Source organism: Anastrepha ludens, chromosome 2 (assembly GCF_028408465.1).
Source record: "Anastrepha ludens isolate Willacy chromosome 2, idAnaLude1.1, whole genome shotgun sequence".
Lineage (NCBI taxonomy): Eukaryota > Metazoa > Arthropoda > Insecta > Diptera > Tephritidae > Anastrepha > Anastrepha ludens.
Window position 1 is genome coordinate 19,205,597 of NC_071498.1, and position 72,089 is coordinate 19,277,685.

Genomic DNA, 72,089 nt, shown 5'->3' on the forward strand with positions numbered 1-72,089 from the left:
ATGTGACACACAGCGTAAATGCGGCGCAGCCTGACGGCCGTATTATGGGACAGGAAAATGCCACTAATGATTAAGGGAAAGAAGTACAAAACCTGCGTGAGACCAACAAGAACTAAAGGAAGACAAAAATCGACCTGGCCAAATACGGTATAAAGGGTGGTTAAATTTCAAGGGCCGATGTTGAATGTGAACCACACCTAAACGTCAACGACACCGTCGGACTTCTTTCTTTGTGGTTATTTGAAAGAAAAGGTGTACGTCGATAAGCCAGCAACAATTCAAGAGCTAAAGGATGAGATAATTCGGCACATTAATGGCATAGAACCTCAATTATGCCTCAGCGTCAGCGAAAATTTTGACCATCGGATGGAGGTGTGCCGCCGAGACCGCGGCGGCCATTTGCCCAATATTTTGCTTCATACGTAATTAAGCCATACCAATATTATCATAATAAAGAGAAATGACAATTATTTCTTAAAAAAATTGAATTTTATTCAAAATAAACACCGGCTCTTGAAACTTAACCACACTTTAGATAAGGAACTATTTACATTTCGTGGTCTTTGGAGGTGTGCCGCCGAGGCTGCGCGTCTATTTGGCCAATATTTTGCTCCACACTTAATTGAGCCATACCAATATTATCTTAATGAAGAAAAATGACAATAATTTCTTAAAACAGTAGTATTTTATACAAAATCAACACCGGCCCTTGAAACTTAACCACCATTTAAAAGGACATAAGGGATTAGGTGTAGTCTGAGGCCTGAAAAAATTCTGATTTTCAATAATTTTTTTTCTGTTAGTCAATTGTTTTATTTTACAAAAATAAAAACATAGCATTAATACTATACATCATCTTTCAACTTGACTTAAGCCAAACGTCAAAAACAAAAAATTAATAATTGTAAAAGTTATCGCTGGTTGTGTGGAGCCCGTTTCTCCAGAAGTCCCTTGCGGTGATCATCTCAACTCCTTGGAGATTCCTCAAAGCCATCGATCAGGCACGAGTTTTTTATGGATCATATAAAAAAAAATTCCATGAAATTATATACCAAATAATAATAAGTACCTTAAACAATATTTCTGTATTGTGTTGTCATTTTAAGTTGCTAAGCTCTTAAAAAACACCCGTTACATTATATTGAAAGTATTTGAATGCGTTGGTATGTTTGACTGACAGCTATATCCGTAGCGAAAAATCTATTATGGTCACGTTATCACTCCGTTGTCAAATAAATAATACACACATACCTTCATACCTTCATACATACATACATACATACATACATACATACCTATACACATACACACTTTCATACTAATGATGCAGGCATATTTTAGATTTTTATGATTTTTAAGAGATTTGTGTAAGCAATCGCCAATGTGACGCAAACAGCTAACACCGAGAGCGTAAAATAGGAAATATAATCAAATTTTGTATTATTTGCGCAACAAAGACAACAAATTCTGAGTTAATTATGATAGATTTCGATTTAAAACCATTTTAATCTTTCAATTATATCTGCTTAACTGCCTTAATTCCAAAACTACTCCATTTTCAAGGTTATCAGATGGCGCTCATCTGAATATGCAAATGCACTGGAATGCCTAACAGTAGCCACTAGAAATAATCACTAATTTTTAAACATGCAAGTACAGTTGCGAACACGAAAACACTCTTTTTGGGTGTTTGGCCGAGCTCCTCTTCCCATTTGTGGCGTGCGTCTTGATGTTGATCCACAAAAATGGAGGGACCTGCAGTTTTAAGTCGACTCCGAATGGCAGATATTTTTTATGAGGAACTTTTTCATGTCAGAAATACACTCGGCGCTTTGCCATTGCCTGCCGAGGGGCGACCGCTTTTAGAAAAAACTTCTTCTTCATTTGGGTGTTTCACCGAAAATTCCGAATGCTAGTCACGCACCAACCTATTCGGCTACGGCGGCCATGGCCAAGTACAGTCAGTATAAAAACTCGTCCAAATCGTTCAAGCCGTAAGTGAATCAATGAAAGCATAAGTAATAAAGTAATCAGATGATTTTCTAGAGATTCGCCTATAAAAAAAGAGTTTAAATATCTATAAATCTAACGATGCCTGTTCATTGATTTCAAACAAGCCATCGACAGTGTTAAAAGACATAGCATCCAGCACATATTGCTTATTCTTGGAAAACTAACTAATAAGGCTCGTTAGCGCAACGCTCACAAATACACAAGCAAAAGAGATCATTCAAGGGAAGCTCACGGAGTCGTTCCCTATTGAAACAGGTGTAAAACAAGGTGATGCCTTATCAACAGTCATATTCAATTTGATGCTGCACTTTGTCGTAAGGGAAGCCAACAAAGGTGGTACCTTGATAACTAAATCAACCCAAATATGTGCTTATGCAGATGGCATCGCTATTCTCTCAAGAAATATGAATAACTAAAAAGAAATTTTCTTAAAAATTAACAAAATTGCGAACGATATTCGACTTTTTGTAAACGAGGGCAAAACCAAATATCTGTTGAAATCGAGGCGGCCTCGATTGGCACAGATGCCAAATTTCCATGTGGCAGTGCAGCATTTTAAGTACCTAGGAGTTATGTTCGCATGTAGGGGTGATTCAACTTCCGCCGTCAGGGATTGCATCAACGCCGCCAACAAAGCGTATTACGCCCACCTTAACTTGTTCAAGTTCCGACTTTTGTCTAAAGCTACAAAGTTCACTATGTACAAGACTCTTATTCGACCAATCCTAACATATGGTTGTGAGGTATGGACTCTTAAGGTTGATGATTGTGCTCAGATTGCTCGCATGGAAAGAAAAATTTTAAGAAAGATCTTTGGCCCAATAAGAATGGAATATGGTACCTATAGAATCCGATTGAACTCGGAACTGAACGATCTAACTCAGAACGAGACAGCTGTGCGTTTTCTTAAAGCGCAGCGCATAAGATGGCTAGGTCATGTGATTCGTATGCCTGTTGACTGTACCGTGAAGAAAGCCTTCACAGGAAAGCTAATGGGCGTGAAGGCCAAAGGCAGACCGAGGAACCGTTGGATAGACGCAGGGGAACACGATCTTAAGAAGCTGAGAATACGTAACTACGAAGCAACAGCTCAAGATAGACCGCTTTGGAGGAGCATTTTGAAGGAAGCTTTGGCGCACCCCGCGTTGCAACGCTATGAAAGAAGACGAAGAATATCTAACGATGTGCGTGACTGCCGATTTGGTGCTCCGATTTTGAAACTTACTGTAGAGTCATGAGAACATCACGAGACAAAACCTAAACAAATTAGCCATAGTTGTTAAATTGTATTAAAAGTTTTTGGGAATAACTGCTGTCTAAAGACGTAAAAATTATGATTTGACCTATGGTAACAATTTCAATCTCGAAAACACCATCAGTTATCTCTGATTGAAAATATATTTATAAAAAGTTACAAGGGTCGTTTGAAAGATCTGTGCAAGGTCAAAAAGATAGCAATACTGGCGAATCGAGGAACTCGAGTGATTTTTTTCCATCACCTCAACGCACCAGCTTACGCCTTAGCAGTTGTGGTCGCAAAATTAATGGAAATGTGGTTGCAACTTGTTTCACATCCTTCCAATTCTCTAGACTATTTGTTCCCCAATTTGAAGATTTTCTTCAAACGAGGAGGTAATTGTAGAAACGAATGTCTATCTTGCAGACTGGAACAACCCCTATAATTCGGAAGGGATGAACAAACTAGAACAGCTTTGGACGAAGTGTAAAAGCCTGAAAGGAGTATATGTCGAAAAATAAAAATTATTTACCCCAAAGAGTTAAGTAGTTTTTATTCTTGCACAGACTGTTCAAAAGACTCTCATATTTATGCAATTTTTTACAAGTCTCTGGTCTGAGCACTGAATAAATTTAAAAGTAATTTCTTTCGTGAAACAACTTGAAGGTGGGTCTAACGGAATATCATTTAGGCTCCACCCTCTTGATTGAAATATGGTAGGCTTACGATTGTGCTAAGTAAATACTTGCGGAAGAAGAAGGCGCCACAAGGAGCTCATTTACATATTCAAGTGCATACAAGCAGATGCAAATTTGCACATTTAATTGTTAACTGTATCTGCACAAGTAGCGAAAACGTCATAAATATTGCAGCGATAAGTAATGCGAAGAAAAATTTCACTGCTCTTTTTAGTCGCGTAGGTTCAATCACTACTCCTGAAAGCGTTGCTGGCGCATCCGAAACACGCCCGCGCATCCGCATATGGGCATGTGAATACATACATTCACATGTAAATATGTACGATACATACATACATTTGATATATGCGTTTTTGGGTTGCGAGCAAATGATGCGCGGCGCGCATAATCGCACAGAAATGTTGACAATCGCAAATCAAATGTTGACAAGCCACAGCAAACACACCAAGCAAACGGCCGCACTACAGCACCGAGGCACTAAATGATAAAAGGCGCATATTAAACGATAATTATGACAATAGTACGTGATGATTGCTGTATATTGCGTTGCAACAAATTAAAAACAAGCAACTCGAAGAAATCCTGCATTAATCACGGCGCAACAACGCGTATTGGGGCGCGTATGCCGTTGCCGCTGGGATGTGCAACTATGAAGATGTTAATGGGACGCGCCAGATCGTGTGCGTATTCATGTTGGTGTGTGCGTCTCCAGGTTGCTGCTGCAGTGCAGTGATTACACGCTCACTTCGCATTGCAGCCGTCAGCATCATCAGCAGCGGCTGCGGCAATAGCAAAAACAGCGACTGCGGTGGCATATTTATGAGCGAGATCAACTTGCAGCAAATGCCGCAGGGCCCACATCTAAGCCAAGAAACCCACGTGCATGCATTTGAGTGCTGCGTATGCAACGGTGGCCAAAGTGGCTCATGTCAGATTAGAGCAATAATTAGTTGGTAGGAGGAGGGAACATCAGCGGGCAAACAACGCCGCAAGTGTCACTAAGCGATTAGCGGATATCGGCAGCAGCCAACCAAAGAGCAAAAAAGAAAAAAAAAAAAATCGGAAAACAAGGAAAACTAAGGCGAAACAAGGGAAGACACAATGTGCAGCTAATTCAAAAAGTAAACAAAAATATTTATTTTCGAAATAAACATACATTTGGGTTTTTTAAGTTGTTATTGAAGAAGATCGAGCAGCGGCACAACAACTTGGGCGCACACAAGCGCACGCACACGAGCTAAAATTAATTCATTCGAGGTCACTCGTTCTCTATTGGCGAGGTCAAGTTTCGACCCATTTTCCGTTGTCTGAACCTATTAAAGACTTGAGTGAATGAGTGCTTGCACGGAGCAGCAGCCGCAGCAACATGTTCCGACGTCTGAGGCACGCACCAGTGGCTGTGTCATGTCGGGCCGTTGGTGGTGGGAAGCGCGGGCAGGGTAGCAGTGCTTGTAAGAAATTATTAAATTTGAAAATATGGAAATTGTGCAGCTTGTTTTCTGTAAGAGCATTTCTCCGAAGCTCAGGGGGTGTGCAAGCGCATGAAATACCTAATACAAATATTGTTGAGTAAAGAAATGGGTTTTACAAAATGTTTCTTTTTTATGGATGGATATGTAAGAGTGAGCCATGCGGTTTATTTGCTTTCAAGTCCTCGCAGCACAACATATTTACATTTATTTTCTCTCAACATATTTGTTCAACCAAACTTTGTTCTGAGAAATTAATTAAAATTTATTAAAATTGGCATGAAATGGAAGGGGTAAATAGAGTGGAAATCAAGAACACCATTTCGACATAATCAGTCTCTAAGTGGGAGTAGTAAATTGAACAAATATTGCTGCTCAATACCTCCAAATCCAGTTTCTTTATTTTAAGAATTACTATTTTTATTATTACTGTGAATTTGCTAGGTAAACATGGACAAGACTAAAACTGCGTCTGTACAAGAATATTATAAAATTGAATAGACTTCAAATTAGGACCTTAGTAGGGGCCCTCACAGCACATTGTCTCATAGGAAATCATGCAAAGAGATTAGGCGTGCATGATTTCTGTCGAAGTTGTAGTAATCAGGAGGATTTGGAAACAATTCAACACCTTTTTTGCACATACCCGTCTCTAGCCAGAAGCAGGAACCGATATTTGAGATACTCCTTCTTCATGAATGTAGATAATCTATACACTTTAGGTATCAACAACCTTTTACGCTCAGTCGAAAGCTCAGGATGGTTCAATAAGGAAGGGGAAATGTAGCCCAGCTCACAACGCACCCATTTTGTGGTCTAAGTGCCATCGCTGTCTCTATGTGCAATGCGGCTGCCACACCTAACCTAACCTAACTGGGAATAAATCACTGTAAACATTTGGTTGTAAGCACCCAAAGTGATTGTCTCAGTAAAGTTCCCCAAGAGCTTCTTCCTCTTCTTTTGTTCGAGTGGACTTTACTACCTTGCCGAAGCAATAGAATTGCTCTGGCCTGTAAAAGAAGTTGATGCTTCCAACTTTGCTAACCATTTACTGATATATCTCCCTTTTTTTGTAAGCATTAAAACTCTTATTTCACTAACAAATTAGAGAAGTTGAGCTTGCGATATTGAAGCAATTAGTTTAGTGCAGTTTTCGGAGAACAAAATTTATGTGTTGAGGAGATTCGTTTGAAAATTCTGTGCAAGAATAAAAACTAGTTAACTGTTTGGAATAAATAATTTTTATTTAGTTAGCATAATAGGAAGGATGTGAAACGACTATGCTGAGGCGAAAGCTGGAGCGTTGTCGTGATGAAAAAGGAAAATCCCTCGACTTCCTCGAGGAATATCAAACACGAAAAAATATACCGATTTGGCTGAAGCTTGGTGTATATTCATTCAAGGCATACTACTAACTAAACATAATATCCATATGCGCCCGTAGTGCCATGTCTCTAACTTTCCGAATGGTACTCACGCACCAACCCATTCGGCTACGGCGTCGGCCTTCTTTCCAAATATAAAATTTTATATTCTGTCCGGGGACCGCAGTAAAGAGGGTTCAAATTTAGTAATTCAACCAGACTTGAGCACCTTTTACTCTTAACCCATTAAATCCCAACCTTATATAAAACAATTTTTTTTTAAATGCGTTTATAAAACGTTTATTGAAATAGTGTAATTAAGCTCCATAAAAAAAAAAAACACGAAAAAAAATCAAAGAAATGCATTTTTTGGGCTGTACCCAATCGAGTACAATGGGATAATATGTATATACATTGCCTGTATATGAAAATATGGAGTATTAAATAAAAAGACACTTTCAAAGACTTCCTTGGTTATTAGTACGGTTAACAGTCTGGAAGTTTTTGAAACATTCTCTCTCTACGCAAAGGGCTACATTGCATAACTCGCAAATCCATCAAATTCTTTGGTGACACTCCCTGCACCTCAGCTGATTCGATATCCTTTTGGGAAAATGGTTATATGAGGAACCAGCTATTGATGCCGTTGTCGATTGTTTTGAAGATATGTCCCGGATATTATAATTGCGTAAATAAAATCGCACAATTTCACGTTGGTATTGCAAAAAGTCGCATTGACTCTTACTTGCCATTTTATAAAGCTTCCATGCGTTTACTACGCACGAGCTTGTCATTGTGGTGAAAAGAGGCCACCACCATTTCTTTCCTCTAAACTTTGTATTGTAAGTATTCAAAGCTTGGTCGTGGAGGTCAACTCCTCCCATTCCTGAGTTGTATTCCGCTATCAACTTCGGCTGATGGGCATTCACCTTGCGCCTCTCTTGTCTTGACCATCGTTTGACGGTATGTAAAGGTTCAACTCTATCAAAGTTTGTTCCCACTGTCACAACGCTATTGTCATTCCACGTCACAAAAAGTATTCCTGAGTCAGAAAACCTACAAAATTTGTTACAAAACAACTATTCAAATAAATCATTATGATAAATTTACATAAAATCAAACGGGGAGACCGTTTCTTCTTTTGTAGTTCTTTGTTCGTTTTCAGAGGACATTTTTTGGTCCGCCGTTCACGAACAGTTCCAGTAGCCTTAAATCCTTGTTCTTTCAAGATTCTAAGAAGGTCATTATTATTATTATTATTAGAAGGCCATTACGCACTGCGACCAGAGCTGATCTATTGTGAAAGGCCTATTTTGTAACCCTAGAGTTTTAGGCTTTTTAGAAATTTTAGCACAGTTTTGGGTTTGTTGTTCCAAAGATTGCATGGAGATACTACGATACCACCAAGGTGGTGAAGTCTTTGTCTGCCCAACGCAGGACATTCACAAAGCAAATGTTCTGAGCTTTCTATGTCCATTTCGCAAAAGCGGCAGACATTGGTCTGGGATAGACCAATATTGTTTAGATGGTACCTCAGGCTGCAGTGACCTGTAAGGTATCCGGTTAAAAGACGCAGATCTACTCTGTTTAGTGAGAGAAGTTTGTCAGATATTCCTTTGTTGGGACTTAGGAATAGTTTGGCTTGACGCTGACCGGCACAGTTTAGCCAATGTGCGGCAAGTTTTCTTTCCTCCCATTTCCTAAGGAATTCATTAATGTGGCCTTTTGTCAGTCCACAGAAAGGCTCAGGACCAGTAAGTTGCATATTTGCTCCTTGTTTTGCAAGGTCGTCAGCCATTTCATTTCCCTCATGTCCTTCATGTCCCGGAATCCAACATAGTGTTACTGTGTTGAGGTTTCCTAACGTGTTTAGGAGGTTTAGGCAATCGTTTACCAGTTTAGAGGTGATGGTTGTTGATAGAAGGGCTTTTAAAGCCGCTTGGCTATCTGAAAGTATGTAGATGTGAGTACCTCTCATTTTCCTTCTAAGGCATTCTCTCACACATATTTCAATGGCATGTATTTCTGCCTGGAATATAGTTGGGTAGGATCCCATCGGAATCGATTTTTTGAATTTGGGCCCATTGATTCCTGCCCCTGTTCTACCATTTTCCAATTTGGACCCATCAGTAAACCATAGCTGGGAGCCAGGTTTGAAGGTGATAGAGTTAGTTCTCCAGTCTGTTCGTTCATTGATTATAACTTGGAAGTTCCTGAAGAGTATTGGTTTGGGTGATAGTATATCATCCCTATGAAGAATGGGACTATGTAGGAAGTCTTCTAAGATCTTTAAATGTCCTTTCATATCCCCACTTTTAAGTTCAGATATACCTTTTAGTCTTAAGGCACTCGAGCGAGCTTCCCTTTCAATTAGAATTGGAAGCGGTGGTATGTTCAGGAGCACACCCAATGCATCCGTGGGACACGTTTTCATAGCCCCTGTAATACCAACACATACCAGGCGATGCAGTTTGCTTAATTCGTTTGCCGCCTTTCTTTGCTTGACCTTGGGCCACCATGCTAAGGATGCATAAGTGACTATGGGTTTTACAACTGTGGTGAATGTCCAGAAGGTCATTCTAGGGCTTAGTCCCCATGTCTTACCAAAAAGCCTTGTACAGGCAAAGAATGCCCTTGTGGCTTTTGAAGTAACTCTCTCAATATGGGAGTTCCACGTAAGCGTTTTGTCAAGACTAACGCCAAGATAGTTCGCTTCTGTCGAGAGTTCAAGTGTTGTTCTGTTAAGGGTCGGACATTTGAGATTTATGTTCCTTCTCCTAGTAAATGGTACAAGTGTTGTTTTGGATGGGTTGATGGAGAGCCCTTTTTCCGTGCACCATTTGTTTATTAGTGTAAGGGCTTGTTGCATGCGATCCGAAATGGTTTCCTCATGCCAGCCTAATACATAAACTACTAGGTCATCAGCGTAACCCTGAGTGTGAAATCCTAGGTTATTCAGTTTGTGGAGAAGTTCATCTATGACTAGAGTCCACAGAAGAGGAGAGAGTACGCCACCTTGAGGGCAACCTCTTGTGGCTTTAATAGATTTGATTGTTCCTCCTAGTTCGGTGCTGATCGTCCTAGATTTCAGCATGAATATTATCCATCTAGTGATGGGTTCAGGTACCTCCTTTAGATATAGGGCATTATAGATTGCCTCATAGGAGGTGTTATCAAAAGCTCCTGATATGTCAATAAATGCACATAGAGCTATCTGTTTGGACTCAATAGCCTTTTCAATAACTGTTACCAGGCTGTGTATTGCAGTCTCAGTGGATTTTCCCTGTTGATAGGCAAATTGAAGTCGATGCAGTGGGAATTTAGCTAGATTGTATTCCCTAATATACTGATCAACTATCTTTTCCATTGTTTTGAGGAAAAATGAGCTGAGACTAATTGGTCTGTATGATTTAGGCAATTGTTCGGGTTTTTTCCCTACCTTTGGAATAAATACGACCTTAACCTCAGCCCATTTTGTAGGCAAATACCCTAGCAGTAAGCTTGCTTTGTATAGTCTGGTCAAATTAGGGATAATATGGTGTGCACCCTGCTGTAAAAGACAGGGGAATATCCCATCAGGACCAGGAGATTTGTATGGGCTGAATGTTGATATCGCCCATTGTACCCGCTTTTCATGGAATAGCTTGTTTGCTAGTTTTAAGTTCTCAGCACCCGCAGATGTAGTGGCTTCTGCCGGTACAGAGATCTCGTCTAGCACAAGTGATCCAGGGAAGTGAGTGTCCAGCAGAAGTTGACTGGTTTCCTCTGGATTCTTTGTGTAGCTTCCGTCTGGCTTTTTCAGGGTACTAATGCCGTTTGAGTGATCTTTTAGTAGGGCTTTTTGGATACGAATAGCATCCGGAAGACTACAAATCTTTTCACAGTGATTCCTCCAAGTAGCCCTTTTAGATTTCCTCAATTCTTTATTGTAGTTGGTTCGGGCTGTTGAGTAGGAGGACCAGTCCCCCATTGCTTTAGCTCTATTCCATAGGGTTCTTGTTTCTTTACGCAGGTTGGAAAGTGTACTATTCCACCAAGGAACATTTCTTTGTGGCTTTTTCACTTTTACTGGGCAACTTTCGTGAAACGCAGATATTATGTTTGAATGTAGTTCGTTCGATTCGAACTCAAGCTCAGATATAAGCTGAATGTGACGCTTAGAGCAGTTAACACTTTGTTCTAAATAGAAGTGAAAGTAGTCCCAGTTAGTTTTTCTGGGGTTTCTGTAAATTGTCATTTGTGGTTTGGTTGCACCTATATCGAATCTAATATGTCTGTGATCCGACATAGATGTTTCCTCTGACACATGCCAATTTGAGACTTCGGACAAAACATTATGGCTAGAGAGAGTGATGTCAAGGACTTCACCTCTGATTGCATTAATGAATGTAGGTTCGTTGCCTCGGTTTAGGATAGATATATTATACCTAAGTAGAAATTCAATAAGGTACTCACCTCTTGGATTGATGTTTGTGCTTCCCCACGCTGTGTGGTGCGCATTTGCATCACAGCAGAGGATCCACCGGAGACGTTTTTGCTGACAATATTCCACCAGGGCTATAACCTCCCTTGTTGGAGCAGTGACCTCATCTCCTGGAAGGTAGGCGGAGGCAAGTACTACCTCATGCTCACCTTTGCTCGTTGGCACTTTTACCCAAATCGCCACCAGGTCTTCTGTAATGAACTGTGATATTGGGATAAAGGTTAGTTGATTATTTATTATCAACGCCGCTCTGGGACGGTCTTTGTTGGCAGCATATATCAACTTACCGTTTGCGCTCTGGAGTCCCTGAATGACTCCTTTACGTACCCATGGTTCTTGAATGAAAGCTACATCCAAGAGTTCTTGGTTAAATCTCCTCGTAAGCACGTCCGAGGCTGCTTTTGCGTGATGGAGATTTATTTGAAGGCATCCGAGTTGCCTTCTGGTGTTGTAGGGTTTTTGCTTAGGCCAGGTCATCTAGTGATCCTTCGTTTGGCAATGGCTGCCTTTTTCTTGCCTCGGTTGCTTTTCAGCAGGACTGCTTCCTCAGCGGACATCTGATCCCCCCTTCGATCCTTCTTGTGGCTGTGCGCTTTTTTATCAGCCTGCAGCGGGGGTCGCATGCGGATACCCTCGGCCACGTTATGGCGCCATGTGCCGGATGTTGTTGGCTTTTCTGGCTCGTGTCTGGAGCAGCTGGCCTTATCGTCCTGGGCTATTGAAGCCGTTGGAGTCAAAGTTCCCGCTTTCTCAGAGCTTTGTTTCGCCGAGGGGTCAGGGTCCTGTTCGGTAACCTTAGGCGGATCAATCGGGCCTTTAGATTTTGGCCGAAGTTGGGTTTTACCGAACCCGTAGTTCAACCAGTTATTGGAAGTCTTTATGACTTCTGCGGAGATTGGGTCAATAGCAATGGTAATTTCTACCACAGTGCCCTTGCGCACTCTGTTGAGCACCCGCCAGTCATTGGTGTTGAGGCCCTCGTTTTGGCCGTCAAGGAGGCTAATGATATCCTCAGTTGAGGGGCTGTCCAATTCTGGAAAGTGACCAACGAAGATTTGTGGGCGCGGTATGTCCGCCTCCTGCACAATCTTCAGCTGTGCATCTTTCCACGGCTTCAGCTTAGGAACTACTTCCTTTAGCCAATTAGCCGTATCATCGCAGCCGCATGATATAACTATATATCCTGGGCGAAAGGTGCAGCTATTAAATTTGGGCTTTGCAGCGCCAGTCTGCTTTTTCCTTATCGCCTCCAGGATAGCATGTTGTATGGCCGTTAGTCTTTCCGTCGACCATACTGTAGTGGGATAGTCAGGAGGAATTATTCCCAACTTCGTGCTACACGCCGCGTCTTTGTAAGACATTTTTGTTGAGTCTACCTTGACTTCTGGATTAGGCACTGCTGCCTTTGGTCCTTCCGTTTCGGTAGGCTCTTCTGCCTTTTGTCCAACGCTAGGGCTCCCCTGTAAATTGGCACGTTTAGGGGAGCTTTGCTTTGGCGTGGTGCTGCTGGAGCGTTGTCGCTTCAGATCAGCTGGTTTTTGAGCCAACTCTCTTGCCTCGTCAATGCTGTGACCTTTTCTTAGGAAGTACTTTAGGCGCTTTCTGGCGGCACCGCAAAGCCGCACCTTGTCTTCGTCCTTTCTTCCTGCGTCACGAGTGGGAGAAGATAATAGTTTCTCCTCTTCCTCTGGTGATATGGTAGAAGCTTTGCCATCTGGCCCCAGGGCCATGTCGTCAACTTCCATATCGGTACTTTCGCTGACAGTTGGAGGGCATTGTTTGCCCTTAGCTGCCTGCGATGTTGTTGGTAATTCGGCACTATTTACCGAAAGGTCGTTATCGACCTGGTTTATATTAGGCACTTCTGCCTTTTTTAATAAATTGTTTGACTCTGCCATGTGGTCCCACGAGTGAAGGGGAAGGGAAGGTCGAGCCACGACAGTGCCCCGGTGTCGCGGTAAGGCTAATTACAACCAGAGGGCGCCCGATATCTGGAGGTCACCGTTATAAGACACACTTGCGTAGTGCCATTCATCCTATAGGCACGGTTCGAATTACACCTAGGATTACGGGTTTTTTCGAGTTATGCCTCTCTAGATCCGCCATTTTTGGTTAAAAGCAGGGGCACCTCGTGCAGGAGTGGCATTCTACCACAATGGTCGGTCTTTAGGCTACTGGCACAACTGCCATACGCCTCTGTGTGCATTCCCCCGAGAAGCAACGTACACTTCACCCCCAAGTAAGAAGGTCATATGACGTAAAGAAGAATCGAAAAATACGATTCCAAGGTTGGAATATCATCACGCAATATATTATCCTCTTCAATGTCCTCCTCGTCTGTGTCACAGTGGGTATTTGGCGGTATAATAGCGAAGTCGAAGTGACTACGGTCGCTTGATTCAATATAGTCGGTGGCCGCAGAAAGGTTATGAAACCTCTTTCCGTAAAATTTTTTTACATCCATTACCAAATCTACATGAAATATGCACACAAAATATATATGAATGTTCCCACTGTACCCATGCGAGTACACTAGAATTTAAACCTACCGAAATGCACTTTTCCACAACTTTTTTCGTTTTTTTTTGGTATAAAGTATACAAATTATATGTATTATGAATATTACAATACTGAACTTTTTCCGTGAGAACTTAGATTTTGTCAAACAGAGAGCTTATCATAGATGACTAGATGTGAAACTCTTTTTCTCGTGAGAGCGCTGAAAAATGTGCATTTTTTATAACATTTTCCAATATTGCCACACCGGTAGAAACATGAATTGGGTATTTTTGAACCAAAGGTCTGGAATTTTTAGTTTCCATACCACCATTGAGGTTAGTATTTAGTGTGCGGTTGCCCAATAGCCTTATATCACTCGTAACCCCCAACATATACTAAAAATAAGCACAATCCGTATGAAATATGTACATAAATAAGCAAAAAATTTAAAAATGTATATGTAAATGAAATTATTTAAAACTGATATTCATAAGCAATTTAATAATAATAAAGTTATGAACCCGAAAAACAAAAGTTAATATATAATTAAAAACATGACTTATTGCGATTTTTTAATATAACACAGAAAGTGGGTAACAAAAAACAAAAATTCTCAAACAACGAACAGAATAAGTTAAAGCAGATTACTTTTAATCTTCGTAAAATATCTCAAACTCAAATTAAATTCCCTTACCTACGCTTTTCACTCATAGAATATTTACGTATATACCAATTTACAGACATAAACCAACATACAGATTTCAATAAAAGTACATGTATGTACGAGTAAAATGTATTCATATGCATATGTGCATAAGACTAATTAAAGTAGAAGTTGAAAAGGATATAAAAGGCTTTGAAAAATTCTAAAACTCCCTTCAATTTAAATTATTACGTTTCAATTGAATTAATTTTAAGACAAATAATTATAAACATTTCAACACGTCATTTCTCCATTAAGCAAAAACGAACTGTTTTCGTCAGTTATTTTCGGCGCGTTTCTTCTGGCAGTCTGCCATTTCGCCTATCAGCTGTTCAAAATCCCATAATGTGTGAGTGCTGCCAAGTTTTGAAACGTCCTCATGGGCGCGCTCTCTCTCAAAATGTATAAGTTTCACATCTAGTCATCTATGGAGCTTATTGCAAACTAAACCATGAAAAGAAGAAAAATAGCAAAGGTGCACGCAAAGACAAGTGAATAACGGATAACGGGACTCAAAAAAAGAAGGAGAAACATGTGTATTCCTTTTCGACATTGCTCTGTATTATAAAGTGGCGAGTACATTTAAAAATTTGTAAGCGTTGGCTTTTGACGTCGTTTCGAAAAAGATGCTTTTTCTGTACTCAAGCGAGTACAATGGGATCGAATGGGTTAATATAGAATAGATTTGATATTTAGAAGGCAAAAAGCGACAAAAAGCAGAAGTAGCTTTCAACACTGAACAACAATGAATTTTAGCATTGCCTTAGGTTAGGTTAGGTTAGGTTAAATGGCCCTTGCTAGGAGCCTACTTGAACAAAGGGAGAAGGGGCTTGGAAAAAATGAAGAACAGGCTTGGAATAGACGATGGTGATTTACGTTTGAGTTAACCGCTTTAAGCTACTGATGAATTTCGCCAGGTGTATGATATTTAAACCAGTAATATCCGCCGGTGTAGCAAAAAAAGGGAGAGTTCAGATGTTTAAACCTTTGCCCGAAGAGAGTAGGACAGCTGAGAAGAAGCTGCTGAGATGATTCCGACTCATCTTGAAGACAGCTTTTGCCGAAAGCACTTGAAGCAGTCCCAAGTCTCGCTGCATGGACACCTAACGGACAATAAAATACCTACCAAATGCGATACCTGCGGCTTTGTTAGCCTTAGAAGTTTTCTCGAGTGCCCCTGATCTACCCGTGGCCAGAAGAATCTCGCAACTTTGCACGTTTGCACATTATCCCAGCGATTGCTGAGTTGACGCGAGACTCATCTTTCCATGAGCAGACCACAGGTTATGAAGGAACCTCCAAACCTCTCATATTGCGATGAAGTCGTCTCAGCGTCCCTTGTCTAGCCTGCTCATCGACCAAGCAGTTTTCCTCTATGCCGTTGTGATCGTGAACCCAAATTTGCCTAATATCGAAGTATTCCGATGCAGTCGTGAGAGAAGTCAGGCATTCACCGACTAGAAGCGAGCAACCAATCCACTGCTTCCTTAATTGCCGTACAAGCCAGTGATCTCATAGACGGTGGAATACCCTGGCGTTATGAGGATCCCGTCATTTAAATAAAGGGTCAAAATATTTAAAGCAAATAAATCAGAATTTGTTGGATTGGAAAGTATTCCTTCCTGATACTCTTCAAGATTCGGCAATCGCTTAGATGAAAGAAATAAGTAAGAAAAGTTAGATTTTTGGATTGGAACTGAGAAGCTACCATATAATTCTCAAAGTAAGTTATGAGTAAACCATTCATGCAGAACAAAGTGATACTCCGGTACGTCTAAACTTTTTTAACAGTGGGTAAAAGTTACCTCATTTCACGGGTTAATCTGATATTTTTTTAAGAAAATTCCGAAAAAGTTCTTTTAAATAAAATATGTGATAACTAAAATATTGTCCGAGAATAATTATCTGAAAATTTCAGTGCAGGTTGCCGACGACATAAAGGGCTTTTACTTGTAATCGGGTGAAATACTCGCCTACCTATATACCTATATATATATATATGCACTTTATTTAGGTATATATGTATATGCTCCTTCGTACATTACGGCAGGCTCCGTAGCCGAACGGGTTGATGTGGAGCTACTATTCGATATTGTTCGTCTTTCAAACTTTCTGTGAGCACTAAACACTAAAAATTATAAAAACTATTTTCTAATAGTGGCCGACCCTCGACAGGCAATGGCAACCCCTCAAGTTATTTCTGTCTGTCATGAAAAAGTTTCTGATAAAAAATCAGAAAACCGAGAATCGTTCTCGCCTCATTGAATCCATTTTAACACTAAGCTTAATACAAAGTCGTTGTTGCAAATTCAAATCCATTTTTGAAACTGTAAAATATCGAAACACGCGCAGAGGTAGATTTACTCAAGACCGCGTAACTTTACAAATGTCAAGTAATGGCAATGAAATTTTGCTAAGCATGTTAATACAGATGTGGCCACCTAACAAAAAATGAAAAAAAAAAACAAAATATACAGAACTAAAATCAGTTGATTTAGAGCGTCATTTGGCGGTTGTTCCGGGAACTGTTTGATCAAGGTGGTGTATGTACTCTGCATACAAAGAAATTGGAATTATAAAAAAAGAGGTTGTCTGTAAAGTCGGTTTACTGACGATAGTTTAACGTGATAACGTCATAAGAAAATACTGACTGAATGGTTGCATTTTTCAAAAGAAAATTTTAATTTTATTTGTTTGATAGATATTTTGTATGGATATAGAGAATGAGTTAACATTAACATAACATAATATACTTTAACATAACATAACATAACACAACACAACACAACACAACATAACATAACATAACATAACATAACATAACATAACATAACATAACATAACATAACATAACATAACATAACATAACATAACATAACATAACATAACATAACATAACATAACATAACATAACATAACATAACATAACATAACATAACATAACATAACATAACATAACATAACATAACATAACATAACATAACATAACATAACATAACATAACATAACATAACATAACATAACATAACATAACATAACATAACATAACATAACATAACATAACATAACATAACATAACATAACATAACATAACATAACATAACATAACATAACATAACATAACATAACATAACATAACATAACATAACATAACATAACATAACATAACATAACATAACATAACATAACATAACATAACATAACATAACATAACATAACATAACATAACATAACATAACATAACATAACATAACATAACATAACATAACATAACATAACATAACATAACATAATATAACATAACATAACATAACATAACATAACATAACATAACACAACATAACATAACATAACATAACATAACATAACATAACATAACATAACATAACATAACATAAAAATTACCCCGTATTAAAGCACTTATCAACAGCTTTCATTTGATACCCATATTGTACATACACGTCCGAAGGTTACCCGGGTCCACGTTTTGACCTATATCTTGAGACCCTATCTACCAATAGGTATTCAAACTATACGGAAATCATCTTCAATACCTACTTAACAATGTGTGTAAGTTTGGTTTAATTCGGTTTAAAGACACGGCGGGTCCACGTTTTGACCTATATCTCGAGACCCCAGTCACGGAGCGGCATGAAAAATACTCTGTACTAAAGCATTCACCAACAGCTTCAATTTGATATCCATATTGTACAAACACATTCTAGGGTCCACGTTTTGACCTAAATCTCGAGCCCTATTTCCAAAATAAAATATAATCCATGTTACTCGTGGAGGAAGTAGCTTTCGAATGGTGAAAGAATTTTTAAAATCGGTCCAGTAGTTTTTGAGCCTCTTCATTACAAACAAACAAAGTTTTCCTCTTTATAATATTAGTATAGACAACATATCTTATAAGGTATATGGTAAATATTACTATACATTTTTTCCTTCATATATAATAAAAAAATTAATAATAATAACATTAAAACAACAGGTATTATTAACAAACTTGGTTTTATTTTAAATTCTTCAAGTGAATCAAATTAATAATAATCAATAAGAAGGCATATGCAAATACAAATACGTGAATATATATATGTATATTACATATGCGCATATACATACATATATACGCTCACTTAAATAGGTGAGAGCAAGATGTCGAACGTTGCCTTTCGTTTGCTTTGTTTGCTTTGTCGTTCGTTCCGCGCTTTCGCTTGCAGTTCATTCAATGCAATGAGCAAGGTAACACTAATGAGCAAGGTAACACTAAAGAGCAAGGTAACACTAATGAGCAAGGTAACTACATATGAGCAAGGTAACACTAATGAGTAAGGTAACGACATATGAGCAAGGTAACACTAATGAGCAAGGTAACGACACATTTTTTCGTGCGTGCAGCCTGTTAAATCGAATTATAAGACGTTATCACGTCAAAAATTATGATATAATATTTTAAGAATTTCGGAGAAGTGTTAAGATTTACGTGAGCTGTAACTGACTTCAAAGTACAGTCTGTGTCAGAAAAAAGACTCCGCGATTATTCATGAAGTATAAAAGATATATATTTAAAATTTACGAGCCGCAATTGCTCAATCAGCCGTGTAGTCTCCATCGTTGTCGAGCATAGCCTGACATCTTCTCCGCGTGCTTTGAACCAGCTTTTCTGCCTAGCTCGTCGACAAAGAGGACCAGATTTTGCGAACTCGTGTGTCAAGAGTTGTTGTAAATCGTGGACTATATTTTCTACAAGATGCGTCTTCATGATTCCCCACACATTTACAATGGGGTTGGCGTCTGGGGACTGGGAAGACCAGTCCAATACTGTGACGCCATTTTCTTGTTTTGTTGTTTCTCAATGTGTTTTTCTGAGAGCACTGATTTTGATGATGTGGGACGATAGGATATGTTCGCCTCCTTCAGTCGTCGTTCGATGGTACTCACATCTAATTCCTTTCTAGCAAGAACAGATCGTGATTTACGTAGTCACAAAGAAGGGTCCCGCTTAAAAAGTCACTTGTTTCAACTCGCGCTCGGAAAAATCATCAACTTTTTTGTACACTTTATACCGCTGATTCCACATCACAACAAGCTTTTTTGATTTTTTAATAACTTTTGCAGCCGCGGCGTAAGTTAATTTCCACCCTTTCGAATGCGTGCATAAAAATACCGCCTCAAAACTCTTCGCGTACTTCTCACTCGTTTTTGTTCGGTTGCGTTTACGGGAAAGTTTTCGAACGACACTAATCTGAGTTAGCACTGGTAGTCCGGGAGCCAGGGGTCGATTTTGGACTGCGTTTTTATACCATTCATTTCTTGACTATACTTGTGATTTAGCTTTAATGAATAACGAAAGTGAACGTCAGCTGACGCACCCGCGGTGGGTGTGATTGTGGGAGGGTACCAAACGTGTCGAAAAAAAATTTCTACCAACTCATGTTATACAGGCTGAAATTTTTTTCATGTATTGTTGACATTTAGTAGAATAAAAAAAATAGTCAGCTGTGCCGTAGAGGGGGGAAAATACGTCAGCTGAACGCAATGATACATTCTTGCTTCGGCTAACGATCTTCCCACCGCTATAAACGCAGCTGAACATCATTATTATATTTTCATATGCGTCCAAAATTGTGTAGAAAAACTTCAATTGGCATAAAGTAGTTTTACTTTTTAATTTATTTTACAAGTTCGCCTGTTCAGCTGACGTATTTTCCCCTCTACGGCGCAGCTGACTATTTGTTTTTATTCTACTAAATGTCAATAATACATGAAAAAAATTTCAGCCGGTATAAAATGAGTTGTTAAATTTTTTTTTTTCGACACGTTTCGCAGCATCCCACGCACGTACCCACCGCTACTGGACCAGGTGACGGTTGGTTTCGTCATCCATTGGATGGCGTCTGCCTTCAGTATTAAAATCAGTCGGCATGAAATGATGAGGTCAAAATTACCCCTGGCTTCCGGACTATGGCATTGTAGCCCGTGAGTGGGACTATTCCGCAGCAGAAAGCAAAACGAAATATATCTTGAAGTTATGAGAAACCCGTTTCTTTTCTTCTGTCACAGACTGGACTTCAAAAAATCTTCAGTATCTTCATACTTTTGATAACATTTTGAAACATTTTTGTGCAGACCTTTGAGCATAAACTCCAGTATCATGTGATGTGATTTTTAGAAAAAAATTTTCAAAGGTCTATTTTATTTATAAGAAAACTCCAATTATGGAGGTATTGGAGGTATAGAAAGGCGTGCAGCCCGCGCAAATCTTTATATTTTTCCTAAATATTTTGACGAAGGTCTTAACATATATTAACTTTTATAATTCCGTTTGGAAAAGTCGTTACTTTTTTTAATTTTGATTACTTTGGTGAGACACCCTAATGTACATTTATACCTACATACACTCATATTAGGTATTTATTTCAATGCAGTATTTGGCATATTAAACAGACCGACATACAGTTACAACTTAAAATACTAATGTAATTTTTTTCAATACACACGCACACATACATGCACACATACAAGCAAAAACATACATATGGCGATGCTTTATTTGTAACTAAAATTAAATCGGAAACGATTCGGTTTATCGATCGATCCAGACGTTCAGGAATGCAAATGTAAAATATTCGCCAGATCAGCAGACGAGGCAGACAAAGTTGCATTCAACACAGGAGATCGTCTGAGAATTGTCACATATTGGCTGCTGATCGTTGAGCACAACTGTTTGCAAAGGCCGTGAAAGAAACGGCCAGCAAAAGAAATATTAAAATGAGCCTACGGAGTTGGGTGCTGAAAATTGTTTATCATTGTATTTTAGACGCAGCATTGGTTTGCTCGAAAGTTGTATAAGAACCTTTTACAGTAACGCTCCCTCTTCGTCACGTAATGGTAAAGGCCCGAGAGTATTCCTACATGGAAAAGTTGGGCGATTCAGAAAACACTACTAAACCTTGTGGAATGAGAAGTTTTATACAGTCCGCTCAAGGATATATGTATGTGTGTATGTATGTATGAACTTAATGAGCATCTCGATTTTTATTGAATTGAATTTGAAAAGGTCGAGCCAAGGAGCACCAGGAGAATTGGTGGCTCCTAAAACACTCAGGCTAAAGAGCCAATTGTATTTAAAGCTCTGGAAAGGGAGTAGATAGTCAAGGAGGGAAGGAGAAAAGTATCAGAGAAAGAGATAGGAAAGAATAGAGACAGAAATAGAGATAGTTAGTCCTGTGAGAATTTTCCAGATTCTTTGGCAAATCTGTAAATATCCTCCAGTTTTAGAGAACGAATATTACTCATTCTCATGACATCGGAACCCAATACTCGTAGCCTTGCTCTAGCAAAGGCAGGACACTCACAGAGAAAGTACTCAGTGCTATCCGCCTCCTCCAAGCATGGCAGGCATACCAGGTCCTCGATGATTCCAATGGTGGTCATATGCTGACTCCATGGGTTGTGCCCTGTAATGATGCCGACCATCAACCGAATATCTTTCCTTCCAAGTTTTAGTAGAAAGTTTGACAGTTTTCTGTTCGGACTTGTCACAAAACACTTTACAGTTCTTCAGCGTTCTAGACCATCGCTCTTTATGTAGATTGCCTACATAATCGCTGATCCCATTCTTGATTCCTGCGGGACTGATTCCGATTATTGACTCTGGCCCCTGTGGGGGCACCGCTGATCCAGGGTTGGCCAATTCGTCGGCAATTTCGTTTCCTTGAAAACCGGAGTGCCCCGGAACCCATATAAGTACAAGCCTGTTTTGTCTTGCGACAGAATTAAGCTTCTTCTTATATTCTTGAACAATCTTTAAGGTTTGCTTCGCGTTCTCCAGGCCCTCAATGCAGCCTGACTGTCACTGAAGACTCCAATCTGTTTCCCGCTCCATCTCCTTTCGGTTATCCATTCGGCTACTTTTAGGATGGCAAAAACTTCTGTTTGGAAAACAGTTGCCATTCCCCCCATAGCATAGTGATATTTATTACTATCGTTTAAGTACCATCCGGCTCCAGACCCTATTTCGTTCTTGGACCCATCGGTAAATAAAATATCCGTCAAACCTCCCTGAATGCATTCTGGATTGCTGACATCTGACATCAAATTTCCTTCCAAATGAAACTGTGGGTATCAGGTCATCTTTAGGTGCCAAAAACAGTGGATACTGCTCCGACAGCAACTTAAAGATTTCTCTGTGTCTTCCTGTTGTATCTTAAGATCCAGGGGGAGCAAATCAAGCATAGCATTTAGGGCATCACCAGAGGTTGTACTCATGGCACCCGTGATGCATAAACATACACTTCTTTGCAGCCTGTATAGCTCCCGGATTGTGGACTTAACCATGCTCCGTCGCCACCAGACCACAGAAGCGTAAGTGATGATTGGTCTGATAAGTGCTGTGTATATCCATAGGACCACAGCAGGTTTCAGACCACAGGTTTTGCCAAAGGCTCTACGGCATTGCTGAAAAATCTTGAATGCACGATTCACCTTCAGTGAAACGTATGTCTCCCAAGTCAGCTTCCCATCCAAGATTACTCCTAGATATTTAACTTCGTTGGAGAGACCAAGTGTCACACCTTTCAGTGTTGGAAGACTGAGTCCATCCAATTTCCGTTTTCTCGTAAACAAGACTATGGTTGTTTTGTTCGGATTAACGGAAAGACCGAAAGAACGGAAGTCATCGATTTTGTCAAGAATCCTCTGCACTTTCGTGCAAAGTCTCCTTAAGGATTTATCCGGCGCACAGACGTCGTCCGCATATGCTTGGACGTGAAAGCCGAGTTCCTGCATCTCCACTAATAGAGAGTCTACGACGAAGCACCACAGCAGCGGAGAAAGAACACCCCCTTGGGGACATCCTTGTCTAGCCCTGACTGTGATTTGTTCGTCACTGCTCCCACCAGCGGTTAACAGCCTCTCAGAGAGCATGGAATATATCCATTTTATAATGGCTTGATTAACTCCGTGTCGTTCGGCAGAAGAACATATCGAGCCGAAAGTGGCATTATCAAAAGCCCCCTCAATGTCCACGAACACGCCCATTGTGTATTCGTCAGCTTCCAGCCCGGCTTCAATCTTGCTAACAAGATCATGTAAGGCTGATTCACATGATTTTCCACTCTGGCAAGCGTGTTGATTTCTACTAAGTGGACTTCTCGGCAATCGATTTTTATTAATCCTAGGAAAACGCCAAGAGAAACTTTCAATTTTTGAAAGAAAACATTTTTTTATTTTATTCAAAAAATGAGCTAAGAGATTCTGCAAAAGTGACGGGAGAAAGTCTCGCCAGCTGCAGTAGCTTCCCAAAATCATTGCCGCTGCTGCAAATCGCCACATGGTGCGCGCTCTTTACCACCACTACCGCTGCAAAAGTGCCATGCAGTTTCATTGACTTAACAAGTATGCCAGGAATTTCAGCGGATGGCGAACATTTTCTGAAATTAGACAAGAACGTGATTTACGGAACCTCAGAAAAATAGCATCTTAATGGAACCGTCAACACAACAAACGAATGTGGAAGCAGCAGTGATCACTGGGTGTGTGAAAGTACAAGTGCATGAGTATGTAAATTAAAAGCCACACAAAAAGGAAACGAGGAGTCGGGGCGCGCAGAGAGCAGTGCCAAGAAAAGCACATGTGATACATTTGCAGCGCCGCAACTGTCACTGCCACTGTCACCGTTGGCTGATGGACCGTTGAAGGGGCGCTGCTGCTGCACACGATCAATGTGGCGCACGAATGACTGCCTGGCTCGTCCTCTGATTTTCCTGCGTTTTTATGTGTATCAAGTGATCATCACTGATTTATGCTTCATATTGATCGTGGCACTACGTTGCTCGCCTCATGTGCCGCTCCGCGTTTTTCATGGGCGTTTGGTGCCCGCGGAAGCGCACAGCACAGCTTTCAGCATTTCGATTTATTTGCCACATGCATGTTTGCTGTTTTTCTTCTTGCTGCATGCGGTGACATATGCGATCAAAAGAATTTCCATTGCCATATATTTTATCGAAAGTCGCTTTATGTCGACTAAAGTTTCTGAATGTCTATTCAATGACCTGTTTTCGATTTATTTCGTCGCATATTTTCGCTGAAGCTTTTACTTTGGTAACTTATATCGTGAGGTTTTGGGGCATTCTTTGGTCGTGGGTGATCCTGTACATAAATGATGAATTGTGTTTTATTTTAGTAGATCGCTTTTTGATATGTAGAAGTGTTGAAAAAATTTGTCTTTAAGATGCAAATAGGGGCTTCAAAGAATTCATGGTTTATTTCCGTTATTGTAGTTTTAATCAAAGAAAGTGCGGCTAATAATTACTCCTGTTGTTGGCCAATATATACAGACGCGAACACAATTAACTCGAATCCTTTGCTAGATAATCGGGTTAGCTTCTCCTTTGCCTATTTGGGAGTAGATTTCAAAGCATTAAACCATTAGAGTTGCTTGAAAAAGCGCATGAATATAGTATAAATATTACTTACTCATATACAGGGCATCGAGCGAAACCCAAAAAATCTTTAAGCAGGCCTGTAACTGTGGCGTTAGACTGCAAACAGCTGAAAAAGGTCAAATTTTTATTGCGCTTCCTGCTGATTGATGATAACATAGTAGAGCGCTAGTAGGTGCTGGTGCAACGAAGAGTCGAGACAGAAAAGCTGCGATGCTGAAATCGCAATAACGCCGTTGAGTACTGACGCTAAAATCACGTCTCCTCAAAGCCTCAGACTGCAGCATATTTGAATTGCGACTGGACCTTCTGTCCGCTGAAAGAGACTGAGTGGCTCCACAACAACTTTCCTGCTGCAATGGGGGTTAAATGGTAAACCTAGATTTTTTGCATGTCTGCCGATCATCCAATGACCGGTAAACAATGCTATGAACTTGGAAATTGAGTAGTGTCGAGTTCCCAGGACTTTCTGAGTCCTCTGTCTATTGTACTGGGACTATGGGGCCAAGGAGTCTCCGAATTAGCGAATGAAGAAATGGAGCTCCGTATTTTCTGCGCTTTCCTGAGAAATAATTTGTGCAGTTCCCCTTTAACAACTGTCATGGTAATGCCGATGACCAGGTGGGAGGTCTCTGATACCAATTCAGTCCTCTTCTTGGCAAGCTCATCAGCAATTTCATTTCCCTTTATGTTCGTATGACCAATAACCTAGATCAGAGATATAATATGTTACCAGCACACCCAAATGATTTGATCTCCTCCTTACAGGAGTTGTCTACTTTGAATCTGCATCATGCCGTCGTCAGAGCATTGACCGCGACTTGACTATCAGAAAAAGTGCGTGCGGCGTAGTACACATAACAGAAGTGAAACTTTCACGGCAGGCAAAGAAAGAAGGATAGACCCGAGAGGGAATGAGAGAGAGAGAGAAAAAATATATATTCTAATAAATTCACAACATTTGCAGAGAATACAAATAGACAAAATTTACAAAAAACGGGGAATGGTCTACCGGTGGAGGTAAACGCCGGACACAAACTGTGGGTGGCGGTGTTATTTCTCACTAGAAATTGGCAACCAAAAGGAAAAACTTAGGAAAAATAGCTTAAAGTGTATCTAAGATATATAATATATAAGGTATAGTCTCTCTCTCTCTCCCTTTCCTCTATGTTATATCTTTTTTCTCTTTCGCGAAACGAAAATGCCCAAAACGATGCATGGCCTTGAAATTTTACTCTCCATTCTCGCTCGTCCATCGACGCCTAAGAAATTTCACTTCAAAAATGTTCATATCTGCCTCGTTCCCACGTTTCCTAAGCATTTTGCACGCCTGCAGGATTGCAAAGACTTCTGCCTGAAGAACACCAGCAGTATTCGGTAATTTTAAGGAAATAGATAAATTGGTTGATGTAAAGAAAATTCCTGCTTCGACTCCCGATTGCATCTTAGAGCTGTCAGTGAAGAGGGACCAGCTTCGGTGCAGATTTTCTCCTCGTTTCAATCCTGCATACTTAGAAAGATTGCTCTGGCACGACCCTCAAGCTGCAGTGTGCGGAGAGAGAAATACAGTTGTACCTCGGTTAACCGGGCCTCTACTAACCGGGTACATCTGTTAACCGGCATGCTGTGTGTTTGATTTTATATCTCTATTAACCGTGCTTTACCTCTATTATCCGTGCGGCGTATAATAACTTTTTTCAATTTAAGTGAATGTGCAAAGAAATAAAATTCGGGGATTCCCATTTTTTGTTTTTATGTAATAAATTTGTATCAAATTTCACTTTCATTCAGTCTGTAAGTGAAATTTGATCTCTTAACAGGTGCTTTTGTGAAAATGGCTCCATCAATAAGTAAACTGACAAAAAGAGCAAGAAAAGTTCTTTCAATTAAAGAGAAAATAGAACTGATTAACGAATATCGCAAGAACCCATCCGTTCATTTTTTATCTGAAAAATATGGTGTTGGCAAACAAACTGTACGAGACTTAATAAAAAACAAAGAAAAAATTTTGAAATATCAATCGGAAAGTGATTCAATTCACGGTTTAAAAAATAGACATACTCTGAAAAAATCCGAAAATCCAAAGGTTGATTTTGCAACATATGAATGGTTTCGACAAGAAAGATTTAAGGGATGTCCCATTACAGGTAATATTACTCAAATCCAGACATCCACATAAACTGAAAATTTCCTGCAATTTCTAGGCGAAATGATTACTGAGAAGGCAAAATATTTTCATGGTAAATTAAACATAAATTCCGAGTGTAAGTATTCATCTGGTTGGCTGGAAAAATTCAAAAATCGGCATGGAATTCGTAGGCTGAAATCCACAGGAGAAAAGGAGTGTGCTGATTATGTGTCTGCAACGATGTTTGTGGAAGACTTAAACGAATACATTAAAAATGAACAACTTACAACTGAACAAATTTATAATGCAGACGAAACCGGTCTATTTTGGAAGTGTTTGCCCCAAAATTCGTTGGCGAGTGGTGATGAATATTCTATTGAGGGGTACAAAGAGTCCAAGGAAAGAATCACAGCTTTACTTTGTGCAAATGCAGCTGGGACTCACAAGTGTAAATTGATGATAATAGGAAAAAGTGCTAATCCAAGATGTTTAAAAAATGTTAAATACATTCCTGTAGTTTATAAGTCTAATAAGAGAGCTTGGGTAACACAAGAGCTATTTCTGGAGTGGTTTAACAACAATTTTGTACCAGAGGTAAGAGAACATTTACAACGCATTGGTCTCGAAAAGAATTGCAAAGTTCTTTTGCTATTAGACAACTGTCCAGCACACCCGGATGTAAATGCAATGATATCTGATAATGTTACAGTAAAATATCTACCACCGAATTGTACATCTTTGATTCAGCCTATGGATCAAGGAGCCATTCGGAGTTTCAAATGCCAGTACCGTAAATTTATCGTGCAAAAACTTGTGGATTCTAATAGTCGACACGAATTTGTTAAATCTTTGAACATTAAGTCAGCTTTATGGACAGCAGCGACTTCGTGGGATTCTGTAACCCCACGTGTTTTAAATAAAGTTTGGAATAACTTACTATCTCAAGATGATGAAAATGATTCAACTTTTAGTATTGAGATACAATCAGATGTATTAATACCACCTGGTTTTACAGCTGATGCTATCTCAAAGTGGATGGAGTGCGATATTGATGTCGCACCGTTTGCTATTGTATCTGATGATGAAATCGTTAACATGGTCAATCAAACAGAAGAATATGAGCTTGAGTCAAATTCAGAGGAATCAGATGGAGGTAATACGGTAGAAACCCCCACATTAGCTCAAGCAATAGAGGCTAGTAGTGTTTTGTTAAAGTTCTTAGAAAACTATACTGGTACAGGTATTTCAGAACCAGACAAAATACAAGTGTATCGCATACAAAGTCATTTACTTAAGGAACAAATGAATTCTAAAAGACAAACTACTTTAAACGAATATTTTAAATTAATATAAATATGCATTTATGTACCTATATGTATGTATATGAAAGTATATTATAAAAACAGTAATAAGATATGTATCTGTATTCATAAGTATGTTAATAGATGCAAATTTACATGTTCTTTTTAAAAATAAATAAAAATAATAAAATTTTTGAATATGTATTTCAAAAAACCTCTTTCAACCGTGTTTTCGATTATCCGTGCTGAGCCCGGTCCCGAGCAACCCGGTTAATCGAGGTACAACTGTATGTACGAAGTTCAGAAATGCTACCATGCCCCTTCATTGCCTCCACAGGTCTGTATTCTTTACCCTGATTGCACTTTGAGCAGCGTAGGAAATAACGTAAAAGTCGAGGTGACAGAGGTTACTTTGGATAATTCTCAACTGATGCGTGTGTTCTTCCATCCTAAAAATGTACATGGAAATATAAATAGTTTTGGATTGATATCCTTTTAATTTAATTTTTAAGCCCCATGTTTCGGATTTATCGCGACGACATTGTTTTAAGTAGGTCAAATTTTTTTTTTAATTTGTTCATCATTCCTTCGTCTCCGTTGCGGATAGGGTAAAAGTAAAATTTTTCCATTTTGTGCGATTCCCAGATATATTTTTTACTTGCTGCCAGGTCATTGTTTTGTCCACGGCTTTGTGTTCCTCTTCGATGCAGCGTCGCCAAGAGCACCTAGGTCTGCCTCTTCTGCGTTATCTTTGGGTGTTCCAGTCCAGCGCTTGTCTGCTGATTTCAGTGCCATCTTTCCGTAGGGTATGGCCAAGACATCTCCATTTACGTTTCTCTTATTTCAGTTGCGATTGGTTTTGATGTCATCGTCGATGCAATTCGGTGTTAGATATCCAGGAGTCTGCTCACCAGATACGTAGAATGCATCTCAGGCAGCGGCTCACGAATACTTGAAGCTTCTGTACAATTTCCGCAGACAGACACAATGTTTCACAGGCATAGAGCAGAACTTATTTAACATTGGAGTTGAAATTGTTTGCATTACTTAAAGTGGTCGCATTCATAAAGAAAAGTTCGTTGAACAGAGGCAGGCAAATCATGGACTAGAAACTGGCATGGCATTATTTACTTTACTACCAAAACAGATGCAATTCTTAACTGACTTATGCAAGAATTAATTTACTAAAATACTTCGTACAGAGTTCCCAAGGCACAAGAGGCAAATACTTTGTAATAAAAGGTATTGGTTTTAGTATCTTTTGTGCTTTTAAAATATTTCAGAAGCAGGAAACTTGTAGGGTAAGTATACACAAACAGATACTCAGAAGGTACATCAAATCATTAGTATTCTATAGATGTAGTCGCAATTTCGTTATGAATGATTTCCTCGAAACTACTTCATTCATAACTAATTTTAGGTCACACGAAGTGGTAGGTAGGGTCTCCTCACCTCAATGACCATCTCCCATCTCAAAATTAAAATACGCTGGCACGTGTATGCAAACCTAATCTTTGTTCAACTAAGCTAAAAAGTGGTAAACTGTGAAATCCAATGCTTGGTATTCCAATTGAAATATTTTAATATGTGCCAACCTATGCGTCTCTTGGTCTACGCGCTCAATGGCGAACACAACGCCAGCCACACTTTGACGCATATCAATTATCAACCTGAAGTTATGAATTATGCCCTCGGGGCGCAAATCCTTATATCGGTTACACAAAATACATGAAATACAATGCAACAAAAATGGACAATAACCCATGCTCCGGATTCACCTTCTAGGACGCCATGCTGCTTCCTTCCTTCCGCCAAACGCCTCCGCATAAAACGGCCAACAAACGAGCGGTGGTCGGAGGACTTAACCATCTCACATGTGTGGTTAATTATAATTACGTAATTTTAATATCATATCCGCATACATACACACTCCTGCCACAATAAACACAATAAAGCGACGCCACCACAGCCAAATGTGCAGATGTGTATGTGCGCCGGTTGGCAGGTATGTTGACGTTCGGTTTAATTTGTGCACGCAATTGCGGTTTATTGGCCTGACTTAGAAGGCGGCGCGCAGCACACAGGTCCTGGGAGGGTTGCTTGGAGCCAAGCCATTGTGTCAGCGCGCTCATTTGAGCATTCAGCACACCGAGACGCAGCAAGTAATGATGAATGAAATGCGATTTTCAGTGACAACAACAAACCACCCCTTGTGTTGACGTACAAACGCACCTCCCCCGCTTTTAATCGACTCACTCCACTTCTTTGCAAGCAACTTTGATTGAGCATATCCGGCGGGATTAGTACCACTGTTTGCGACAATGTCTACTGCCACCGGGAAGGGAGTGAGTGCTTGGTTGGGAAGAGGGGTGGCCGGGGATTTCGTTGTTTGTGCACTCGGCTGAAAAATATTGGCTTTTATGCTATTGATGCCGCAAAGAATTTGATGTCTACTGACAATTAAACAATGCGATCAACTTAAGGCGCGCGCAAACCGCACTAAGGAGGCGGCGGTAAATTGAGGCTGAAGTTGCGTGTAATCCACGTATCACTCGTTTGATTGCAGCGCTAAATCTTTGTAGTTGACTACCAAATTGGCTTGCTGTGGTTGTTTTATGGCAAGTTTGAGGGAAAACTCATGTAATTTGCGGGATTCTCCTGTTTATTAGCGGGATTAAGGCGTCATACAACTTGGTAATGAAATTAAACTGTGGTGCGCAGGTGGAGCAAAGAAGTCGAGTAAATATTTCATTGACGTTCAATACTAGTAATAAGTTCATGATTTACCCTAATACTCGCGCGACTCTTCTAATGTGAAACCTTTGTATTGAAATTCCACTTTTGGGTAACAATAATGCCAGCAATTACTGTTATCACTTGTGAGCCCCAGACAAAAGCCATAACAACAATCTTCCCAATTGGATATAGAAACTTCATAAGGCCAGCGCAACGCCTGTATAGCGAAGCGGAGAGTCGTGCGTCTGGAGTGGCTATGAAATGGGTGAATGCGCAGCCAACGCGTTGCCATTAGTTAACTTCACTTTTGATTGATTTCAATTAATCTTGGGTGCGTGTAATTAATCATTGAACACTTTAATATGGTTAACAACTTCTGACCAAGCAACGGTTAAAAAGGTTCGGTTCAGCGCACGAACAAGTAACTGGCTACAGCGCAGCACCGCAGCGGACGGACATGTGAGTAGTGTACGTCAGCACTTAGGCTCGCAGCCTTGCTGCTCACTGTCGCTAATGTAAAAAACAGAAAAAAATGTATACACACAAAACAATATAAAAAAAAAAGAAGCGCATAGCTAAGGCGAGGAAAAGCACTTTTATGGTCGCACATTGATTTTGGACGAAAGATGCACCGCACAATGTTCGCGGCTATGGGAGCTTGTGTGGAAATGCGTTGGTGTTGCGCCCCCAATAAAAAACCAAACAGTGCTTGGCAACGGACAACGCGTCAAATGAGTTATGGGCATGAATGCCAACGCAAAAGAATCACAACTCGGGTGAAAAGGAATTCCCAGTTGAACTGTTTGCTTCCTACTGCCAATGCCGCAACCAAACAACCAAAGCGTAAGCAGAGTATTGCCCACAAAATGGAAATAAGCAAACAGTGCCAAAATGAGTTAACTCAGTGCTGCCAACTAATTGTAATACTCGTATGTATATTATTGTGCTTCATGCCCAACTCTCTCTAGGCAGCGCGAATGTGCCACAGCAGCAGCCGAAACATATGCACTTCAACTGCTAGGCAGCGTGGAAAGTTGCGCGCTACGATTGATGGCTATCAATGGCTGTGAATAATGTTGCAACATTCCACCCGCCCAGCTCGACGCGCCCTCGCGAGCACACTTTCGGTGCGCGTAGCAAAAAAAAAAATCAGAAAAAAAAACAGCAGAATAGACGCGATCTTATGTGCAACTCAACATTGTGGCTTGCTGCACTCAGCTTTTGGAGTATTGATTTTCCCAGGGTTTAATGGCCATTAAAACAAATGACTGGAAGCGTTTTACGGGCGAGCGTGAAGCTCAGCGCTGGCCGCTCTTTGATTGCTTTATGCGGTAAGCGAATCGCAAGCAGTGGAAGAAAGTAGGTTGCAGGTGGGGCGGTTGGTGCTTGGCGTATATCATTTGAATAACTTGATGCAGTTTGATGTTAATTTATTAGACTTTGATTGAAATTGAAGCTGAGTGATTTCTGGCATGAATCGTTGAACACTGTAGGCCTGCTTTATGCCCCACGGCGATTTAAATGCAAAGAAGGTACAAAACATGCGCTGCTATTTCGATTGTGGCATCAGACGAGGTATATTAAGATAGGAGAGGCAAATCTATGTAGGCTGGTGATATAGGGGAGAGTGATCTCGTACTGATAGCTCAAGTGATATAGGTTTTAAGGGGGCACAGAATATTTGCTTTTGCTGAGTGCTATGCTGAACTCTGCAGAGAGAAGTCTTTTTACTGATTGCCGATTTGGTCAAGCATAATTGAATACTGAAGGTGGCGTCTTCCCAACACAGTTTTTTTATTTTTTGCGATTTTGGCAAGTCTGACGTCAGGCTGCTTATCAATACAAATAAATGAATAAAACGAAAATGAGGAGGAGAACTTGCATCTTTGTGTATATTCAGTGAATGGCGTGCCAATAGTGTGATTTGTGAGATTTCAACTAAACAAACTAATGAAAGCGTGGCACCGTGTGTTAAACTGTAAAAGTGCAAATGAATATAAAGCCTACAAATGCAGTTTTGTTTTGCGTTTTTATGTCGATGTGTGCGTAAAACGTTTTGTGTTTGGTAGCTTCTAAAGGGTTTCCCAATAACAGGTGTTATTTTGAATAGCCCGCTATTTCGGTGGATGCCACTTTTGAAGCTGTCATTGTTTGATATTTGACAAGTAGAAACTACGACAATAATAAAAATGGAACGATACACGCTTAAACAACGCACTGAAATTATTAAAATTCACTATAAAAAGGGTGAAAATTTGGCACCGACGGTTCGTAAAACTCGAACATTTTTGGGTCATCGTGAAGCACCTTGTCGGGCCGCAATACAGAAATTGGTGAAAAATTCGATCTGTTGTGACAAGTTACTGATGTAAAGAATAAAATCCGTGCAAGTCGCTCAAGAACAGCCGAAAATATTGCTGTTGTAGCCGAAAGTGTTGAAGAAAACCCAGGTTTGTCCATTCCTCGTCGTTCTTTGGAATTAGGCATTTCACAAACGTCATTACACCGTATTTTGCATAAAGATTTGGGTCTTAAGGCTTACAAAGTCCAGTTAACACAAGAACTCAAGCCGGCCGATCATCAACAACGTCGTGTCTTTGCTGATTGGGTCGTTGGAATGCATGAAAATGATCCGGAATTTCAACGAAAAATCATCTTAACTGATGAGGCCCATTTCCATTTCGGTGGCTTCGTCAACAAGAAAAATTGTCGGATCTGGCGCTCAGAAAATCCAAGAGATATTGTTGAAAAGCCTCTCTATCCATAACGTGTGACTGTTTGGTGCGGTTTATAGTGCGGCGGAGTCATTGGACTTAAGTTTTTCGAAAATACAGCTGGAGCAACAGTTACGGTGAATGGATTGCGCTATCGAGAGATGATTAACGATTTTTTATGACCGGAATTGGATGGTATTGATCTGGACAACGTTTATTTTCAACAAGACGGGGCTATGTGCCACACAAGCAACGAAACAATTGATCTTTTACGGGAATAACACCTCTTTTTGGAAAACTCTTTGTTGCTTTCGCCTACTCTTCCGCTTCACAAACAAGTAATTACCCTTCCTTTTGTTTGCGTATTCTCGGAGCCTGAGGTCACAGCGAATTGGAAAGGCGCAATCTTGTTTTCTGTCTCTCTTGCGTTTGGTGAAGTCGAAGTAGCTGTCTATTCTTTCGATAACCTCAAACCCGGCAATCCTTATTTTTAATATATTAGTAAAACATTGAAATTAACTAATATTAGTTTCGCATTTATTTAAATACATTTCAGTGTCGTTGCTGTAAGTATTGCCAGATCTCTTGTAGCGATTTGTGGTTGGATTGTTGACCACATTTCATTAAAAAAATATACTCAGTTACCGCTAGTAATCATTTTTACGCTGAAAATTAATTGAGGTCGGCTTCAAACCACCTACGAGAGTATTGCTACTTTTGGCTTTAAGTTCGACCAATCGACTATCCTGCAGCCCTTTGGGAAGTGCCCACTTCTAATGCAAATATGCCGCTTTGTTTTTACTGCTTCTTTGTTAATCGAAATTTTACTTGTTTTCTGAAGTATTTTTACCAACGTACACACGCACACCATAAAGTGGATCCAACCAAACTATGCACAAACAAATTACGTTAAAGTTAATGAATGACATTTACTGTGAGGCAGACAATCATTTAGGTGTCATTCGCAATCAGTTGCTCGCTGGCTGGTGAGGTGACCCATCAACGAAATGACACTCCAAATTAGTGCACTACGCCGCATATTTGTGCGCCGAACCAGTTAACATTGAAGTGGTCAAACAGATCGAAGCGGCCAACTGGGCCTACATGCACTCAGCACCCAGCTCAAGCACCCACATGCGCTTGTACATATGCATACACATATACATGTATGTACATATTTACATTGAAGCGGGTGTGAATGTATGCGGCGAACAAAGCTAAAAAGGCCTTTGGCCAAAAGCCAACATAAACCAACCATCCCACGCCATTTTTAATGCTCCACTTTGTCCGTGGCATATGGAAGTTCGACACTGGCGGTGACGGCTGGTGTTTGTATGTGTGTGCTCTCGCAGCCATATTGTTAGTGGCCAATAATCACAACGGTTGGCTGATGTGCTGACATTTTACCTGTCACCCGCTGGCAGCCAACGAAAGCAATGGGGAGTTCAAAGCGCTGTTGAAGGTGTGAGATTGCGTGAGAAGACGGGCATACACAAACACACTGACATATTTCAGTGAGTATACATAGTAAATTACCTGCTTATTTCCCTCCACACACATACATGTGTGTGTGTGAGTGAGTGCTGGCGAGTGGGCGACGGCAAGTCGTTGACAATGACCAAAACGCCATCAATTTTATATGAATTGTTGAAGTAGCAATTTAATGTTGTTAATAATAACAACAAATTTACAACTCTACAGTACCAGCAGCTTTTCAATTGCGCAATATGTGAGTGAGTGTGTGTGTGTGTGTGTGTACATGCATTGATGCAAGGGTGACATATTCACATTCAACCCATTGTCAAATGCCCATTTAATTGCATCATAGCAGCGTGACACGCTTGACTTTAATGGATTTGTGGTGTTAATATGACAATAATTTGGGGGTTTTGGTTAGCAAAATTAGTCTCATTATTTTTAAGCCAAATAAATATTTACGTATTTTAGCTTTAGCTTTAGCTTTAATTTCCGATTATTCTTGTAATAATTCTTAATAATTATAATAAACTCTACGGTAGTTCTGCTCCTGCCCGACCAGTGCGAGAGGTGCAGTTTGCATGAAAGGCAAGAGTTCGTCAAGCGTCGAGATTTAAAAATTCTAGTTGCAGTAAATGAATTGGGGGAGTTTTGGAAGTATTATTAAATTCCTTCTAGAAAGAATACAGTTTAATGCTCCTTGCAGAAATTTTCGCCGTTGCAAGATTTTTCGTTACATCGTTGTCTGACCTGAATTATTTCTCAACCCTTTTGGATTTGGACCTTTCTAAGGCCAAACAAGTATTTCAAATACAACAGAGTAGTAAACAAAACTACAGACGACTTCGATAAGAAGAAATATTGCATTGCCGTGTATTTGGACATCGCGAAAGCTTTTGACCGGGTATGGCACAAAGGACTTCTATATAAGCTAAAAACCATTTTACCACTTAACATATTTAATATCCTTAATAGCTACATGACTGATAGACACTTCTTCATAAAATATGACGATGAGTGCTCTGTTATCTTGACGGCGTCTGCTGGAGTACCTCAAGGAAGCGTACTGGGCCCCATACTATACTTAGTATACTACACCGCAGATATACTAACGCCAACTACTCGAGGATCAATGATAGCTACATTTGCAAACGACACAGTTTTAATGTCAGCTAACCACAATGAAGAAGCAGCAACAAAAACACTGCAAGATACGCTATCAGCCACAACACAATGGTTTGAAAAATGGGGCATTGAGGTCAATAAAGACAAAACACAACATGTAATATACGCGAAGAGAAAATCTGCAAGATATCCAATCCAAATTAACGGGGAAGACATAAAAATACCCTCAAGTGCAAAATAATAGGTCTATTTATAAGTTCGTGCGGTTTTACAACAGATGGCGTAACTTGATTATTATTCCATCGATCCACATTTCCAAACATTCATTGGAGAGCTACTGTCGTAAGGCACAAACGTCAGTATAAGTTTTTTATTTGAAGCGTAAACAACAATATTTTTACCACACTTGAAAATGTCGAATTTCGTGCATAATAATGTGTTTTTGCGGGGAATTCTTCTTCATTATTTTAATATGAAGAAAAAAGCAGCCGAAAGTCATCGTATCTTGGTGGAAGTTTATGGTGAGCATGCTCTATCTGAGCGAACGTGCCAGAAGTGGTTTGCACGCTTTAAAAGTGGTGATTTTGGCTTGGAAGACGAAGAACGCGAGGGTGCGCCGCCAAAGTTCATGGATACCGAATTGGAGGAATTGCTCGATCAAGATCCGGCTCAAACGCAAGAAGAGGTTGCAAAAACTTTGGGAGTTGATCAATCAACCATTTCCAAACGTTTAAAAGCCATGGGAATGATCCGAAAGGTAGGCCATTGGGTGCCGTATGAATTGAAGCCAAGAGACGTTGAACGCCGTTTTATGGCATGCGAACAACTGCTTCAACGGCACAAAAGAAAGGGTTTTTTGCATCGAATTGTGACTGGCGATGAAAAGTGGGTCCATTACGACAATCCAAAACGTCGGGCAACGTATGGATACCCTGGCCATGCTTCAACATCGACGTCGGCGCAGAATATTCATGGCCTGAAGGTTATGCTGTGTATCTGGTGGGACCAGCTGGGTGTTGTGTATTATGAGCTACTGAAACCGAATGAAACGATTACGGGGGATGTCTACCGACGACAATTGATGCGTTTGAGCCGAGCACTGCGAGAAAAACGGCCGCAATACGCCGATAGACACGACAAAGTTATTTTGCAACATGACAATGCTCGGCCACATGTTGCACAAGTGGTCAAAACATACTTAGAAACGCTCAAATGGGATGTCCTACCCCACCCGCCGTATAGTCCAGACCTTGCGCCATCCGATTACTATCTCTTCCGATCGATGCAACATGGCCTGGCTGACCAGCACTTCCGTAATTACGATGAAGTCAAAAAATGGATCGATTCGTGGATTGCGGCAAAACCGACCGAATTTTTCACAAAGGGAATCCGTGAATTGCCAGAAAGATGGGAAAAAGTAGTAGTAAGCGATGGACAATATTTTGAATATTAAATTTGTAACCATTTTACGTCAATAAAGTTTCAAATTTCGAAAAAAAACCGCACGAACTTATTCATAGTCCTATTACTTAGACATAACGATTGACTCAAAACTCACATGGAAAATACACATACTAAACAAGAGAAACGAGATGAAAAACAAATTCCGACAACTCTACTGGCTACTAGGAAAACAATCAACCCTAAGCTTACTTAATAAACAAATGATATACAAATTAATAATCAGACCGACATGGACCTACGGACTAGAAATTTGGGGGACTGCCAGTAAATCAAACCTACAAATCATTCAGAGAAGTCAATCTAAGATGCTAAGGACCATCACAAATGCAGATTGATACATAAGAAATGACGACATTCACCGCGACTTCGGCATAGACACTGTCACTGAAGCAGTAAAAAGAAGCAGCAGTAAGCACATCTTGCGACTATTAGAGCACAAAAACCATGAGATGAGACTGATACCGGAAATGGAACTTAAACCACGAAGACTAAAGCGCAAAACACCCACAGATCTTGCTCGTACTGTAATATAAAATAAAATATAATAATATAAAATTATAGAAAACTATGTATTAGTAAAATTGTAACTAAATACCACCAAAGACAATAATGTTCTCTTTCAAAGGGAAGGGACATTTTAATTCCAAACCCTAACACCAATTACTTATTGTTAATATTAACAGATCGTAATTTATAAAGGAAATAAAAAAAAAAATAAAAAAAAATACAATTAAAAAATTACTTTCTATGTAAGAAATCAAAATAATAACTTACAAATATTTGTTATTTTAGTTTTATAATTATTAATTTCGTTAAAGTTCAATTGAGGCTTGTACATATTTTTAGCAATTTAATGGTTTCTTATGTTGATAATCTAATTTTTACTACACTTTTTAATATTAAATATTGTAAATTTGTATTTTAGTTCTGAATTCTTAAATGTCTGCTCTGAATTTTGTTAGACATTAATGAATAAATAAATAAAATAAAAAAAATTTATTTTTCATTTATTTTTAAGTTTGTTTCTTTTTTTATTGGCTATATATTATATTTTAGGCTAATTTAAAGCTACTGAAACTGTAACTTAAAAAAAACTGTATTATTAAACCAAAGAAAGAAAAGGTCACTCTGAGAAGATTTTAGTGTTAATGAAAATTTGTTGGTTCTTATGAAATTTGATATTTTAAAAGTGAACATTTAATTTTTTGCTCCTTTTAAGGTTATGTTGGAATATTAAAGCTTCTTCTCTCAACTCTTCTTCACATTTTACAAAACGTTTAAATTGACTGAATGCGAATTAAAACCATAGAGGTGTAATCGTTTCTTCCGGTCCTCAATCCTTAGTGGGCCATAGGGCATCAAGAGGTGTATTCATAGAAAAAAGAAGCAAAAAAATACCAGAAAATACTAAAGAAACCATAATGGCATTTTCACAAAAAGAGTACCTTATCTAGTTACATAACCTCAATATCTCAAAAAAGTTGTTCCCTTAACAAAAGAGTTTCGCTTAACAAAAAAAAAAAACTCATAAATTAAATTGTATATAACAATAACACATTTATTTAAAAAAGCCCACGTTTAAAAAAAAAATTGTCACGCCTACAAAGTTCTTTAAGTAATTCAATAAAAAATTGGTGTTTTATTATCTTTAAATGGGCATTTTAGTGCGTTTTTATATCCAAAGTTAAGCAACACTGCAGTAGCGAAAGAGAGATTTGACTACTGAAAGGAGAAGAACACCAACATTTTTTTGAACATCTGGCCGCATTGCCCGCGATTGCGCTAATGCTAAATAAAACTGAGTGAATTATTTAAAAAAAATGTATATTTTACAAAATTAGAAACATAACATTTTAATTAGAACAGGCTAGAAAAATGTTATGTTATGTTATGTTACTAAATAACAAAAAGAAGCTAAATCAAGTTACGAAACTGGTGCTAATGTGACGTAGCTCAATTTCAAATTTGCTGAGAGCAAAGTAACGGTACCACGATAGGCGCCATCTCATTCTTCTTTCCATCATGGGTAGAACTAATAATGCTTCCATGCTCCATGCGCCGATTTCTAGAACTTTCAGAGAATTTACATCGCTTGCAAATCATATTGGCCTAGATTTTTCTTCCACAAAGCACCACTTCTAAATGTTATTAAAATTAATATTTAATTGGATTCTAAGTATTATCGAAGGAGTGGATAAGTCCGCTACCCCGATAGCCAAATCACAAAAGATGGTGGCGCAATTGGAGATGTGGCAGCTCGTATTTGTAAAGCACGAACTGCGAACTTTCAATTGATAATGAGATCTGCATGGATAATTTATCAAGAAATACAAAACAAAAAATTTACTACATTCTACTAGAATGTGTGGAACTAGAATGAATGATTCTTAGTATTCTCCAATACTTTTTTTCTGTAAACTATTGTACAATATAAGAAATGTTAAACTTTTTTCATTAAAATGAAATAAGTCAATTACAAGTTTAGTTCATTTCTGTTTGCATTGTTTACCATTAATCTGTTTTTCATAGTCTGTAAAAAATACTGCATTTTTCGATTATTAAATAAAAAAATGAATTACCTCTGGCCTTTCTAAAGTACTATTCGAAAGGTTTATTATCTAAATAAATGTTTTTATTTAAAGGGTCATTGGAAAATTTACCTTCGAGAGGTCAACGCTCTTGCCAGTACCGAATTAAGTTTGTGAGCCCTTTTAGCTGCACATACGTAATAATACATATGTACATATGTATCCATATATATATAGTGCTTATTAGGCCGGGTCGATTTGTGGGGAGGCAAAAAAATCGCCCATTGCTATGTGAAAATCATATTCTAGGGATCAAAATAAGAAACTTTGCCGAAGGAACCACACCTCTAAAACAAATTCTTCGACCCCCAATTTGGGTCGAACTTTTCAGTTTCTTTTCTCATGTAAAGGCCAAAAATGGTGATATTTTGAAATGATTGTATGGAGAACCCCCCAGGGGAGTTCCAGGGGGTGTGCCACTGGCATGGGTGGATCGGCTGTCCAAAGTTAGTGGGGGTCGGTCATACATTTGGACTCGATTGGAGCACTCTAAATGGGTCAAAGTGGGATTTTTCGTTCGACCCAAATTGGGGGACATCAGAATTCGTTTTAGAGGTATGGTTCCTTCGGCAAAGTTTCTTATTTTGATCCCTAGAATACGATTTTCACAGAGCAATGAGCGATTTTTAAATCGACCCGCCCTAGTGCTAGTACATCAATAACTACACAGAAATGTATGTATGTAAATTGATATTCCTCATAATTCGTAATCCGCCGTAGAATATATTTGGTTTGCCCGCCAAAGTATAATCGCCTTTCACTTTTACTTTTTTCACTTACTGCTTCGCCATTATACAGCAACATTTCGAAAGCCGAATTTCAGCTCGTTCGAAATTCTTAACGAAATTTCTACTTTCTTAAGCATTCAAATATATTTTGTTGTGAAAATTGCACCCCTAAAACTCATTACTCACACAAATACTAAAACGTAGCCGAAAAGGTAAAACTTTCACGTTAAAATATTCTATGCCTACATACGTCAGTTGTTTTGTTGCTTATTTCTTGAGCAGGATACGTTTGACTGTAAAAATTCTTAGGCGCAGCGATAGACTGCTCCAGTGCCCTCCACTTTAGCTGTTGGCTGGAAGCAGAAGAAGCCACGCAAGTACGAAAAACGAACGATTTTTTATTTGCTGAAAATTTTGTGCCAAACTTATGCTGTTTCGAATAAATACTGCGATGTACTAATTGCTAAATACAGTTCAGTGGCGAATCTGATTTTATAGAAAGGCATTTCTTTTGTAAATTAAAAATTTCTTTTGTAAATTAAAAAAAAAACAGGTGAAGGCTGGTGTCCTGGTGCATTTGTACGTTTGAGCTGCATTTCTAGAGATTTGATTTCTGGTGCATTTACATACATTCGTAAGACATGCCCCAGCCAGCGGGTCAGCAGGATCTTCATTCGTTGCACTATGTCTATGTCGGCGCAAAGCTCATTGCTACATTGCCTAAGATATAAGGCGTCGGCAAAATGCAAAGACGCAAAATTCTTCCACAGAATTTTTCTCTTAAACACTCCAAAGGCCGCCGCATTGGGCATTGCTTCTGCGCCATACAGTAGGACGGGCATAATGAGAGGCTTATAAAGTGTGGTTTTTGTTTTTCGAAAGAAATTTATTAGTCCATTGCGCACTTAGTCTAAATTTGCACTTGTTCACGATGTAAAGTACGCAAAGATTTCGCCAACATCAAACCGCCAATCGGCTCTCAGCGAATTTCAAGGAACCAGCTGATTTTTTGAAGTATTAAGTGAAACGACAGCGGTTTGTTTGCAACGGAGGCCTACAAAAACCAAGGTTGTGTGTGTTGGTTTCATATAAGAAATCAGCGCAGCCACAGTCCATGCTACTTCGTTGACATTTGAATAAGGAAGAGTAAGCATAACTGTGCTGTAAACTCTCCTATGACATAACATCCAAAGTCACGCTCACAATTTTTTTTTTTTTTTGATGGCCAAATCTTAGAGCCTCTTCTATTCGCCACTTCTCTGCTCGCTATTCCACTATCCCTCTGCTCGGCTAAATTGACGAAAAATTTGCATGTGAAAGCAACAACATCGAACAAGATATGTTTACTTATACCAGTTGCTTCATCTATTCGCCTCTTGCTAACGCTTGGCGGAAAGAAGAGGCCTCTTTGCAATTGTTGGCAAAATCAGTTCTCCGTTAGATTTCATAGCTGGCATTATTAACGGTGCTAGTGCTGACTCCCAAGTTAACGAACTATTTTGATACTTTAAAGTTATTACTTTTAGCGGTCACTTGGATGCAGATACACGAATAGGGCGACTGCTTGTTTGATGACAGAAGGTATTTAGACTTGTCTTGGTTCATTTCTAGAACCATTACCTTTGCTTTCTTATCAAACTTAGAAGAAGAACCTCTGCACGTTGGCGACGGCGAGTATCCTAGGCGATGGAACAATGACGACAAGCGCAATGTATCAAGATCCAACGGTTTCGTTGACTGGGTCATGCCGTCCGAATGGATACAAATGCTCTAGCTGGAGGTAGCAGAGACAGAGGAAAGATTCCCCTGCGTTGGAAAAACCAGGTGGAGAAGAACTTGGCTTCACTTGTTGGTTCCAACTAGCGCCGGTTAGCACGAGAAAGAAATGACGGGCGCGCTTTGTTAAACTCGACCAAAACCGCCTAAGCGGTTATCACGCCAATCAAGAAGAAAAGAAGAAAAAGAGGAAGAGCTAACGGGGCGTTTGTTGGGGGTGAATAGGTTCAACAATATTTTCCAGCATCTGGTTAAAAAATTCATACGACAGGGAGTCTCGGTTGGTATGCAACGGCTCGGAGAAGATCCTGCTCAATTCTGACAAAACTGCTGAACACTAACGCCGTCTAGCACAGTCGTATAAGTTTTGCGAGGAAATCTCTTCAATATGTCTGTTCTGTTAATATCCATTTACAATAAAATATAACGAATTTTGCATAAAGTTTTCCCACACCTGCCGCCTTTCCGTTGGCATTTTTTTATTGTATCCAACGTGCCGCTTAATCCAGCAAAAGTAATTTCAAGTATTTGAAAACCAAACATTCCTAAAAGTTTTTACACAAATTTTAATTTGATTTCCTTGTGAGTATGTAAGTGTGTATGCATGCATGTGTGTATACTTTTTTGTGGCTTGAAACATTTATATATTAAAGTCTTCCCATGCCGCCCAATGCCTGTTGTGTTGCCAAATGTAAATTGCCGTAAAATTGTGTGTCGTCAAACTCGCGTCACGTCAATGAGGGAAACTTCATTTTATCTTAATGTGCCAATAAATATCCAGAATCGCTGCAACTGAAATAAATTTGAAGTAGTATTACAAGAAATTATCGCATGCGCGGGAAAGAATGCCGTTTAATGGCGTTGTACTGGGTTGTCGGAATGTTTGTGTGGCTGGCGATTAGAAGTGGCTGCGAAGGGAAAGCGATTGTAATTAATGTACCGCTACCAACTATTCGGCACTTCGGTAGGCGGCAGTTCGATTTCAGTATTATATGAGCACATTCAAATTTAGAGCTGCCGAAGTGCGGCATTTACAAGTGCGGGGAGTTGGATTATGCCAGCATGCAACTAACTAAAGAACAACAACAACAGCAGCCTGTACGTAAGTCCCTCTGCACGTTACGGTTCGAAAATAAAGCTCTGATCTTTATTGCGTTTCGCATTTCTCGTTCGGCTGTAATGAGCTACTTAACAACATATCAACGCTCCCTCAAAGTGGCTTCTTCCTTCGAACATCTGCCCATCTTTTGAATGTCTCGTGCCGCACTCAGCGCGCAGCAGCCACTCCTACGCTGCCTGAGTGTTTTTTCAACACTTCACACGATGAGACAGCTACTTAGTGAAAATACATTTTAACCCTCTCGAAATGAGGAAAAGGGGCCCAATCATGTCTACAATTGCATGTATCTGATGCTGCTCGGTGGCTTGCCTACCTCTTCATCGATTTGTTTGTTTATATCCAATTGTAATGCGTTTTGATGCCACTTGACAACTTAATTTTGACAACCCATAAAATTTTATAGAACGCTTGTGATTTTGCGTTCAACAACACGTGAGTACCTTGAAGAATTGAACCGAAATTGTCGACCGCTCTACGAGTAGCGTGTGAAGTGTAAGTGGCGCGTGTTGCAGCCTACTTCGAAAACCGTTGTTGCGTTAAAAGGGTTCGTGTGCCATTCGGCCATAAAACTGATTATACCCGAAGGCAGCAGATGGTTAGCTCTGTCGATCACTTGCGAAAGAGCACCTGAGATGTGGTTTTTTTTCACCGCTGGCATCAGTCTGCGCTGCATTAATTCATATTTCGAAACTTTATGGTTTTACGAAGGGTATAATTTATGAAAATGGATTTGTTTGGTATCATTTTTATTGTGATTTTTAATTGCAGATAATTTTGAAGAAACACCAAAAATACAGAAATGTCTATGAGGCTTTTAGACAGAGTTGATCAAGCAGCTGGTATATTGACTTATGTTGAAAACTAATTCAAAAATTTTATGTAGCCCGAATTTGTCGTTATAAGTACACAGTTTTGTTTGCGCGAATGAGCTTCAGTGGTATAGGAATGTGATATTGTGTCCAGCCACGCCTTAGTTTAGGTAATTAACTGCTTAATTGAGTTATTGACTTTGCTGTTCACACAAACGCAATTAAGCTAACTCAACTAGCCTCTGCGAAGCCACCTTGTCGTGGTGCGGAGGCTTAGTCGAATCACTAATCAGACCTTATCAGTAGATAGGAGTGTGGTCGCTTGAATATATTCCAGTATTGAGCGAAAGCATTCCACTCCTTTGGTTCGGTCTGCTGTTTGAACGATGACCAAGCTCTGGTCTGGGGCGGAACAAGGTGTTATACGACCGGTGCCGAGGTTCAGCCTGGCTGAGGACCCATACCAAAAATAGTCCAGTTGCGAACGGAGTGCTCCGAATACCTGGCGTATGGTGGCCAACTGCTCAAAAGGCGAGTTAAAATCAGGCGCTAAAATCATGAGTAGGGTACAAAGAACAGCTTTTTTACGCATCTCTGGTGCTTTAAGGACTACCCCAAATAAAGCGCTGGAAGTGCTAATCAATTTACCTGCACTAAATTTGGTAGGAAACACGTGGCCGCCGCCTCGGCGCGCAAACTCAAAAGTATGACGCTATGGAAAGACTGGTGGTTTGGCCATGCTTCTATTTTGCACTCTCTGAATAGTCACAAACAAGCAAAAGACTATTCTATTCCTAGGCTCACCTTGGAAAGACTCTTCAAGACGAGTTTACCGTCAAGACGGGAGTGGCAGACACCAAGCCTACCAGACTATTGCAGCGTCTATCAGGCAGAGGTTCCAGCTATAAATGGAGTGGCGACTATAAATATATTCTCGGATAGCTAGGCAGCCATTTAATCAATGAATGCAGTTATACTAAGATCGAAGGTTGCACAGGAATGCCGGACAGCCCTAACTAATAATAGTGTCTTATTCAAGGTCCACCTTATTTGGGTTCCGGGGCATAGAGATATTGAGGGAAATTGCAAAGCTGACGAGCTAGCCAGAAATGGTACTACTCTTCAACTGCTCAGTGATAAAAGTACCATTGGAATACCTTTGGCCACGAGTAAACTAATAATAAGCAACAACATTATCCAATAGGTCATGGAGAGATGAAGATACACGTGTAACAGCTAGGCTACTATGGCCGCAAATAGACAAGAAACAGACAAAGGAATTGCTTAGTCTCTCAAGAGACAATATCTCGAAGGTCGTGGCTTGTATAACCGGCCATTGGCTATTTGGCAGGCATTCCTCGAGACTAGGAGTTTTCTCCCATGAATATTGCAGAAGTTGCAGAGATGAGGAAGAGGAAGAAACAGTTGGGCACTTCGTTTGCAATTGTCCAGGCCTAGCTCTAATCAGAGCAGGTTGTCTAGGTAAATACTTTTTCAATTGGGGCGTGGGGTTTGGATCAATTCTACGTTTCATAAGAACCACAAAATGGTTCCACGAAGGAAAGTAAATAGGGTTTCCGTACAGCGCAGTGGTATTACAACGGACCTGTAAGGTCTAAGTGACCTAACCTAACTCAACTAGCATTTGATGGCACTTTGATGGAAAGCGTTTTGATTTTTTTTGTTAAAATATAAAAGTAAAGAGATAATTTAGCTTTAGAAGAAAATTTAATGATGTAGTTGGTCTCTGCGTAGATGTGCGCATTTTTACCACTCGCTGTGGCCTCAACTGCCTGAAATTCCTAATTGCGGATTTAGGGTGCATGTCTGAATAGAGTTCAACTAGAATAGAGGTTCAACTAATAAACCAATAAGTATTACGACTTTGAAAATGTCTGAATTTGTGCATCTCCAGCCAGATTTTCCGCAAGCTGAAGTCTCTTTCAAATTTTTAACCATCCGACGATAAAATAGCCATTTTATACAAAAAATGCTTACTTTTTATGAAAATTGTTTTATAGCTTTGTTATCCGCAGGCTTTACAGATAAACTAGTACTGATGCTTAATGATACGCTGAAATATGCTTCTAAGTATTACATCAGTCTTCAGGTGGCCAACAGCATCAACCCAATTCAAGCAAGAGCCGCACTTGTGAAGTAAAGCTTAGATAATCAGCAGAGGTGGAGAAATGTTATAATTGAGCAGTCAGCGCGTAGTCAGATGGTTAATCTCTCAGACGTTCAGCGCAAAAAAATGATTAACAAAATACGCGCCTGTGTGCAGTGCGCGCTTAAGAGGCGGCAACGACGCGTTAACCGAGCAACAACTCAATAACCTGATTGTCGACGGCGCGGAAAGCAGAGGATTGAAGTACAACAATGCCAACTCATTTAGCCTCTTGTTGTTTTTGATGAATGATCTCATCAGTAGGTGTCGAATGTCGGTGCTCGTCAGCTCGTCAGTTGCTATGCTCTCATCATGCTTTTTTTTGGGAAGGGGCAACTGAACGACTCATGAAAACATAATTTTCGCACAAAAATGAGGGAATCCTTAAAATTAATAAAAAAAGGTGTACAAGTGAATATAAATACAAGTGTACTTGGCAGAAACTCATATATAAATTAATGTGCATATGCAGGAATTGGTGCCTGTTCACATAGCCACGCTGATTTTCGAAACTACAAACATCTGTAATTCCCAAAAAAAAAAAAAAAAAAAAAACACGTCTTCGTTCCCACATAAACAGCAAAAGCTAAAAGTGATAGCGATTTCTCGCTGCCCTATTGTTTGGCTACCACCTTCGTTCATTCATTTTTCACTTATTCTGCCTTTTTCCATTTTTTTCATTCGCACAAATACTTGCGCTCGTTCTCGTACTTCTCTAGCAACGTTCATTTCTTAATTTTCAATATGATTAATGATGTTAAATTATGAACTTGCTTGTTCCGAAATGACATGCCATGTCGATGTTAAACCTCAGTTTTGTTAAAGAGCCGAGAGAAATGACTTCATTAAAACCATTAGCGCCCATGTGTGAAATTCGATCGATTGCTTTGCCTTTGACCACAAACCATCAACTTATTGTTTGTACAAAAACAATAAAAAGTTGTAACAATATTGGTGTATTAGGCGAAGTAAAATTAAAATTGCGTGATTCACAGTCACAGTGATGACATAAAAGTACTTATGTATGTGTGCATACATTTTTTTTTTTTAATTGAGATGCTATTACTCAAGTATCAGTAGATAAATATTGCGGTAAAACTTGTGCGCCTCATTGAACGCTGGTCCTGCGCAGACCCTTCTTTAGTGCGATTCACTAAAACATTTTAACGATATTTTTTCCTTCACCACAATTTTAACGACTTTGCTATTCGTTAACTCAATTCATACCGAAAATCGCTAAGATAAAATCAGCTGTTTGGTCAACACGATTATCGCAAACTAAACGACAGTAATTTTGTTGTGGTTAAATTAAACGAGAAAACAAGAATTCGTACTTTGAATTAAAACTGTGAAATTACATTAACAAAAACTAATTAAAAACACGCGAATATATTATTTGAGTATTTAGACTTATGACCTATCGCGTGGAAAGGAGATAGTGACCTCACAAAGTGGTGAGTTGACGTTTGTTGCAGGATGTGGACAATCCTTACCATTTGGCTGCAGGTGAGTTCTAAAAACTATTCCGGTTGACTCCAAACATGATTGAGGACCTAATTTCTCAGATTCATAGTCATCTTGGAGGTTCCAGAATCGTGTAATTCAATTCTAAATTATGTTATTATACAAAGTCAAAAAATCAGTCATAAGAGTGGATCGATGAGATGGTGCATTATCATGCAATAAGCGCCAGCTTCCTCCTTTGCGGTATTCAAGGCGAATTCGACGAATGCGATGCAACAAACGCTTCAAAACGCCACGGTTTGGCCCATTGGCATGAACTCTTTCAGACAATTCCCTTGGAATCGTAAAAACAAATGAGCATCGACTTGATTTTTGACTTCTCCAAACACGATTTTTTGGGTGGTGGCTCGCCTGTGGCCTTCCACTCGGTACTCTGACGCTTAGTTTCAGGTTCATATTGGAAACATCACGTTTCATCATCAGTTACAATATTGTAAAGGAATTTCTCGTCCTTTCTCGCCTCTTTAATGGGGTCTTTCGATTGTTGAATTCTGAGCAATTTTTAGTCCTCAGTTAATTTGTGCGGAATGAAACGTGCACTGACTTTTTGTAAGCCGAAATGATTGGTTAAAATGCGATAAATTGGTGTTTTGGAGATATTCAACTCCGGTTCCATGACTGTCAACGATGATTTCGGTTCACTTTTGATAAATTTACGAACAGTTTCGAAGGAGTTTTCGGTGATTACTGATTTTGGGCGTATGTTCATTGAGATTTATGTCCTCACAACCATCTCTGAAACGTGAAACGTGTAAGCCACTCATGAACTCTGGCACGAGATAGACAATCATCGTCATAAACTTCTTTCATCAATTCAAATGTTTCGGTAAACGTTTTATCGATTTTAAAACAAAATTTGATATTAGCTCTTTGTTCGAAACTCATTTTTGTACCGATGACACAAACATGCTGCCACTTAAGACGCAAGAACTTCCCTTCCACTGCACCGAATGTCACCAAGTTTTCACTGAAAGTCAGCTAGGGATATAACTTCCAACGCACTAACTCATTAAAAATATGGCGCCATCAAAAACATTTTAATGACGCCAGTCTTGTTTATTTTGGTTCTCACCTTGTATTACTAGGTTCTAGCTGTACTGCGATTTTTTGCAACTGGTTGTTATCAACGACGCGTAGGTGAGCAATGAGGAATATCCAGGAGCCAGTCGTCCGTGAGTCGCAGCATACATCGTGTAACAGATGCGCTCAACTGATCTATGTTTCGCGCAAAGGTGAGGCTTCCTATGACCAAAATGGAGCGGCAGCGGTAAAAGAAATTCGATTGAATTGCTCGACTGCGGCGCGGCTTCTTTTAGGAGCTGTCGATGATATCCTCAAGTAATATATGCACAAAAAGTATTAAGTAAATATTAATTTCAAATAAATAATTATTTTACTTAAAAGAGTTGGTGTTCGGTTTTGACCTAGAGGTTCTTCGAACATTGAGACGAAAAGCAAATATTTATATAGGTAGGCTTAAAACTGATTTCCTGACACATGACGCAAATTATTTCGTACGTTCACTTTGGCTTCTGCTGCAATAAGTTGCGAGTTCGAATCGTGATTCCACCATTCGTGATGGCTTTAAATTTTTAAAAATTTAAGAGTTCTTTTATTATAAAAAAGGTAATTGTAATAATGAAATAGAAACTGTCCACCTTGTTTAGAGACTAATGTGATAACGGCTATATGTATTAGTTATTAGTAAGCAGCATAGAAAATATTGTAGAAAGCATTTGGCGAGAACTAACAGAGTTTTTTAAAATGCTAAATGTTCTAAACTGGATCGGTTTACGGCAACGTTGCCTCAACACATCTTTCATCGTTTTTATATCAAAATCTCTTTCAATATTTTGAAAAGGAATAATTTTTATTAGGTGCACAGATGTTCGTACATCGATTTTCATTTGCTTCAAATCAAATTTAGTGCCAACTTTCAGCGGGGTTAAATTTAAGTCTGGCTTTATGTCAAAAGCCAGGTACTAATTCGACTATGATTAAAATAAACTATGGATTTTCTTTAACTTCTGTTTAGCGAATATAGAACCGGCTTTTTTCACCATGGTTATGCGCCCACAGGCTTATCATTCCCTATAAATGAATATACATTCTGACAAAAAATATCGGAAATTGTTCATTTAAAAGGCGCGTGTTACAGATATGCCCAAAGTTTTTTTGCTGGAATGTTGGCACAACTGTCCTCTATAGTGTCGCAGTGTGCAAGCGAGTTTGCTTTATCAAAAACACGGGTCTACGAGTGGCAAAAGGTTTTTCATAGGGCCGAAGAGTCGTGGAAGATTTGCCCCGATCTGGTCGCCCATCAACGTCTTCAACGGATGAAAACACCGACAAAGTCAAGAAAATGGTGCTGAAAAATCATTATTTAAGTTTGAGGGAGATAGCTCGTAACCTTAGCGTGTCTCACAAATCAATTCGCAACATTTTAGACCTTCAGTTGGGCATGAGACGCGTGGCTGCTCGATTCGTTCCAAGAAAGTTCAAAAAATGCATCGGAAGAAGGTGGCTGAAGACATGTTTGAGCAAGTGCATTGGGACCCAATATTTATCCAACGCATCATAAATGGAGATGAGACGTGGGTATATGAGTTTGACATGCAAACCAATCAAAAGGCGGCTGAACGGCGCTATCCACATGAGCCGAAAACCAAAATACCTTGAAGTGGTCAAAAGTCGGTCAAAAGTGAAAGTCCTGCTACTCGTTTTCTTTGATTATCAGTGCGCTGTGCACTCAGAATTCATTCCAAATGGGTCTACGGTAAATAAAGAATATTATTTGCAAGTTATGCAACGCTTGCGAGAGAATGTGCGTAGGAAACGCCCCAATTTGTGGAAAGAAAACTCTTGGATCTTGCACCAGATAACGCACCGTCTCACAAGGCTCATATGGTGAACACTTTTTTGACCAAAACCTCAACAAATATCATCGAACAATCACCGGATTTAGCCCCCTGTGACTTTTTTCTCTCCCCAAAACTTAAATTGCCACTCTGCGGACGCCGCTTTGAGTCGATAGAGGCCATTAAGGAGAATTCGCTGAAGAAGCTGAAGAAGATCTCTTCAAAAGCGTTTAAAAGGTGCTTACATGACTGGCCATATGTGGATCTTTGGCATATATGTATTGATTCGAGTGGAGCCTACTTTGAAGGCGACAAAATAAATTTTGATGATTAAATCATTATTTTGCGTTTAATGAAACAATTCCGGGTACTAATTTGTTGGTATCCCCACAAAACTAATACGGCTTTGCAAGATGACGCTGCTCAACACCAGCAGCGCCGTCAGAATTGGGAAGGACCTCTCCGAGCCATTTGATACCAAACGAGGTTTCAGACAGGGTGACTCGCTGTCGTGTGACTTCTTTAACCTGATGTTGGAGAGCATCGTACGAGCCGCAGAACTTAATCGCTCAGGCACAACATTTTATAAGAGCGTACAATTGCTGGCGTATGCCGATGATATTGACATCATCGGCCTTAACAACCGCGCTGTTAGTTCTGCCTTCTCCAAACTGGATAAGGAAGCAAAGCGAATGGGTCTGGTGGTGAACGAGGACAAAACGAAGTGCCTCCTGTCTTCCAACAAACAGTCGGCGCACTCGCGTATCGGCAACGACGTCACTGTGACAGTTATAAGTTCGAGGTTTTAAAAGACTTTGTTTATTTAGGAACCAGCATTAACACCGATAACAATGTCAGCCTTGAAATCCAACGTAGAATCTCTCTTGCCAACAAGTGCTACTTTGGACTAAGTAGGCAACTGAGCAGTAAAGTCCTCTCTCGACGAACAAAAGTAACACTCTATAAGGCTCTCATCATGCCCGTCCTAACGTATGGCGCAGAAGCTTGGACGATGACAACATCCGTTGGAGCGACGCTTGGAGTGCTCGAGAGAAAGATTCTACGTAAGATTTTTGGACTTTTGCACGTTGGCAACGGCGAATATCGCAGACGATGGAACGATGAGCGGTATGAGCTGTACGACAACATAGACATAGCGCAGCGAATAAAGATCCAGCGGCTACGTTGGCTGGGTCATGTCGTCCGAATGGATACAAACGCTCCGGTTCTGAAAGTATTCGATGCGGTACCAGCTGGTGGTAGCAGAGAAAGAAAAAGACCTCCTCTGTGTTGGAAAGATCAGGTGGAGAAGAACTTGGCTTCACTTAGTGCCCAATTGGCGCCGGTTAGCACGAGAAAGAAACGACTGGCGCGCTTTGTTAAACTCTGCCAAAATCGCGTAAGCGGTTATCGCGCCAATTAAGAAGAAGAATTTGACAGAATGTACATCTTATTCAGTTCTGGTTGTGATATATTTGGATCGAGTAATAAAATCAGTACCGACCAAGTGCCATATTAAGCTTTTCTTAGCCCAAACTTAGGAGTTTCACAAATATTTCAGATATGACACAAAATTTTGACGTTGTATGTGTTAGCACCATTTTCATAATTTCCCTTTTTTTATCTAAAACATATTACACTGAAGAAAGACGGTAACCAAAAGTTCTAATAATTTCAAAATCAAATGTCGCATACACATACTCGTACATATATTTATTTTAAAAAGTATATAGATAAATAGCACAAGAATAGGAATGCCTATACACAACAATAAAAGCAACCAAAATATTTGTAAATACGTATAAGTACATACATACATATGTACATGCGCGCCACGATTATAGCACTTTTTCCTAACATTATTCCCCCTTTGTGAATGTAAAAAATAGGGACGAGTCCGAATTAATTAAGGTCAGCAAAAAACAAATGTGACAAAAAACTCCGCAAATCTGCCTCTTCATGAAGAAAGCCGACACATAACGCCTTATTGTGACAAGCTGTGAATTAGCTGCCCGAGATAAATGAATTCTTTAACAAAACCCAACAAGAGAAAACACTTAAAAAATTTGCAAAAAAAGTAATAAAAATCGATCGGTAAAAATACATATCCTGCATAAAAAACCAATCACGTCGAATAGAGTAAAAGATGATCGAAAACTTCAAAACGCACCCTACTCCAGCATCGTCCAGCCATATCGCATCCCATTGGTGTACACACACTCACATTCCTGTCCGTGATCTACCCCTGTCTGACCTACTTTATTTGCTTACAAGAAATCTGCAATATCCAGCTGTGTGGGTTCGTGCCGACTGGCGCATTTTCTTATCGATCGCCGTTGGACTTTTACCTGAGTTCCCGCTTGCGTGTCTCGTTGCAAAGTAGAGCAAATAGGCAAAAGTTGCAGCCGAAGGAAAATGTGCGAAAATCTACCCTACAAAAAGTTGCGATTTCCCGCAGAAAACAATCGAGGAATTGTAACTACCGAAATCTACTTTCATTCTTTGCCCAAATCCGCTGGTTAATCGGGACGCGTTCCGCTCTATTTGCATTTCGGATGTCCGTTTCGTTTGCATGTCAATAAATTACAATATTGTAAATTTGAATTCGCTATTGTTGTCCGGCTTTGGGTGTGCGTTTTGGGAGGGGTTGCCGACACTTTCGGGTGTAGCTGCTGAAGGTGATGCGAAGGATTTTAATTAGGCACGGCACTGCGACAATTGTTGCAAATAGTGCAGCGTACAGTTGTAGCTAAGAAATCGAGGGAATTTGAAGAAAACTTTTGTTAATTTTTAAGATTTTGCATTTTGGTTCCCATGAAATTAGAATTTCGTGTTAATGTATTTAAATTGCGCAGAACTTCTGAATAAATAAACGACATATTCTCCTTTTTTGGCTCCTTTGTTTGATGGTCAAATGCAAAAATCAAATAAAAATAATTTCAATTGCAGCAACCAAATTTATGAACGCAGCAAACATTTGCTTTATGTCGCGCAGGCCAAAAGAGAGTATTGAAATCTGCAACTGAAATTGGGGTAGTTGGCAGGACTTATGTACATACATACACACATACATAGTGCATAAAAGTAGGTATTTTTGGCATGCAACAAATAAAAGCCGTGAATTTCAAGTGAGCCGAAATAAAATTTTTATTAATATTCAGAGCCTACCAAATGTTCATGCCGCATATTTTTATTAGCTATTCCAAAAAGTGAGTTTCTTAAACCCTGAACTGAGTACAGCCGAAATGCGGCATGTATGGCTCTGCTCTGCTCTGTGTGAATGCGCGCATTTGTTTGAGAAACTCATATTTTTGCTTATTTCTAATGCCGTAATCCACTTAACTTCCATCTGTAATGACTTTTGCATTTTCTTCGATTTTTCTACGGAGCGACGGCAGCACATGGATGCGTAAGAAGTGTGCGTAAAGTGATCTGTCATGCAACAATTGAAATGTCAAAATTTTTGTCAGTTCAATTTTTTCCAGCGTTGCGCCAAAGAGTGACAACGGTGCCTAGGCAGTATATGTGTGTGAATGTAAGTGGAAAGAAGCTCCTTCAATGCGCACATGTCTACACACCTTCACACATACAACGCATTCAATGGGACGTTCCATCATCTAAGGTGCAACATAAAACAACAACGCAGTGAAAGGCAACACAAACGCCAACAAATGTCAGACTCGCGTCAAAAATGTTGATGTGAATGAGAAGACTTGCATAGGTGTGTGTGTAATGTGTGAAAGCAGCGCAGAAATTAAATTGAAATTTCAACAAAAGCATCCAGGTTGGCTGCTGCCTCTTTTTGCTACTGCTCGTGTTTTTTTTTTCTTTCGCATCGGGCTCCTTTTATTTTTTCCATTTTCAATTTGTTTGTCAACAAAGTCGTCCTTTGCGAGTCCTTTTGATAAGACTTGATTATGCATCTGTACAGATGTACGCAATCAAATACATATGCAAGGACACACACATACACATATACACATTCATACATATGTGAGGATTGTGTGACACGAGCGTATGCGTCCGCGTCCGCGTCCGTCATTCGAGCAGTCAACCATCCATTGCGTCGTCAAGCCAACGCCCGCGCACAAAGGCTGTGTGGCGCTTCCGCTTTTGAGTCCCGGTGGCATGTGCGAAATATTTGCAAAATATATAAAAGGGGCAGGCGTTGAGGAAAAGGGGCGAGCAAAAATTGTAGATAGATAGAGTGACATAGTCGGTCTCTTTGGCGAAAAAACGCAACGTTTCATGTTGCCATTTCAAAGTGAAATGTCAACCAAATTAAAAAAAAAACCTCTACTCCAACCCTCGGAGTTGATAAAAGCTTCGGGCGGCGCGTGAAAATAATCGGAAATGGAAAAATTAAATTTCCTTTGCAGAATTCACAGTTTTTAGAGACGTTAAGTATTTCTTAACATCGTAGAAGAAGACGCAGGCTTATTGGGATTTCGGGAATGGAGGGCACAGGCACGAAACCGTGACAATTGGAGGCATATGCTACAGCAGGCGAAGACGCGACCAGGGTTGTCTAGTCAACAATGATGATGATGAAGTATTTCTTTCTCTCTTATTAAGACATACGAACTCACGGAACTTGCCTGTGATATGAAACCACCAACTTTAAAGAAATAAAGCTTACGAAGTCAAAGTATCTATCGATCGGATTGCCTGAAATATTAATTATGAGCATAAAGGCGCCGAGTTTACCATCATCTAGATTTTCTCCGATGCCGAATTATGACATATAGTATTAGAACCAAGGCGAATCCATACAAGGTGCCTTCGCTAAGCAGCTGATTTCTTTTTTTTTCTTGCGATTTTGTGGTTTGAATGTCAAAGTGCCCTGCGTAGTTGTTGTCATCTTACTTGTTTGATTATATTTTCATTGAAATTTTGACAGTAAAAGTACCAAATTGCAAGAAACAAATACATGCTGCTCCAAGGAAGCTAACTTTTAAGAATTCGCGTTGATTTTGCTTTTGGTTTCGAAGATATCGCACGCCAACTTTCACCGACGCTGCCAACAAAAACCATTCGCGCAAGAAATCAGAGTGCACAAGTGGAGGTGGCACGGAGATCAGCAGGCCAGTACTAGACGCGAATCTCCAGGGTCGGTGGAACTGAGGCAGATCTTTCGTTGCATCGAAAGTGAAATAAAAGCTGTAAACAAAAACCTGACGTGGTAGCAGATAAAAGCAAAAGCAGGGAACAGACCAGAGTAGAAAAAGTTTGCTTTGGCCCTATGGAACTCGAAGAACTATGATGATGCTGATGAACTCACGTTGATTACAATTTTTTCTACTTCAAGTTCGTTTTTTTCTCCTAAACTCCTACGCCGCTGATCAAAGACCTTCCGTTTTGATATTTAACTTTTCAGCAGACGTTGCGGTAGCCACATTCCCAATGAGCTCGTAATGAGCTCGACCACACCTCGTTTTTTTTTTGTTTTGATGATTACTCTTCCTCGGCCATTTTACAAGCAGGCGAGTGAAAATGTGGTTTATTTCCATCATATTTTACACAATATGAATCTGAAAACAGAGAATCTAATTATATATAAATTATTTCGTCCGATTTGCTTCACAGATAAAAAGCGATTCAGAAAAGGCTTGGCCAGAGTCAACTGCTGATTGTACGGTTAATCATTTTGCAGGCAAAACTTGTATATTTCCGTGGCACCAAATAAAATGTTGTTGTTGTACTTGTTGTGGCAGTTCACTAAACCCTTCAAGCGCATGGGTTCAGTCGTCGTCTATCTTTTCTAATTATAGGCCCATTTGAGTCCAGAGGGATGAGCGGACTTAAGGGGTTATACAAATTAGGGGTTAGTGCCGCGTGGGGTACCTTTATATGCTGGACATATATTGAGGATGTCGATGTCGATTTTGGTTAAGTTCAATAATTAAATAATTGGCGCGTACACTTCTGTTAGGTATTTGGCCGAGCTCCTTCTCCTAGAGGGACCTTGAGATTTAAGCCGACTCCGAACGGCAAATGGTCGACCGCTATTAGAAAAAACTTTTTCTGTAATTTTTGCAGTTGCATGCACGGAGTTTCGAATCTATGTTGCTAACCTACATCTAAGCTGCTGGAACATAATTGTGACAGAGTAACACGGGTCTCACGAGGCGTGAAGCTCTTCGTCTGCGAAAGGTGGTAGTCATCATCTGGTTCTTACGGTAGCTTCGCCTGACTGCGTCAAGCTCCACAAGTATCAAGGGGAAGTATTGAGGTTCCCCGCGGTAAGGCCACAGTTACTCTCGAAGGCGGCCAGGTATTCGAGAGGGAAACTCCGTTCACGATGCACATGTTTTAATTCCCTGCACCATTCAGTCCTCGGCACAATTCCAAACACACCTTCACTTGGGAATGTGTTGGTACGGTACTCCTCGTATAGATAATTGGATGAACGCCACACGCGCTGTTTCGCGAATGGGTGGTCAGCCAATCCCTATACGGAGCATCCATTTTAGTTCATGGTGGGTTAAATTCCTAAATAGATTTTAACCTAAATAGAATTAAACCTCCATTTAAGCCCCATCCCCGCTGTAACGGGACCAACATGAAAGGCTTTAAAAAGGAGATAGAACTCCGATAATGACATTCGGAGAGCGAGACTCTCGGTGAATGTCGTTAATGGCCTGTTTGTACACTGCGAGGTCCATTAGTTGTCATATCTTATCCTGAATCTCTTCAATGAAACCCCGCGGCATGACTAAAGAGAAGATTATACTCCAGTAGGTGCCTATTGGATTATTCTTACAGGAGCTTCTGTTGACACCAAAGAATACTTGTATATACGAGTAGGATAAGTAGTGATTGGGACTTCAGCCACTATTGCCAGTAATTTCGTCTTTGGTCTGAGAAGTGGACTGAATAATAAAAAGCCGCTTCAAGGTTAAAAAACTATGGTATTGGAAAAGTGAATAACTTCCAGTTTTGGGAATAAACCAGCTTCGATTGAGGCATTACTAAAGTTATACACGAGATACCGATCGAAGTTCTCCAGCGAGTCATTCTAAATTTGTGTTTACGGATGGCTGAATTACGAGCAGTTGCGGCCAACCTTTGAAAGGGATTTAAAAAAAAAATGTCATGAATGGTTCTACACAAAAATAATACAGATTGCCCAATCAATTTGAATTTTTTGTTGTTTTATTTCAATTTTATATACCTTTCAATTTCCCATACCTCTAACTTGATCACCCTTTACATAGTTTTTTAGGTTAAATAAAACATTTCTGATACCTGTAGCAAACTTTTTCATACTGTATAATTATATTACAATAGATCGAGTGAGTCACCTCAAATGCTGTCCGTTTTCCAGGCACTTTTGCGTCCCTTATATTTAAGGCACCTTTCTGGTCTGGAATTTCGAAAAAATCAATTTTTTTTTCATGTTTTGATAGTTGGGTAAGGCTTTCTCAAGTGGGCCACAAAATTACCAAATTGAATATTTTGCGATGAAATTCAGCCAGGACTGAGTTCTATCATCCAGAAGCACACTCAGAAAATTTTGTTGTAAAATTCTAAATAGTTTTTTTTTATTAACTATCGAAGTTTTTTGTAGCGCTTGAATAATTATCGCATTTCTCGTAAAGTAAGTATCCGATTACAACGATTTTTCAACTGCAGATTGATAAAGGATGATATTTTCCAAAAACATTATTTTTGTTCCGAAACTTGATGTTTTGTTGTTGTAAATACTCTGGGATGAAATTTTTTTAAGGATATTAACGTAATAAACATCTGTGCATTTATGTATGGAAAAAAATGCGTGCAATTCGAAAAGGATTAATTACAATTGATTTTTTTGTGCCAGGATGCGCGCTTCGACTAACGCGGATGCGCACGAACACACAAACGGCGGCTCGCGGGCGGCTTGCGAAAAACCGTGTTTTGAACACGTCTCAACGCGATATGCTTCCGGAAGATCAGTTTTGCCGACATAGTCATTAGTTGTGTCTAGTCTCCTTCCGACTGCTGTGGTGATGTGTTTCGGTGATAATAAAAACTGTGATATTATGTAAATCGCGTACGTTAATGTGTACAAAACTAAGTATAGACTAATATAATGCCACATGCAAATCGTTGTTGTAACCCTTTCGGAAAACAAAACCATAGTCGTGCTTACACAAATCTAGTCCGAATAAGTGACCAAAATGCGAAATTTAGTGAAATAGCTGGACAATTTGGGAGCCGTTCTTGCAGGACATCTTTATACCAAGAAAGAGTTCTCGTCTCCCCTATTGTATGTTCCACATACTTGTTAAAATACCGTATTAAGTGTACTTATAATTATAAATGCATCATTTACAGGTTGGCCTAACTTTCAAAAATGATCCTCCGAATCCCATTGAAAATTTCCCTAACGAAATTATTACTACTGAAGATAATGAACAAGAAGATCCTAATTTCACTTGTGCGGCTGTTGATAACGAAATAAAAATTGATAACATCAATAATTTACTAGAAAAATTTGGAGTGATCCAACAAACAAAGAAAAAGTTAAATTAGCTGCGAGCGTTGATGAGTTGAAAAAAGGGACTGACTGTAGTGCGCGTCTTTCTAGAAATTCTGAAATCAAAGGATTTGACAAAAACCTTGAAGAATTGCTGGTATTGCTTAATAGTAAAAACAATCGTATAGATAACATACATGTGCTCACTTTCATCCCAGAATCATGGACGATTAAACAAATTCGTGAATAGTTTCATGTGTCTCGACGAATGGCCGCTGCAGCTAAAAAACTTCGGAAATCGAAAGGCATTGGATCTCAACCAAAGAGATAAAAAGGTCGCCCAATCGATCCAAATATAATTGAAGCTGTTCAGAATTTTTATCGGTCTGATGAAGTAAGTCGCATGACTGCAGGTGTTAAACAATATAAAACAGTAACAAATATAGGAGCTGGCCATCGTGAACAGAGAAGATTATTATCAGATAAAATCGAAAACATCCATAAAGAATTCCAAGAGAAATTACCAGGAATTCAAATATCACTTTCAAAATTTAAAAAATTGCGCACCCAAGAGTGTATTTTTGTTGGTGCAAAACACACGCACAATGTGTGTGTGTGTATAACTCACCAAAATATTCGTCTCAAATTTGTTGGATTGAATCAATTTATCAATAACACAGAAAATCCACTGCACTCTCGAGATTATTTTAACCACATAGTATGTGAAAGTCCAAGTGACGTTTGCTTCTTGCTAGAATGCCATGACTGCCCTGGTACAGAAGCTGTATCAAGAAATCTGAACTTAATTCTACAAAGTGCAAAAGCAACCTATGTGAATTACGATCAATGGATAAGTACTGACAGTATTTTCAGCCCACTATCAATCTAAAATTATACCCATTATGTAAAAACAAACTACATGAAAAGTGTAAAGAGCGTGAATGATTTTCCTTTTTTTTCGAAATAACAAATGAATATGCGATATCTGTATAACTTTCTATATCTGTTTCACTTTTTGTGTCCGTCCGTGAATTGTTGTTGTTTTTCAGCGAGAAATTTTAAGGGCATTTGCTGACTGAACTTACAATGTATAGATCTGATATGTAAACAGAAACGTGAGTAATAAAGAAGTATATATGAAACCTTGCATGACAGCTTACATTCCTTTGAATACATTTGATTTAATTATCATTACGCATTTCCACGATACTCAAAAGGCAAATTCTGTTGTACGTTATTTATATTCTTTAAAAACAAGTAAACACCAGTAATGGAAAAGTCGGCAAAACTGATCTTCCGGAAGCATATCGCGTTGAGACGTGTTCAAAACACGGTTTTTCGCAAGCCGCCCGCGAGCCGCCGTTTGTGTGTTCGTGCGCATCCGCGTTAGTCGAAGCGCGCATCCTGGCACAAAAAAATCAATTGTAATTAATCCTTTTCGAATTGCACGCATTTTTTTCCATACATAAATGCACAGATGTTTATTACGTTAATATCCTTAAAAAAATTTCATCCCAGAGTATTTACAACAACAAAACATCAAGTTTCGGAACAAAAATAATGTTTTTGGAAAATATCATCCTTTATCAATCTGCAGTTGAAAAATCGTTGTAATCGGATACTTACTTTACGAGAAATGCGATAATTATTCAAGCGCTACAAAAAACTTCGATAGTTAATAAAAAAAAACTATTTAGAATTTTACAACAAAATTTTCTGAGTGTGCTTCTGGATGATAGAACTCAGTCCTGGCTGAATTTCATCGCAAAATATTCAATTTGGTAATTTTGTGGCCCACTTGAGAAAGCCTTACCCAGTTTATACTTTCAAAAATATACTTGCAAATTTTAATATTGAATTTCGTTGTAAAGGATGGTTAGGTTTCAAGGACCGGTGTTGATTTTGAATAAAATACAATTTTTTTAGGAAATTATTGTTATTTCTCTTTATTATGATAAAATTTGTATGGCTCAATTACGTATGGAATAAAATATTGGCCAAATGACAGCCGCGGCCTCGGCGGCACACCTCCATCCGATGGTCCAAATTTTCGACGACGCTGAGACATAATTGAGGTTCTATGCCGTTAATGTGCCGAATTATCTCATCCTTTAGCTCTTGAATTGTTGCTGGCTTATCGACGTACATCTTTTCTTGCAAATAACCTAAACGAAAGAAGTCCAACGGTGTCGTTGACGTTTAGGTGTGGTTCGCATTCGGCCCTTGAAATTTAACCACCCTTTAGTTTAGACGTTACAGTCCTTCAAAATGAGACCGGCTTGGAGTACGACGTCTAGGTATATGTAAGCGCGTTAACCGCATTTTTCTCGAAACGATTTTTTCCGAGTTGGCATTGGTAATTTCTCAAAAGGTACTGAACTGATTGATTTGAATTTTTAATATGTTATTGAGTTGACTGGTGGCTCTCGCGGGTAGCAGAATTGTAATTTTATAATAAAATTTTCTATTTTTTTTAAGAGCGAGAACGTGAAAAAAATCCTTTTATCCAATAAACCGATATAATATCTAGAAAAAAATTCGTTTTTTTGTAAATCTGCTACCCACCATAGCGACATATCTCCTAATGAATAATCGACCGAATTTTTTTTTTCACACGTACCTGAGCAGCCCAATCAGTTACGCCAGTGGCATACGTCAGGGGAAGCAATTTTTTGTATTATTTTCATTGAAAAAAATATTTCTTTTTTTTAAATAAAGTATTGGTCAAATGAATAAAAACGATTTTCAATTGATACCGATTGCTTTTCTTCAATTTTCCACGCCTTTAATTTTCACGTCTCTAGACCAGAAAGTTGCCTTAATATGCGTTCGATTTGATATAATATTTTGATCAGCACTTATGGCCACTTTATGACTGATTGATGACTAACGCATGGGTATTAACTCAGTCAAATAACGGTATATCACATCATCTTAGGAATCGATGCCGAAAATAGAAATGTTAAAAGACATTCTTGACAGCTGAGAGAAGCATTTGTTTTTGCATTTTTGGTGTTGCTTGAATTGGTGGATTCAAAAGGCTTACCATTAGGAAATACTGGTTGGTAACTTTGTAAGTTAATGAAATAATTTGGGAAGACTGCCTAAATTCAATAACAAGCGATGCTTTTAGTCAAAGAAGTGTAAATGACTTGAATATTTTAGTATGTCGAAACGATTTCTTGACAAACTGTATATTTATTGTCAGCATTACTACTTTATTATAGTGCGAGATGACAGAAAGAAATATGCATTTATGAATAAGCCAAAAGCTGGTATTACGAAAACTTCAGTAAAATATATTACAGTTGAAATGACTTCTTTTGAGTTGAAACCCCCGCTAATTTCCACTTTGATCCATCACCGCTTTCCACATCATCTTCAAATACTCGCGCCTTAATTGAGTTATCACCGGTTCGCGCGTGCGGTCTTATAAGCCAAGTAGCGATGAAGAAGAGATATCCAGCAATTAAGTGAAACATCCGGCCAGTCGTAAATGTGTTTGGTGCTCCACCAAGAGTACTTTTCGGTTACAATACTCCGAATAACGCAATAAACTTTTGATCTTTGTAACAGAGTTGTGTAGTTCCGCAAGACGCGCCACCTAAAAAGGCAATAAAAGTTAGTGATTTTCATTTTGAGGTGACAAGCACTTGGAGAATGTAATAAAAATAAGAGGAAACTATTATTATATGAAAATAAACTTAGTTCAAATTGTTAAAATTTTATATACCCACACCAACACACTCAAAGGAGTGATTGCGCAAGAGAGCGAATTAGTTGAATTTGAAAACAAAGATGGGGGAAACAAACTAAAAGCGATTTGCGGCTATTCAGCTCACGTCGATTTGTTAATTTTCTCACGTTGTCTCCAACAACAACAACACTTCCTCGATGTTCGCCAAAACAACGCATTTGCAAGTACCCGATGACCCTAAACATGTCACATGTCGGACCCTTTAGCTTCGGCGGCCCAAATCTGCTGTGTAAAACTTGCAACAGCCGTAGTTGCGTCTCTGCCTGCGCTCTTTGCCAGAGTTAGCTAACCGAGTGTCGTCAGCGCAGTGTTTTGACTTTTAACTGTGCTTTGACTGATCTGCTCCATTCACCTCCACTTGGCGCTCTGCCTTATGCTTCGAGGCTCCACCTCGCACACCTGCTCTTCCTCATTTGCCGTCAATTGCCTCAGCCAGTTCAAGCATAAACGCTTGTCATTATTCTCGGCCTGGTTGTTGTCTGTTAGTTGGTTGGTTATCATTTGCGCATCTGATTCTTTCGCCGATTTCTTGTGCTTCCCATTCACATTCTTGGGGTTTCGGTAGTTCCAATGTATGAATGCACGTCCATACAGATGTGCAATGTGCAATAGTACCTGATGCTATGTCTAAGTATGTACGTATTCCGGCTCTGGTGTCATAATTTTCTGTTTGTTTTATCTTCGCCGCTCTTGACTGTCTTTGCCGCCGTCACTTGTTACTGTTGGCGTGTTTTTTATAGCATAGTTTTTTGGTGATGCAGTGCTGCAGTTGCAACGTGCGATGCATGGCCTCGGTGCAAGAACAGCGAGTGTGTTTTATATACACAGACACACACACATACATTCATACGTACCTGGTGCACAGTTAATTGTAGGACTTAAATGTTGAAAACTGTGTTTCTTCAAAGATTTTTATTATCTCTCCGTAACTACTTCCGGATTCCATGGCTGATAGCTGGCAAATGTAGGTACGGGTACGAGTTTGTACGTGTATGTGCACACCAATAAAAGTTGTGGAATGGATCTCCAGTTGTCTTCTAAATATTAAATTTATTTTTCTAAATAAATAGTAAATATGTATAAATGCATATGCAGTTGTAAATAAAAAGCCAGCTTAGGAATAAAAGCAAATATTTTACGATCTGAAAAGTTAATAATAACTATCGTTTGTTTGCCGAGAATTCGTCAAAATATTTGTGCTTTGGAGTGCACAATTCAACAGTTTTTACAAATTGAGTGCATAATTATTTCTAAGACATTTTTGTGGTCGTACAACAGAACAAAATTATTTTGTAACCTTTCCGTGGTTTTACACTTTTGAATAAAGACACTTAGACAGGTCTGTCCTATATGCCGATTTGGTTCGAAAAGCATTTTTTATTTTTGTATTGTGATTTTAAGTTCTGAGTAAAATCGAATTACGAATCATTACGGCATTGCAAACCAAAAAATTTCATTAGAATCGGAATAATGAAATCAAAATTCAGAACAGGCCTGTTAAATTTGAAATGTTTTCGAAACATCACCACTTTACATAAAATCGATTTCTATACTGAAAATTGATTTACATTCTATAGGGTCCGGCACTCGAAGTGTAACCAACTTCAGACCGCTTGCGCAGGTAATGCACGGGCATCGACTGTCTGTTAGTTGGCTAAATGACGGACGAAAAGTAATTTTCCAAACTAAATTTATGGCCACTACTCCGAGCGTTTATCACCCGCACAAACGCTGCGATTCCAGCACCGCAGCAACGGTACAAATTACCGCAAGGCAATACCAATAAATCCGACCCCGGAATGGAGAGCACTTTATAGTACGCATAAGCACTAGCCAGGAAACGGAAATAAGCGCCAAAAACTAAGCCCAAAAAAAAAAAACCCCAAAAAAATTGGCACCAAAAATCACCCAAAACAGTAGGCACCAAGGAAATATAACGCGAAAAAGTAGGCACCAAAAATATATTTCCTACAAGTTTGCACCAACAAAAAAGCGCCAGAAAGTAGGAAGAAATTAGCAACCAGCGTAGATAGTAGAAACACAGTAGCACAGTAGTAGAAATTAGCACAAGGAAGAACTCAGGAAAAGTAGCCCAAAGTGTATATATAAGGTATAGCTCTCTCTCTCTCCTTTTCCTCTACGTTATATCTTTTTTCTCTCTCGCGGAACGAAAATGCCCAAAACGTTGCATGGCCTTGAAATTTTACTCTCCATTCTCGCTCGTCCATCGACGCCTAAGAAGTTTCACTTCAAAACGGAATCAAATCAGTTGACTTAGAGCGTCACCTGGCCATGGTGCCGGTGCTTTTTAATCCAGGCGGTAATTTCATTAATGTCGCAACAGTAACAATTCTTTAGCTCTTAAACTGATTTTGATATTTAATAAACCTTTATTTGCGAAATGGAGTTTAACGGGAAAGAGTTGTGCTTTGTTGTACCGTCACGATTTGAAAAATTAAAAATCAATCTATACATAACTTAAATGCAGTAAAAATTATATTTTTGCACTCGAAAACGTGTTGCCTTGGTGCTATTCCGAAATGAGTTTCGGTTTCAGCGCGCCAAGCCGTGCGGCCAATTATAGTCTGGTTCTTGATACTGAGAGTCAAATCAAATATTATTAGCCTTTTTTTAGTTTTGGAAGGGACAAAAAGATTGCCGCAGTAAAGCAAGTGCAAATGGACCCCTGCCACAATCGAAAACACAACAGCATCCTTAAATTAAGATTAATTTCAAACACTCGACATTCACAACAAAAACAATATCGCTTCTTAATTCTGTGAGGGTTTCCAAATAAATGGCGTTGCCTTAAATGCTGGATTTTAATTAACATAATTTTACAGATAATATTTTGGTATGAAATTTCACCTTTTGACATCGGAGCTAGAGGCAAATAACACACACATACATACACACATACATACATATACCAATGGCCCGTTTGCATCGCGCGGAAGCTGTGTGAATTGAGCTGTCAAAGTGCGCACGAAAAGTGACAACTAAATTAATAGACTACAAGTTGGCGTATCCTGATCATTGCCATAGCTTGTTGTTGGGCGCCTGAGCTGTGAGTTCATTTCTGGACGCATCCTGCATTTAGCAAGTTTGGTTAAGTTCTCTTTTCGCGTTGGCATTTCTTAAGTTACAATTGACAAATTTTGTTCTTCTCGCATTTAAGTCTGTTGTTTTTGTTCGTTTCGTGTTTTTTCTTCTGGTTAGCTGCCGTTTTTGTTGCTTTGTTTTCAAAATTTCCATAATTACCTCATCAAGTTGACTGATGAAGCAAATGAATCTCTGTCGCGGTGCCATTGTTTCGGGCACTCGATATGCATAAATTAAATAAAAATGAAAATAGAAACAACAACAGCACTCTAATGCTAGTGGGACATAATAAATTTAACAGGACGGGTTATGTGTTGTCGCAGCGCGTCCTTCACCTTGCACCCTTTCATCCTGCTGCTCAGAGCATGCTGGGCTCTAAAGGCTTATCCTTGGCAGTTGACCAGATTTTGTTTATATTTAATGAAGTGGATTAGTCATTGCTCTGTGGATAATCTGAATTATTTAAACAATGTACTCATAAACAGCTGGGTATTGAATACAGAAAAAGTATTTGAGTTTGGAAGCAGCTATCGAAGAGAAGTTTGCTTAAATATTCTTGAGTAGTACAGCTAAAAAAGTACCATGAAAAGCGGCAATTCTCATCCTATTACCGTCTATGGCTGAACCAACGCAATTCTGGTTTCTAATGCAGTACTGTTAGCTGTGCTATTTGTGTACACAGTTTTGAATAAGATTCGCATTCACTTTTCTGCGCGTGATTGATAGGCGCATTGTTGCTCATTGTCAGTTGTTGTTCGTCGCTGTTGCATGAAAATGATTCGCACTCGCATGCATTGACCAACTGAATGGATTTCGAATTAAATAGACAACAGAGCAGCCTCAAATTACACCTGGGCTTGGCGCGCAAAAGAATTCCGTTGCCTACTCGCCAGAGGTTGAGTGCTGAGCCTTTCATTCATTCATTTATTAATTTTTTTTAACAAACATGAAACATGCGCAAACAGATTATTTTCATAAATTATACTAAATTAATTTCTAAGACGACAGCTATGAAGATTTCGGGACGAAACCAGCAGCCAAGATGGCACATTCGCAAACTGGACACTGGGGAAATATGACTGCAACAAAGGCATAGAAAGAATATACATAGAATTCAATGGCTTGTAGGTTAAAGCCATTTGAAGGGTTGGAAATAATGTACGCGAAAGGGTAATGAGGCTCGCAGCGGCCAGTTCAACTGTCCATTGGTCAGTCACGCACGTAATTCGCTTGGACATAAACTTTGGGAAAGTGTGTATGGCAAGCGCGTGTGTGTGTGAGTGTGTGAGTAGATCCTTCAACCGGACACACAGGCAACAGCAGAGATCAGAGGTCATCACCGTACTTTTGGTAATTTCTTCTCACCAATAGCCACTACATTGCTTAGCCGAAGACGCGTCGGTCAGTTGCAAGTAAAGGATAACGCAGCAGGACATGCAAAATGTAAATGTGATTTTCGTTTTTCGTTGAATTTTAATGATTTTTATATTTAAATTAGCTTGGCGCGCCTTGGCTAAACCGACGGGTGTGCAAAATGCTTAGCTGAGTACATAAATGGTAAAAGTGCACATGTATGGGTAAGTGAATATCCTTATTACCTATTCTTGAATGTATTTATGTATAAGCAGCTTATATATTATTAATACATTGTATCATATTGTATGTTTATATGTATGTATATGGCCTGCTGTTTTGAGCGCTCACATTCCGAAGCTTCTAATTGAGGGGAGTGTCCGTTTGAGTTGACCCTTGCGCAGAAAATGGCATTTGTCATGAACTCTTTTCAATTGCCTTTTCTTATTTCTTTGCGAGCACTCAGAATGTACATGCCTATATACATATGTACATAAGCCATAAATAGCGCTGAGCTGCCCAATATTGGCGAGCAGTTGAACTAAGCAGGAATGAATTGGGTTGTACACCATTTTGAAAAGCTAACAAGCGCATACATACATACATTTTAAAGAAGTATTTATAAGTAGGTATATGAGAAGTTGTATCCTCATATACTAAAGACACTGGATGGTTAGATAGAACTGGAATAACCGTCATAGGCAAATAAATTTCTGTGATATGTTGGGATTTCTTTGTTTACTACAGGCTCCGGCATTCGAAGTGTAACCAACTTCAGACCGCTTGCGCAGCTGATGCACGGGCATCGGCTGTCTGTTAGTTGGCTAAATGACGGTCCAGTGTATGTTTACAAGCACGCGGAAGTATTTGGCCGAGAGTACACGCGAAAAAAGAAAATCAGTAATGGATTTCAAGCGTAATAGTGTGATTGCATTATATTGTATTTGGCTGGAAAAACACAACCACCGATTGTTCGTGAGTTCGAGCCCCTTAAGGTAAACAAAGTTTTTGTTTATCGCGCCATTACTCGTTACAATGAAACTGGTAGCATCGCGAAACGTCATGGCACCTCATCAGAAGACTGCAACGTCACGGGAAATGATTGAAAAAGTGAAGAAGCGACTTGTGCCAATCCCCGACGAAGTGTCAATCAAATGGCGAAAGAACTGAAAATATCTGGCCGTAGCATCCGCCGCGTACTGAAAAATGATGATCTCAAAGTCAAGCCTTACAAGATCCAAAAGGCGTATGATCTCGGACCACAACAGCAACAAGTCAGACTTGAGAGAACGAAGGAGTTGCTTCGCTTGACCGAAAGTGGTCAATTTCCTAAATTTCGTATACTCTTAAAACGATCGGCCTTATTTGACCGACCGTTCGTACGAGAATTTGAGTCATCGATGGACCACCAGGAGGCAGCACCCGTCGGCAGCACAGGTAATGGTTTGGGCCGCTTTAACCGCAGATGGGCGCTCTTCAATCGTTTTCATCAAGCCTGGCGTCAAGGTATATGCGAAATATTATCGGGAAAGTATTGTGGAGGTTGCTTTGAAGCACAAAGCTCGAGTGAGCCAAGAATGGCTAAAAAACAACGTTCCCAACTTCATAACGGCCACACGAAGGCTTTCAAATTCACCAGACACGAATCCGATGGATTATTCTCTTTGGGCTATTTTAGAGAGGAAAGTCCGAACTAAAAGATTTTCCAGTCTCGAGGCGCTGAAAAAAGCCATTGTCCGCGAGTGGGCCAAAATACCTGCAAGTCACATTCGGGCAGCTTTCGATTCATTTCTGGACCGTCTCAAGGCCATAGTCAAGGTAAAAGGTGGTCATATCGAGCAAAAGTAAATTTATTCTTAATTATTTATTATTATTATTATTTTCACACATTTTTTACTTTGAATTTAATAAAAGTTATTTTCCAAACTAAATGTATGGCCTTTTTAATTGGTTACATTTCGAATGCCGCACCCTGTAAAGCAAAATGAGCCTATTATCGTCACATAGAAATAGCTTTCAACTGATAAACTTGGTTTAAATTAAAGTTAACGCTCATAACTATGTTTCTTACCTCTTTTTTACTTCTTTATAACTATGTTTCTTACCCCTTTTCTTTACTTCTTTGATACCGTTTTGTCTTATACAAACTTTTTTCCAAACTTGACCGTTTCTACCAGTTCACCATTCACCTGCTCAGGCAGCTGTCTCTAACCGTCATTTCTAAAAATCAGGTGCCAGCAAGCAAAGCAAACATGGAATTCTCCACAGTCGACTAACTCTTGGCTAAGTAAATCAAATGCTGCTTCGCTTCTCCGCAACCGAATGCTTGCAACCACAACCACTTCCAATTCGGTGGTTACATAACAACTGCAATTCTGCTTTGAAATTGAAAAATCATATTTCCTGTAGTCAAAACAATATCTTCCGGTGGTAAACAGAACTGCGATAAGCGCGTCAGAGTGAGCAACAGCGGCAATAGCGGCAGCCGGAGCAACAAAAATCACAAAGTCATATTTTTTTTCAAACGCAAACAAAAAATGCAGGTCCTTTGTGCTACAAAGGACTCTCGCTGGTTTGTTGTTGTTGCGCTTTCAACTGCTGTTCCGCTACATGTCACTTAATTGTCATGCAATCACTTGGTTACTTGACGCAGTCAGTCAATCAAAAAGCGCGGAAGGATATTGCACCGACCACAAAGTGGCCAAGCGACTGCAACGCTTTGTTGGCGTGAAATAAGCGAGAAGCTGAGCACCCGCACTCGTTCATGCACTAAAACACATACACTTAGAAACATTATGTTAAACATAGTGAATTTCACAACTGTCCACTTTCCGGCAATAGACGCATTCGAGGGTGGTGAGCGTGGCAACTGAGCGCAGCGACAGGCAATGCACCTTGCATGGGAATTTCCCTCGCGCATTTTCAGCGCAAAGTATTTGCTTGACTTATTTGCTTTTGTGTTGGTGTTTGTGCTGCACAAACGCCGGATCTTGACTTCCTCACTTCCTAATTGTCTTTTTGTTTGCGTGCAGCGAGGCGCAACAATCGGGGAAATGACCGGCGACTGCAGCTCGCTGTGACTGCGCTGGCGGTTAGGTAGCTGTGCTGCTGCCTTGGACAGGATAATTGCCACTCGAACAAGATGTTTGTCCTGCTTAGCATTCACTTTTAACTCTCTTCCTGTTTGAGGTGTTTGTGTGTTTGGCCAAGCAATTTCACATAAAATTTCCCATGAAATAAATCCTATTTGAAAAAGAGAAAATTATCTCTATAATAAAGTCGCGCTTATTTAGAAGGCATTGTAAATGATATCTCAATGAAAGCACACATTTTCTAAACAACTCACTTAATCTTCAAACAGCATCTAGGATTCACTTCAACGGTATCACTTTAGTCTCAATATTTCTTATAAATGTGGCTGATTTTTTAAACTCAAAGAAAAATTAGTAAAAATCGATTTTTTATTATTCGTCTGCTTAAAAATAAAAATGAGTTTCAATGAGGAATAGTGGACTGCTGGGTATACAGCTACAGTAAGGCGACTGTATTCAGACACGACTTACAGATTCCATTAGGTCAAAGCAGAAAGAGAGGCAGTTTTGTAGAGCCACTCCGATACATTCGGTTTATGCATCCACTAAGGTAAGTAACGTTGTTCCATTAAGAGGAGAGTTAGTCTGTCGCTAAGTAAAGTAGAGATTTTTGCGTCCTACAGTCGAACAATTCGGCCTGCACATCCGAGACATCTGAAGAAGAAATCGGATGAAGGCGAGCCCTAAGAAGCAACCGGTAAGACAAGGAAAGCCACTCTATCGCAAAAGGAAGTCTCCCTGTGTTTGAGCAAAATGCAAGTTTATCGCTTGATAGAGAAAGTTTTCAGATGAAAGAAACGAGAGTCTGAATAATATGTTTGTGCGAAGGGCTTGAAGCCTGAGGTGTTGGTCGATAGGTGAAATATCCAAACGTTTGACAGAAGTTTTTAAGTGCG

The 72,089-nt window shown here is 39.5% G+C and overlaps 2 protein-coding genes across 2 annotated transcripts; one reads left to right on the forward strand and one right to left on the reverse strand.

Annotated features, from left to right (window-relative positions):
- Positions 1 to 10,729: 10,729 nt before the first annotated feature.
- LOC128864347 (uncharacterized) lies at positions 10,730 to 13,252 on the reverse strand. Its single transcript, XM_054103966.1, has 2 exons — positions 11,552 to 13,252; positions 10,730 to 11,465 (listed from the first exon to the last, which is right to left on the reverse strand). Exon 1 carries the CDS (start codon positions 13,160 to 13,162, stop codon positions 11,738 to 11,740), a length of 1,425 nt encoding a protein of 474 aa, XP_053959941.1. The 5' UTR covers positions 13,163 to 13,252; the 3' UTR covers positions 10,730 to 11,465; positions 11,552 to 11,737.
- Positions 13,253 to 27,123: 13,871 nt separating this feature from the next.
- On the forward strand, positions 27,124 to 28,395 carry LOC128859892 (jerky protein homolog-like). Its single transcript, XM_054097434.1, has one exon. It carries the CDS (start codon positions 27,124 to 27,126, stop codon positions 28,393 to 28,395), a length of 1,272 nt encoding a protein of 423 aa, XP_053953409.1.
- Positions 28,396 to 72,089: the final 43,694 nt, after the last annotated feature.

What these genes read in the sequence shown, in the direction of transcription:
- LOC128864347 (XM_054103966.1), bottom strand. Translation starts at nt 13,162, where the DNA reads ATGGCAGAGTCAAACAATTTATTAAAAAAGGCAGAAGTGCCTAATATA.
- LOC128859892 (XM_054097434.1), top strand. Translation starts at nt 27,124, where the DNA reads ATGATTACTGAGAAGGCAAAATATTTTCATGGTAAATTAAACATAAAT.